Source organism: Callorhinus ursinus, unplaced genomic scaffold (assembly GCF_003265705.2).
Source record: "Callorhinus ursinus isolate GAN/ISIS: 27379988/994484 unplaced genomic scaffold, GSC_fseal_2.0 scaffold6, whole genome shotgun sequence".
Classification (NCBI taxonomy): domain Eukaryota; kingdom Metazoa; phylum Chordata; class Mammalia; order Carnivora; family Otariidae; genus Callorhinus; species Callorhinus ursinus.
In genome coordinates this window covers 35,501,391-35,563,874 of record NW_027397068.1, presented here as the reverse complement: position 1 = coordinate 35,563,874, position 62,484 = coordinate 35,501,391, and the positions used below count along the sequence as shown (strand labels likewise).

General features: G+C 37.0%; 1 protein-coding gene and 1 pseudogene across 1 annotated transcript; both read right to left on the bottom strand.

The window, feature by feature from the left end:
* Nucleotides 1-3,484: 3,484 nt before the first annotated feature.
* Nucleotides 3,485-60,018, bottom strand: RFX6 (regulatory factor X6). The gene is made up of 19 exons (XM_025860729.2): nt 59,796-60,018; nt 59,322-59,478; nt 56,225-56,348; nt 54,241-54,302; nt 42,456-42,533; nt 41,197-41,224; nt 25,577-25,684; nt 21,386-21,463; nt 21,156-21,269; nt 19,582-19,631; nt 17,431-17,590; nt 16,409-16,553; nt 14,897-15,006; nt 13,841-13,958; nt 11,715-11,837; nt 10,841-11,047; nt 8,978-9,490; nt 7,916-8,128; nt 3,485-4,242 (listed from the first exon to the last, which is right to left on the bottom strand). The coding sequence occupies exons 1-19, from the start codon at nt 60,016-60,018 to the stop codon at nt 4,067-4,069; spliced, it is 2,787 nt and encodes a 928-aa protein (XP_025716514.1). The 3' UTR covers nt 3,485-4,066.
* On the bottom strand, nt 45,948-46,029 carry LOC112819496 (U4 spliceosomal RNA; annotated as a pseudogene).
* Nucleotides 60,019-62,484: the final 2,466 nt, after the last annotated feature.

Sequence of the window (62,484 nt, the reverse complement as noted above, 5' to 3'; positions counted from 1 at the left end):
TTTCTTTCTTTCTTTCTTTCTTTCTTTCTTTCTTTCTTTCTTTCTTTATTTTGGGGAAGGGGGGAGTGTGGATAGGTGGGTGGGGGAGATGCAGTACCTGGGCTCACTTTCAAGATTTGGCAGTTTTCTTTGTCCCATTTTTGCGGACTGCATTTGTATGAGCATAAATTCAGTAGTTGGAAAACATCACCAGGGAGCCTCTAATTTACTGTTTATCAAGTTTTTCTGAAGAAGAGGAAGCACATGCTGCTGTGGACTGGTGGTGTAAGCAGGGCAGGTGTACATTGAATGGCTAAATGGACACCCTGCCAATAAGGGCTCTGAGGGTAAATTTGAGAGGACAGAGGAGTACTGGGCATTATGCTTCAGTGCTCAGGACGGCACAGTGTCAGCTCTGGTGTTCTAAAGATCTAACTCTGGGCACCTGTTGTCTTGGTGTCCTGTTAGAGGGACCTACCCATTGCTGCCTGCTGGAACCCTCTCACAACTCGGCTTCTCTCTAGCTCTCCTTCTCTCTCTTTCTTGCTGCTTTTAGTTGTACTCTACTGCCTGTTTGCTTCTCTAGGCTGTGTGTACGAGTTTCGTAGTCACAGTTCCTGAAGAAATCATCCAATTGTGTTAGGTAGGTACCATTTAATATAGAGCACCACTACTGGGCAAAGTTTGGGGACATTCGCCTCACAGCCTACTGGCCTACCGCCATTTCTCCCTAGAAGTGTTACTGGCTTTTGAAGTGGGACAGTTCTTCATTGTGCAAATCTGTTCCACACATTACAGGATACTCACATCCCTGGTCATGACACTAAATGCCAGTGCATCCGCTCTCTTTAGGCAACATGGCAATAAAAAATATTCCCCTTCCCATTTCCAAAATGGGCTCTTGACCTGGGCGACCTTGAGGGTCTCATGGACTTTTCTCTTTCAAAGTGGAAACAGAGAAAGATTTTACTTTGCAACTGTAATTGGAATTTAGCTTAAATAATTAAAAAAATCCTTTCTAAGCTGAAAGCATACTTGGGAACATATAACTGAGGAGAGCTCTAACTTTTCTGAGTGTAGTGCTACCTGGAGAGAGGAAACCAGATCTCTCCTGACCTGTAATTCTATATTAATGATATACCTGGGTTTTTGTTTTTCTTCAAGCTATTATAAAACAGGTTCTTGGTGCCTGAATTATATTAAGAATCCACTGAATTATTTGAAACATTCATTTTTCATTATGCCATTTATCTATAGTAACCACTATAACACAAGACTTGAAAGGTAGTATCCCAAGAACTGAATTTATAAACCTAGCTTTTTTATTTCTAACCTTAATTTTGGACTTCCCATAAGCATTAGCTTGAACGGGTCACTTCTTTATAAATGATACTCCACAACTTCTAAAAATTACTTGAACAATCATTTATTTACTTTTAAAGACAGAAACACTAAAAAGCTAGGCAAAATCCTTTAACTATACTAAAATTAACCTAAAGAATAGCAGAAAGTGCCTTGAGCCTCCAAGCTTTAGATTCATGAAAGAAACAATTCTCAAATAATGAATGTAGCTGAAGGGCAGAAAGGTATTAAATGGTTCAAGCTGCTTCTAGGTAAAATTAAAGATGCTGTCACTCTTAATTCATGCAGGACTTGTACCGCCTCTCCAGTGGCATTTGGTATGGAAGATATTTTTATTTGTCACAAGGCTGGGTGAGGGGAGTGCTTTTGTATTTAGTGTTTGAGGGCTGGAGATACTCAATCTTATGCAATATGCATAATAGTCCTGCAAAACAGAGAACTGTCCCGCTTGAAATTCAATAGTGGCCACACTGAGAAAATTATTATATGTCTAATAAAGATAAACTCAAGTACCACTGCCTGGGGAAGAGAGAAAATTGGTCTTCTTGATGTCAAAATTTAGCACCTTGTCATCAGCTAGATGCACATGAAGCCCAGAGACAATGTTCACTTGTCTTCTGCACTTCTCCCTGCTCCAGATCGTTTTCCCTCAACTACAAAGGGGCTATCAATCTACGGTCAGCTATTTACACTGAAATGCTCTGCAAACAGGGTTAAGGAAAACTTTAGAGCCACTATTAACATATTCCTTTTCAATCCCTTATATCTAGTCAGTCGCCAATCCTTCATACTAAATGATGCTCATGCCTCTTTGAAATGATACTTGACCTCCTTTTTCTTGTTCCTTTCACTAGGCTTCCATGTGGTCTCTGAGCTTATCTGATGGACATCTGGATGAAACAGCTTCCAAAATAGCCATTCTTGGGCTAGTTCCTCTTCTGTCTGGTCTACCTCCCTTTCCAGCTGCTGCTGGCTGTTCCCTAAACATCACTTCTCCCATATTGCTTTTTACTCAAAAATCTTCAGTGAGCTTCTATTTCCTATCATCTCACCCCTTCATCATTACATCAGAATTTCGTAAAGGTATTGGCAGAGCTTTTTTACAGTCTTTGTATTTTCATTCTTGTCTTTTTCAACTTGTATTTTCCAATGTGTCTCCACAAAACAGATGCTGAATATATATATATATTTAATTACTATACAGTGGAAATTTGGTTCTTAATTTTCAAGACTTCTGTCCAAACATTTCTTAAAGCTATTTTGTTTTTTACTTCAGTCCAAGCCTTATTAATTTCACTCCCCTCTGTACTCTTACAACATTACTACAGCAAATAATAGAACATATATTGCTATTTCTCATGATTTGTTACTGTTGCAAAATTTTTCTGCTCAATTAATTAGCTCATAAACTACATGCTACTAAGCATGCTACTGAGCAAATGGTAGCAACACTCTGACAAGTCTACAATTCATTGTTTATTACTTGCTGAAAACAATTCCACAGTTTGTCTTCACCAAATTACATCATGATGTATAATGGGTATTTGGGGCTTACAAATCCTTTAAAAATGTACCTGGAGGTCACAGTAAAAACCAATCCTTAATACAAATAATCTAAGGCCTGTCGTGAGACTATAGGAAACGCCTGTGAAGTTAATGGAGGTTTGTCATTACAGGCCATGAGTCTTACAACAGACCTCTCAGCTAAGACATATGATAAAGAAAAAGAAACAGAGCTAGATAGATGGTGTATCAAATTCTATTAATTCATATGGAATGAATTCCTCACTTCTGAATTCAGATGATCCCTGAACACTCATTCACTCTGTTTCTAAGCCAAGTACTTGATGAAAGACTGTTTCCAAATCTGTAGAAGTTCCAACAGTCTATCAGCCACAATTTCCTTATATTTAAGTGCATGGATATGATAGGCAAATATTCTTGAATTATGATGTTTTGACCAACAAGCTTTAGTCTTTAATTCAATATCCAAAGGAGCTTTACCTGCAAATCCCAAGCATTCTTCAGAAATATTAATAGCTCTGAGAGCAATCGAGCCTTTAAAAATATTTTCATACTTTATTTCTTTCATTTCTTCTTATCTTTCTTAAATAAAGAGGGAAGGCATTTATAATCTCCGTTCAGTTACATAGAATTGGAATACTGCTATGTAACAAATCATCACACTAATGCACAGGATTGAAAGTCAAGCAACTTTGGTCTAGGCTGAATTGAATTAAGTCTTAACCCTGTAAACATTTCCATAGGAGGTAGAACATACACATTTGACTTTTGGTCAAATAAGGGATAGTAAACAATGGTTCCGAGACCCTAATAAGTTAAATTAAAGTTATTTTAAGGCATTAAATATTTTTTCCTTTTATGGACCAAAGATGAAAGCACACAGATCTTCAATAAATTAGGAGGCAAAATATTAAATCTTCATAGTTGAAATGTTTGCATCTTCAAAGCTCCACTGGTTCCACTTGATAATGTTTGAAACTATAATTAATAATGAGATCGCATTTCAAACAATTTGTGTGCAAAGCGAAGTCTGCAAGTATCTCCACTCATTATGGAGTTGTCCATGGTTTTGTATCAGTGACTTGAAAACACAATGTCCTCTCACTGTATATTCCATTTTCTTTACCCTGATGGCAATCTGAGTGAATAATATTTGAGCAGTACAGATTGTTGGTTTCATTCCCCACCCAACATTGTTGGTTTAAGTGCCTCCGGCTGCTGTTCCCATGAACACAGTGTTAATGGGTGGTAAAGAGGACACCATTTCTCTACCATTCGCTCCATGGGAATCCAGGGTCTCTTGAGCTGGATACTGATTGGAAGTTCCATACATACACTGAGATGAGGACGAAGGAATTGGTGTTTGCAAGCTGGATGCTGCAAGGGAAAATATAATCAGCAATTGAATATTGACTGATATGTTTTTTTCTTTACAAGTGCCACTCACATTAAGCCTCTATATTTATTTTTGCATTTATCACACATATCTGTGCTATTTTCCTAGAAATTGTTTTTTCTTCTACACATTTCATGAAGAAAACTCAATTTCAAACTTAAATTAAGAGACAACCTTATCACCCAAATATATCCCAAGTCTACCTCCTCGTTCCACCTACACTTCTTCCATTGTTCAAACCACCATCTTCATCACTTTCTTATACCACACACAAAAACAAACTCAAAATTAATGAGAGACCTAAATGTGAATCCAACAAAATCGCAGAGGAGAACACAGGCAGCAACCTCTGTGGCCTCGGCCACAGCAACTTCTTGCTAGACACGTCTCCAAAGGCAAGGGAAACAAAAGCAAAAATGAACTATTAAGACTTTATCAAGATGAAAAACTTTTCAACAGCAAAGGAAATGGTCCACAAAACTAAAAGACAACGGACAGAATGGGAGAAGATATTTGCAAATGACATATCAGATAAAGGGCTAGTATCTAAAATCTATAAAGAACTTACCAAATTCAACACCCAAAGAACAAATAATCCAGTCAAGAAATGGGTAGAAGACATGAACAGACATTTCTCCAAAGAAGACATCTTAATGGCCAACAGACACATGAAAAAATGCTCAACATCACTCGGCATCAGGGAAATACAAATCAAAACCACAATGAGATACCACCTCACACCCGTCAGAATGGCTAAAACTAACAACTCAGGAAACAACCAATGTTGGCAAGGATGTGGAGGAAAGGAATCTCCCTTACACTGTTGATGGGAATGCAAGCTGGTACAGCCACTTTGGAAAACACTATGGAAGTTCCTCTAAAAGTTAAAAATAGAGCTACCCTATGACCCAGCAATTGCACTACTAGATATTGATCCAAAGGATACAAACATAGTGATTCAAAGGGGCACCTGGACCCCAATGTTTATAGCAACAATGTCCACAAGAGCCAAACTATGGAAAGAGCCCAGATGTCCATTGACAGATGAATGGACAAAGAAGATGTGGCACACACACACACACACACACACACACACACACACACACACACAGAGGAATATTACTCAGCCATCAAAAAGAATGAAATCTTGCCATTTGCAACAATGTGGATGGAACTAAAGGGTATTAGGCTAAGCAAAATAAGTCCGTCAGAGAAAGACAAATATCATGATTCCACTCCTATTTGGAATTTAAGAAACAAAACAGATGAACATAGGGGAACGGATGAAAAAATAAAATAAGACAAAATCAGAGAGGGAGATAAACCATAAGCGACTCTTAACAATAGGAAACAAACTGAGGGTTGCTGGAGGGGAGGTGGGGGGGAATGGGGTAACTGGGTGATGGGCATTAAGGAGGGCCCTTGTAATGAGCACTGGGTGTTATATGCAACTGATGAATCACTAAAATCTACCGCGGAAACTAATAATACACTATATGTTAATCAATTTATTTTAAATACGAAACCTTAAAGAACAAAAACAAAAAACCACCATCTTCTCCTACCTGGACCAACACAGCAGCCTCCTCACTGGTCTCATGACCCCCCTCACCTTTGCCGCACCCTCTCATTCTGCAGGGAGCCGCCAGGATAATGTTGCTGAAGTGTACAGTACATCGTCACTCTTCTCAAATGCTACAGTGACTTCCCATTGTTCTTAGAACAGAATCCAAGCTCCTTGCCCTGGTTCACAACACCTTCTGTGAACTGGCTCTGTCCGCTGATTTATTTTACTCTACTGTCTTCATTCACTATGCTCAAAACACACTGGCCTTCTTTCTGCCCACTGAATTTTCCTTGTTCTCATTTCAGAGACTATGCACTTATCATTTCTTCTGCCTAGAACTCCACCATCAGACCTTCATGTCAATGCTTCCTTATCACTCAGCTTTCAACTCCAATATCTCTGCCTCAGGATTCCTTTCCCAACTATCTTACCAAAAGCAGTTTCTCCATAACTATTTGTCATTTTGCCCTATTTAACTGATTTCAGAGTACCCAACATTATCTTTTTAATGCATTTGTCTATTTATCTATTGCCTTATCTCTCCTTACTAGAATGTAAACTTCTTATAGGCAAGAACTCCATCCCAATCACCACTATACCCTCACGCCTAAAATGAAGTTCGGCACATAGTAGTAGGTTCTCAAGAATTTGACCAACTGGCTCTCTGACACTACTTTTCCTGCATGTATGGTTGCTGACTTCTCATTGCTGTTTTTCTCATTTTTCTAACTACCTACTCTGTCCCTGAAAACCAGTCTTTATAACTAAGGAAACAGACAGTGGGTCCTACCTTCCCTTGCACTCCTTACCCACCTACTCTAGTCCCTCTTTTCACTTAGAAGCCCTCTTTGCTATTTACTTGTAAGCCAGCTCTGTCAACTAAAGCTTAGAATCCATCCTACACCCAAGCTATGTTCCAGCAAAGCTTCCACTATCTCTACGAGTAAACAGAACTAATAGTAACAATAGCAACACGGTACATTTTAGTCTCACAGTGAGGAAACTTCCTGAAGTGGAATTTTCTGCTTCATTAGAGTAACCTAGAAGCAATGACCATCTGCAGATAGCATGAGATGAGCTGCCAGACTCTGCTCAAGGAGCATCTGTGATGGTCACAGGAAAGGAAGAAGTGCTTCCTATTGAGTTATTAGAAAAGCACACTGAGAGGGGAGAGATGGAATTTATCTCATTTTCCCTATGCTCCAGTTGGGTGTCAATGCCCTTGACTTATGCTAGCTTGAAATCTATTCCACTGGAAGATTTCAACCACCGCATAAAAGCATTAACATTCTGCCTTGATATTTACATGCATCTATACTTGTTTGTGATCCCTTATTAGTAATATGGGAAACTAAATCTATCCATATATTTTTGCCCCTTTTTTTCAACTCACTGATGTATGGAGTTCCTACTATGTAGCAGATACTTGGCTGGGTAGCTGCTGATGTATCTAGTACGTCACAGGATTTTCCCAGGGAGAGCAACCTGGTTGCAAGAAGATGCTAGGGGACTTCCCGGTAAACACACAGTTTTGCTAATTTTTACTTAAACTGTATGTAGCAAAACAATAAAAACAGCAACACTTTCTACAGAGATGTCTAATTACATATTACATATAATTGAGAAAATGACAGGAACCTCTATCACAAATCACCACTATTTTAAACCTGGAGTGATTTTAGGGTACTGCTGGAGAATACAGGGTCCAAATACACCTCTTGGCACTGCCCCTGGAGCCAACAGTGAACAAGAGAGTGTGAGAAAAAGACATCATTCTTGCCCTCGTAAAACTTAAGTCTTTTAGACTGCATCTGACGGGTTATATTTATTTTTTGCAAACATAAAAGGTGCCAGCTATTCTTTTTGAAAGAATAACAGACTTAGCATTAGGATGCACAGTGACATATATACTGGGAACTGGGAAGACCGTTACTAATACAAAAATAAGACTTGAGATCCAATGTGATGAATCACCTGTGGGAACACAAGTGCCCCGTTCACCTCAACAGTCACCCTCCAAAGTAAAACTACATACCTGAGGTTAACAGCTTTTGAAAATGTTTTTAAGAACTACTAAAATAATTTACCTACTACTGGAGTTCGACACGCAACTGAAGGTGATGTGTCTGCGTAAAACGAGCTGGTCTGCTTTCTACTACTGTCATCTAAAATGTTAAGTGGATCGTGGATGTCACTGTAGGGAGGCAGTGAGCGAACACTGCTGATGACGGACACATGTTGATTCACCATCGATCCAAGTCTATGAGACTCTGGGTAGTTTATGTTGCTTCCATAGTATCCTGTAACAGAAAATGTCAAGAATGTACCATTCACTTTCTACAAGGAATATTCCAGGAAGGAAAAAAAGGACCAGGTAATAGGGTAGAGCCCTAAAGATCCCATGTTATAAATATGACATTCACATCTCTATTTACTATAGAGTTGGATTCGTACCTGTATATGGATATGGTTCACTATGCTGGTTTTTTGTTTTTAAAAACACATAGGCATTATCCTATTGTTAAGTTTCAGATAAAAGAGTACACCTCTCTCATATTTTCCTCACTTAATTAACAAGATCTTCCTATAAAGAAAGAAACCACTAAAAACCTCTCACAAAGACTACACTACTTGTCAAATACCAATTTTATCTACAGATTTATGTTTCTGGAAGAAGGCCTGGCCTACACTTAGGAGAGAGGACACAGCCTGCTTTGGAGGCTGAAGAAGTCCACAGATCTTTCCAACTCCCTAAACTTTAGGTGTTTTATCAGACTAACAGGGGGCACTGTTTGGGTCCTAAACTGTAAGATCTGCTGCTAGTTCTCCAGAAGAAACATTATTCACTGGAAATATTTTCAAAGGACAAAACATTCTTATTTTGGGCTTATTCAGGGAGATCTCGAACATAGTTTGACATAAAATATTTTTTCATCATTTGTGGCATTTAGAAGGGCAACTTTAAAAAACCACAAGAATTAGGGACATGCTTGTATGTGGAAGAAATGAGCTCCAAGTGTCTAAGATTCCATGAGCTTTAGAAACTTTACATGGGATGACATGCTGCTCAGCAGAGCTGGAGCTCAATGTCTGATTTTGCCTTATTACCATCTCAAAAACTGGGAAAAATTCTTTAAAACTTTCGATACCATTAGGTGAACTAGGAGGCAATGCTGCTCCTTGACAGTTGGTCGCCCCTGTGTTGCTCAGGAAATTGAAGCTTCCTGTATTTAAAAACTGCATACTGTGTGAATCTTGGCTGTGTGAGGATGGTCCATAGCTGGAAGGTGGTCGAGAATTATATGGAGACCCAGCACAGCTGCCACTGAAGAAGTCTCTAGAAAGCTGCTGTTCACTCCAGGCCATGCATCGACCATGCTCAGAGCGATGAGGATAGAGTCCTGATGGGGGGTGAGGCTGTGCCCTAAACACAGTCTGATAGTTAGAGTTGGTTCCATAAAAGTCATGATTGGCTTGAGGATGGGTAGGATAAATGGACTCTGGGAATGATGAGCAGTGTGATGGCACTGACAGGACCGGGCCCACACTTGGAGGTCTCCCTGCCATTGGCCCCTGGTTAATGACGCTTCCTCGGCTTGCCATGGCTGGAGAAATGGGTGGTGTCATCAGATGACCAGTACTCTGGGAAAGCTCCATTTGACCTGGAAACAAATTCACAGAGCATTCACCAGCAGCATATTAAAGTAAATGGGCACACATCTTTAAAAATTATCCAAAAGGGAGGCGCCTGGGTGGCTCAGTCATTAAGCGTCTGCCTTCGGCTCAGGTCATGATCCCAGGGTCCTGGGATCGAGCCCCACATCGGGCTCCCTGCTCCGCGGGAAGCCTGCTTCTCTCTCTCCCACTCCCCCTGCTTGTGTTCCCTCTCTCGCTGTGTCTCTCTCTGTCAAATAAAAATAAATAAAAAATCTTTAAAAAAAATAAAAATTATCCAAAAGATGTATTAATATACTTTTTTCCAATTTGGTTCATTCCCACTGTCTAAAAATAACAGAACTGGGGAACACTGAAAACCTAGGTTTAAAAGATACCATCACAATAAGTAAGTAAGTAAATAAATAACATGATTGCAATGTATGTATATTTCACAACAGGGAAGACTTTTGGTGTTAGTAACTGTGGAAAAAAGTCTGGGATGTCTTCATGCTTCCATGGCTATGAAGATAGTTAGAGCTCAAGCTTGGGAAGGTCAAGGGATCTGCTCTTCACATTTCTCCATAATTAAAAACCAAGGTGAATGCTAAATGGTTTGATTTTTAGGGTAAAAGGAAAAGGCTATAAAGTCAAAATAACCACAGCTTCAGAGCAGCTGATTCAAACCATCAGGCAAACACCACTGATGAATGATGAGTTATGAATGCCACCAACTCCCTGGATGTCTGATTTTCCATTGGTAGAATTAGGCCCCTGAACTAAAAGGCCCTTTCAGGTTTAAAATTCTGTGTGTCCAATGAAGTTGTATCTATGAATTTCAGAAAAGACATAAGGCAAAAGCAGACTTAAAATATTATCTAGTAGTGAGTTCTAGCCACTAAACATTCAGATTGATACAAAGGGGACTCTAGACCAGAGAGGAAAATTGTTGTAATCGTTATCCCAAAGTGACCAAATCTACTTTTTAATGGAGGAGAAATAAAGTCTCCTCAAAAGCCAAAATACACTAGAAGCCCACTTTTTGACTCTCAAAACATCTTCAAGATTTCATATATACCAAATCCAATTTTTTCTTCCACCAAATGAAAATAACTTATTATTTGTATTTCCAACATAACTAAGCGAGCACGTCACAGTGTGGTACCTATGTTAATAATGGGATTGACAAAAATGTGAATGACAAATGCTGAAAGTCACAAAAAATATAAAACTTTAATAAAAGTTAGTAAAGACCAGCCTTTTTTATCCTTGGAATGGCTGGATGTTACCAGGTTTGAAGAAAGCAAAGGAACAGTCTCCTGAGAGATGGCGTAAAGCCCGAGTGTTTCACAGCGTACCTGTGAGTGGCATGGTGTCCGTATTCCCATCAGGGAATGGGTGCAGAGCAGAGGGTAAGCCTCCAGGATGACTGGATGACAGAGGAAGATAGGCTGTTTCCACATGGCTTTCATTCTTCACAGTGTCGCTGGAAACAGTGCTCCCTTTATTACGGTTGGCCAGAAAGCATGAACTTGGAGAAGCAGTGAAGGCAGCTTTACTTGCATCTGGAAAGATTTTTTTTTTAATGGGAAAGCTAACATCATTCCCATATTCCTAATAAATAAGCCCAAGAAAATGAAACTGAAAATGTTTTAGGGTTGTGTCATAAATCTGGAAACTCCAGAGAAATATCTTCCATGGGAAATAAGGCCGGCAGATCTTTGGTCATGGCAGTGGTGCTGGGGGTTTTGTGGTCATGGTTATCTGTACATTTGTGAGTGTCACGTGTGTTCTGAGGGGGCACTAAGGAATCCACACTGGAGTGGACAGTCTTCAAAATGCAAGTCATCACATCCCAAATAGACATGTTCTCTTCCTTCTCCAAATTCCTATAGAACTTATTTCTACACCATTCACAAGGTGGTATACCACAGGTGTTGTCTTGAATTATGGTTATTTTTTATTATAATCACCTCTCCACCTTCACTTCAATTCTCACAAGAACATCGATTTTATATCCTCCAGAGCTTCCAGCAAAGTTCCTTGACTACTCTATGTGCAAATGGTAGAGAGAAAACAATAGCGCTCCGATAGTGTTCATATCCTGAGTTGTGACATGCTTGGGAAAAAACCTCTGAGACTATTACAGACCCACTACACGTGTACTTACAAATTCTTACATTTAGGTTTAAAGAAAGAAATATGCAAAGCAAGATATACATTCTAAATTACCTGAATTCTTCATATACTTGTCCAATAAATTCTGTAACTCCTGCTCTTTGTCGTTATTGAACTGGGTCTCCATGGCGAGGAGAATGTATTCATCAAGAAGCATTCGGATCAAATGGAAAGAACCTTGTTGTGGATGGGAACGGGGAGAGGGCAATGTCAGATGAAAGGAGGGAGAGAAGGAGAAGGAGAGAGAGAGAGAGAAGTCGAGTTATCTTTGTGACCATCTCACAACACTTTCCAAGGAGCAACTGAAATCAACAAATACTTGTTGGACTTTAAATGACCTGCTAAGACCAACATGCTTAACTTGAGTCTCTAATCTTTCTGTGTACCGCCTGCTCAGCTTACTGTGTGTACTGTCCTGCCAGCTCTTTGGCCACTAATTACATCAAAGGAAAATACGGATGAAAGTGAGCCATGCTTTATGCTTTAAGAGGGCATACACTGGAGTGTGATAAGCTTTAACCTGGGGAGAATGAGCTCTACTCTGCTCTATTTCTGTTTACTTTGTACTAAATAATTAGACAATGGCCACCATGGTCTGAAAAAAGTATCAAGTAAGATGTCTTTCTAGCCTGAAACAAAGTTCTCTTTGGTTTGGACAAAAGCAAAGAGTCATTTTCATTTGGAAGTTGTCCTGGAAAACCTTAAGCTTCTTTGAACTATTCCACAGACTTCCCAACAAAAGTCTGGTTTCATCACAAAGTCAGGCTTCAATGTTGTGTATGTTAAGAAACCTTACATATAAGTAAGAGATTTCAAATAAAAGCCTCAAGATATTTTGTTCATCCTTCAGTGCAAGTTCACTGATTTTATCTAATTCCACTGAGAATTAAATAAAAACAACCTAGTTAACCATAACCTATTTATAATGTGAAGATTTCTTGCAAAGCAACTACTAAATGCAGAAGTACTGCCCATGAGCTAGCATTATAGTTGCAAAACTAAGAATCCCAGAAATTTAAGAAAACGAAGGTATTCAATTTTTGAAAGAGCTAACTTGACTCGATTTATTTCACAAGTCAAATCGATCAGGAGAGATGTTTCAGAAACATATGAGAGCATGACTTCTAAGCTGCTCTTTGATTCTTGGAGTGCAGCTATGTGGTTCCTGGAAAAGATGCAAAAATTTGCCATACTGCGATGAGTAATGCATCTTGAAAATAATGTACTAATTATTGTTTACTTGTTTGTTTAACAAAAAAAATTATCCAAGTACTGATGGCATGTAATGATAATAGCTGCTATTCATAAAATGTTCACCAGGTACTAGACTGTGCTTTTATAAATATCATCTCACTAAAGTGCCTATGCAACCCAATAAGAGCAATATTCATCCTCTTTTTTTAAGTGCTTCAAGTTTTTATTTAAACTCTAGTTAGTTAACATACAGCGTAATATTGGTTTCCAGAGTAGAATTTAGTGATTCATCACTTACATATAACACCCAGGGCTCAACACAACTAGTGCCCTCCTTAATATCCATCCCCCAGTTAGCCCACCCCCACCCACCTCCCCCCCCCGCCACCGCCAGCAACCCTCAGTTGTTCTATAGTTAAGAACATTCTATAGTTAAGAGTCTCTTATGGTTTGCTTCCCTCTCTCTCTTTTTTTCTTCCTTCCCCTATGTTCATCTGTTTTGGTTCTTAAATTCCACATATGAGTGGAATCATATGGTATTTGTCTTTCTCTGACTGACATTTCGCTTAGCATAATATACTCCAGCTCCATCCACATCGTTGCAGATGGCAAAATTTCATTCTCTTTTATGGCTGAGCAGTATTCCATTGTATATATACCACATCTTCCCTATCCATGCATCAGTCAATAGACATTTGGGCTCTTTCCGTAGTTTGGCGATTGTTGATAATACTGTTATAAATATTCATCCTCTTTACAGTGAGCAGAACAGCTTGGGTTAAAACCAAGCCAGAGAGAAGCAGTGTTAGGATTTAACTGCATGTGGTCTGACTCCGAAACCCAGGTTCATAACTACCATTCTCTACTGGCTCAATAGTCAGATTTAAGAAGTGACAGTCCTCCATGTTTAAAAACTGACAGGAACTGTGACTGGAGAGTGAATGATGTATTCAGGGAGGAAGAGCTTTATAAAGCACATGAGATACCAAAACTGGATGCATTGTTCAAGGTGAGGTTATGCATTACTCGAGCACCAAAAAAGCTCCACTTAAGCAGAAAGTCTTGAGCCCTCTTCTTTAATGATCTTCCATTTTGTTTGCTGGTCTACAAGTAAAGGAACAAAACAAAACTATAAAATCTGTCATCTCATTACTACATGCATCCGACACAAAATCAAGAGGTTGATAAGCTGTCTGACAAATGGACAGATGGCATGACATGCAATTTATTTTATCAGATCTAATGATCTGTCCAGGGATTTTAATGTTCATCTGTCTTTGTTATCATTTTTAAGGTTAATAGATCTTTATTCTGTATGGTTTTGTTACCTAACAGAATTGGACAACAAAATAAAATAATTCACAAAATAGTTTATCTCATTTTCCTTTGACAGAACTTTAAAAAGAACAGAAGGTGAAGTGTCAAAGAAGGGTTATATATTTCTGTGAATGATTAACTCTGACTTCTCTGGTCCTGAATGATAATCTGTTTTCCTTCCAGGAGAAAAAAAAAAGTCCCTACACTACAACTAGTTTCCTTGATATGGAATGGCTAACACCAACTAGTGATGGATCTATTTGCTCTTATTGCCTTGTTTCATGAGGGATGACTTGCATGTTAACAGAAGGAGCATATTAACAAAATACTGCACTCTCAGAATTTAAAAATGGAAATACTTAAAACCACTTTCTCTGTCAGCATTTATGAAAATTTACTGTTTAGAAAAGGGCCAAATCTTTCCAGTTTTTATCTTTCACTATTGATGTTACTCCGCTGTAACTTCATTGACTGACAGGGAAGGCACAGTGCCTTGTAGTCCTTTGTCAAGAAATGATAAATAGAACTGAATCTATGCCCAACACTCTCAAATCTGGCCTAGTCCTAATTTGGATATTTGGGCCACCTTAGCTGCAAGTCTTCAAAAACTTTTCAAAGCATTGTTACACACAATCACCCCTCCTCCATCATTCAAGAAATTATAGCCAGTTTAGCATTTACTATTAACAAAAATTCTATTTTGGGAATCTGTCATTGAAAAATACCTTAATAACTCTCTGCTCTACCACGGTATCCAACCATTCAATAAAAGCCTCCACTGTGGCATTCTTCTTAAGAAGATCTTTCAGTTCTTGGAACACTGTGATAGAGTCATCTACCATATTAAAACAAAACAAAACAAAACACGATATTACTCTACTTTGAACCCAAGAGAAAACCTAAAACTAGAAATCATTAAGAATTTTATAGCATAAAAGGGAAAGACAGATGAAATTAAATACATTAAAGGAATTATTTCATATCCTAAGAATAAATAACAAAAAATCCTTAACTTTTTACTCTTCAAAATTTTAATAATGATTGTATGTAGCTTGGTACATATTGAAATATAGGCTTATGTATTATATAAGTATGTATATACTGGGGAAGAGTAAGTTGTCATTTATAGTCGATTATTCATTCTAAATCCAAAGCTTTCATTAAATGCAACAGATTCACTGAAAACTGATGAATGAATGCTGATTTCCTGTTTTCTGACCTATCCTTTACCTTTAGCAAAAATTAAATTCTGCACTGTGAAACTGAGCCACTTACAGGAGTCATCTTTTATCTTGTAAAAGTTAAAGGGACCATTTAAGGCTATCATTTATTAAAGAGTTTGAAGTTTCCTGAATCCCAAAGGGTAATATAATTTTTGCTAGGAAACAGAAAACAAGGCTGAAGTTGGACCACCCCGGAGAGCAGCCCAGTATTTGTTCAACAGTCTATCAGAGGCTGCACTTCTCTTTTCAGAGAGAGGTTGGGGAAAGAGTGGGTTGCTATCCCTTGAAAACAGAGCCTGGTTGTCTAGTCATGCCTATTGCCTTGGTAAATTCTGCCAGATTGTCCAAACCTGGGCAGGGAATTTCTGCTTGGAAAACAGTATTGTGTTGAGATATCAGTTTGATATGCATCATATACCATATGAGGCTAAGAGTGTAAAACACAGGAAAATGTGTACGCATGTAATGTAAAACTGGAAGAAAACTGGGACGCCTCGGGGGTTCAGCCGGTTAAGCATCTGCCTTCGGCTCAGGTCATGATCCCAGGGTCCTGGGATCGAGTCCCACATCAGGTGCTCAGTGGGGAGTCTGCTTACTCCCTCTGCCTGCAGCTCCCCCTGCTTGTGCTCTCTCTCTCTGACAAATAAATAAATAAAATAAAATAAAGTAAACAAACAAACAAACAAACAAAAAACTGGAAGAAAACTCACAACACTCAAAAACATTTCCGTTATTCCCAGGTTATTTCTAGGTAATGAGATTATGAATGGCTTTTATTTTCCTCCTAATATTTTCTATATTTTCCAGGTTTTCCACAATCTGTAGCTACAATTGTTTTTAAGTAGAGGACAATTTTTTAATTAAAAAAGTTTCTATAAACCAAGGTTTAGCAAACAGATATTTTGTAGTCTAAGGGGACTCCCACCCCCCACCCCCAACAAAGAGTTATCCAGCCCAAAACGTCAAACAGTGCCAAGGTTGGGAGACCCAACTCTAAACACAGAGAAGACTTACGTTCCGTGTAGATATCAGATTCAGTGTCTGTGCTGCCAGAAATGGTGAGAAGGGCCTGTGATCCAATACTATTCAAGTCAACTTTTTCAATATCAGATACCATGGAATTCACAACATGCTGGTCAAAGAGAGCTGGTCTGGCAATCTGCATGAAGAAAGTAAAAAGACACTAAACCATATTATTGATGGTCTATCTAAAGGAAAGCTTTGGCTACTAGAGAAATAGTTCCTTGAGAGAAGAATATCATAAATGTTTTATTTTAAAACTAAAAGCAATAGCTGAGACTCATGATCATTGTTAAAGCTTTGAAAACTATTTTTGAAGTTAGAAAATGAATTTTTTAATCCACGTTCATACAATAAGGATTTCACAATGTTATATTTCTTATCTGGAACTATCCCAACCAAGTCTTTTAAAATTTAGGGGACTAGAAATTTTCACAAAGCAAACAATCATTTGAGAGGAGGGGAAATATATTTTAACAATATACGAACATTAATTTAAGAATTACTTTTTTTCCTCCCTATTTAGGAAAACCAAATTAGTAGGTAGTTTAACATGTGTTGTTTGTGGATTTCACAACATCAAATATCACATGGGTGCAGTCCCCATACGTTAATTTTTATTAACTGGGTTCATGTAGCAGTTTTGCATTTTACATTGCATTCAGAAGTTTTGTGGTTTTTTTACTTTTCATCCTGAAATAATATTAAATTTACAAAAAAGCTGCAAAGATAGTGCAGAATATTTCCATATACTCCCCATTCGTCTTCTCCTAATATTATCATCATACTTAACCATTGTTTATTGCCCAAATCAGGAAATTAACATTGCTATAACACTGATAGTAATTCAAATTTCCATCAATTTTCCCACTAATGTCCTTTTTCTGTTCTAGCATTCACTCTGGGGTCTCAGATTGCATTTAATTGTTGCCCACTTGGTCTCCAATCTCTGAAAATTTCTTACTCTGCTACCAGATAACTCATTTTTTATATTGGTGCTTCAAATACCAACATACCTGAGCAAGGTGTAAAAAAGATGTTTGTCGTTTCAAGGAAGATACAAATCTTCGCACAATAGGTATCTTCTTATCGGTTAGAGCTTCTGGCAAATTTTCCAAGGATGAAACAACCCACTGTTCCCAATTTTTAGCAAAATTCCTTATATCTGCTAATAAGCTACACACATACACACACACACACACACAAAACACCAATGTTAAATGCTAGATTGCTTAAAATGCATTACATAAATGTAGTTTAATGGAGGTATACTGTTATTCTATGATTCCAAGAACATGACTTTGAAGTCATATAGATTCAGCCTACGTCTGCCATTTATCTCCTTGGTCAACATACTCAATCTCCTCAAGCTCTGGCTTCATTTATTAAATAGGAATAAGATTAGTATCTATGTCACAGGATTATTATGAGGACTGTGTAAAATAATTCATGGAAATTTCTCTGGTCAAACCTGGTGTGCAGAGGGTAATCAATAAATAATACCTTATTATTAACATTAGCTCATGGTTCTGTCATTTTCTATAAAATATTTCTGGGGAAATGTAAGTATGCACTTCATTTCACTTATCTTGGCTTCTTGAGAGACATCACAGAGGGATCAGTGTCATTTCAAGTATTTACTATTAGTTTCTAGTAACTGATTCTTATAGTCCAAATATAACTGTGGGATACATTATCAAAAAGGTACTATAGGACCCTATTTAGAAAATTGCAAATGTTCATTGTGCATACACACAAACATTTATATATAAACACAAAAACTTAAAAAGCAGTCAACAATCTACACACTATATCCCAACAAAACAGATCTAAATTTACATTTGGAATGGCGCATACGCAGGTGAGCAGTAACATAATACAGGAAAAAGAATAGAAGTGGAGTTCAACAGCCCTCAATTAAAATCCTGGCTATGCTTCTTACTAATTAACTGACTCTGGGCAAATAAATTAATTCCTCTGCTGCCAGGTTCCTCGTTTGTGAATATGTGATATAATAGTTACTGGGGAATAGTCTGACAGGTTGTGTTTTTAAAAAATCTCATTGTTCAATGATAAGGAATTGGTTAAATAAAGTATAGTATTTTTCAGGTGCTGGAAATCTATGCAGCCATTTCAAAAGATAATGTTGATCTGTATTTGTTGATATGAAAGATTTTCACAGTATGTCACACGAGTATATATACTATGGTCCCTTTTTTTTTAAAAATGTGTATATTTACAGGTATTCTTAGAAAAAGCCTATGAAATACTAACCTAACACATTAAGAATGTGGAGAAATTATGAGTTTTTAATGCATGTATGCATGTTTTTCATTTTCTACAAAGAACCAGGGGCATACTTAAGAGATAAATACATAAATAGTCACTTTCAGGTGGTTGTAGGAGTTAAGTGAAACAATTCATGTGGTCTCAAAGCCCATGATGTGTTTAATAAAGGCCAGCTATAATTACATCAGTTGCATGGCTGGACGTCTGCCACTAAGTAAGTGCAGCCATTCTGCTGTGATGTAGAAGTGTTTTGTTTTGTTTTTTAAGATTTTATTTATTTATTTGAAAGCGAGAGAGAACATGAGCAAGGCGGAGGGAGAGGCAGACTCTCCGCTGAGCAGGGAGCCCAATGCAGGACTCGATCCCAGGACCCTGAGATCATGACCTGAGCCGAAGACAGACGCTTAACTGACTGAGCCACCCAGGCGCCCCTGTGACATAGAGGTGTTAAGAGTACTTACTCCTTCATTAAAAGACAGTGGTAATTCTGTTACCCTACCTTCTGATTTTGCAATTAAGACCAAAGTTAATAATAAAGATAAAATAGTTCTTTAATTTTTATCATTGTGGTTATTTTCCATCAATTATCCCCATTTACATTCCTCTAGCCAGTTTCCACAAGGTCAATGACACGTAAATATTTATTTTTCACTTGGGCATCTCTCATATTAAAAGGATTTCAGGATGGTTCCATCAATTTTGTTCATTGAGGTTTGACTATAAGGATTGAAGCACATCATCTAGCTACTACAAAGGGACAGGAGCAGACAAATAAACTTGATAAACAAATGAATTTCTATTTAATGTTTTCCTTCAATATAATGGATAGGGCTAAACCCTACCCTAAGAAATTATCACATTTTATTGACTGAACCTACCTTTCAGGCATTTCTTGCATTGTTGCAGGAATGAGTACATCTGTAAGAACCTTAATCACAGCAAAAGAGAGTTAACATAAATCCTTACTTAGTATTTTTGTAGAAAGACACTTATTTGTCAATTACTTTTTAATTCCACCTTTCTAGAGAATAATATGTTAATTCATTTCTGGAAGTTATATTTTTATCTCTAAAATTAATGTATGTGTAAAGGGTGTATGTGTGTGTGTGTGTGTGTGTGTGTGTGTGTGTAAAAGGCGGGTGTGGGGATCCAGAAACATTGCAATACTAGGTTGAGCAAGCAACACTAATATACTGGGTCCAGAGAGTTAATTATCAGAACAGAAAAAATACTGAAAGAAAGGGCTAGACTGAGACCAAAACATTGATGAGATGGGTAGGACCTGAATGAGAACTGGTAGAAAGAAGAAATTAGGTAGTGCTGACTAATCCCAGCTCAGGAAAAACTAGACTAAGTAAAGGAAGTGGGGACCAAATAGGATATAAACAACGCAGACCCATGGGGCTGGCTGATAAACCGAGTGGTCCAGCTTGACAGAGGAGCAAGCGGTCTGGAGGAGAAGATATTTCAAAATGTGGGTAGACACTAATCTACAAAGGCCTGTATATCCTACCAGCAAAATGCACATGTATTCCATGTGTACGAGACAGTAATGTATATACCCAGTAGGTTAGTTACCAATGAATTGACCTTGGTAATCATGTGCTGTTTTATAGACTAAAAGCTGAACATTCTTTAAAGATGGAATGAAGATCTTGCAGAAACTCATTCTACTGTTCCTCCCTGGGAGGAGCTATGAGGAGGGAAACTTAGTTCATTTAAAGGTACTTAAACTCAGGACTTTTGTGTTGGACTAAAAAGAAACAGACCATTTGTAAAGTAAATAAATAAATAATATGTTTTAAAGAATATTTCTGGGAGGTACTGAATGACAGTCCATACAGATTTATCCAGATTGCAATGCAGTTTTCTCCCTCAGCTTGGACCTTACTGCTGCTCTAACTAGCGGTCAGACTACCAAGGAATTAGTGTCTCCCTCTTCCCAGATAAATGTTCGGCTAGAAGGCCAACCAGCTCATTTTTGTTCGTGATGTCTTCATGAACCTTCTGTAGACACATGCGGACTCTTACTTGGTTTGAGAACAGAAATTGACGTTAATGCATTAAAGCTAGAGATTTCCGGTATTTTTAAGTTGTTAATTCGATAAGAGTGGTTAATTCTGCTTTTCCCCCAGAACACCGATAGTGAAAAAGCCACTATGTTATTCACTCTGAAAACACCTTAAACAGTTAATAAAAATTAACTAGGTTTTCATGTATTATTAGTGAGTATGGGACATTTAGAATCATTCTTAACTGTAAGAAATTTTGTTTTCATGTAAATATACATTAAAATACACACCTATTAAATATTGCTTTCTCATCAGAAAAAAATAACATTGTATCTCCAGCCAGAAATTACAAATTTATTGAAAATATAATGGAAAAATGTAGACAGAATGCTCATTAAAACAATACATGGTTCGTGTTTAAGATACCCCAAAGAGCTTACCTTATAAAGAATTGAGTCACAAACACAGAAAATGTCAATGATAACAGGGTTTTCAAGCAGGGGAAGAAGATGATCAGGCATTCCTTGCCAAAAGTGTAATAAGAAATGCTGGATCTAGTTATAAAGCAAAAAGTATGTACATTAAGATTCTTCCTTAACACGAACTCATAAAGAACAGGATGAGAAATTACACATAATATGATCAGCAAAGCATTCTTTGTCACCCTTACCTCTTCAAAGTTTCCATTAATTGCATTGTCCAGGATGCACTGGCAGTGAGTTTTATACATCATTATGAGGGTATCAACCTATTTCAAGGAAGAAAACGCTTAACCAAAGAGTCCTTTCAACCCTGCCTTCATTTGTTTATGCATTCATTTGTTCATTCATTTATTTAGCATGCATTTTTTAAGCTCCTGTTATGTACCAGGCCTTGTGCTCAATGTCGAGGAATCAAAACCAAAGGCACAGTTCTATTTCCAGGAGCTTACTGCCTTGTGAAGGGAGAAAGTCACGCAAATAGACAATTACAATATAGTGTCATATGAACAATGAAAAAGGTGACTGTGCAGGGAGATGTGGGCCAAAGCAATGTTGCATTTTTCTACCTAATAAGCAGATTACCTTTGATTGCGGAAATAAATGTAAAATGGTAAAATATATCACCTCTTCATACAGTAGAAATAAGTGAGTGCTTGGGTAGTGTGGCATAGCTGTGAGAAGTCAGCTAAAATCCAGCGCCCAGTTCCCCTGCACTACAGTGCACAGGATGCTTGGTCTCTGAACCCTAAGCTTTTTCTCTTTAAGTCGGGTATGAATAGTATATTGCCCAGATTAAATAAGATATGATGCACATAGAGCAGTGCCTGGTACACGTAAGATCTTACTAAATGTTACCTGAAATTAGTAATATCAAATGACTCGAAAGTTTACCCAAAGAAGATTTGAACGGTGAGAGTCTGTTATGAAGAGTCTCTGTTTCCATGTTACCACAGACATTTGGATAGCATAGATAAAAAGTTGTAAACATATTCTAAAATGGATAGAACTAAATAGTATTTTAACAAACTAATAATATTCAAATTCAAATCTCATTATTTTATCAGCTAGAAATATGGCTACCTGTTGCTGGTTGTGTAGTCTAAGTGAACGAGAAGTTGGGCTTAGAGGTGACAGGTGTGAGCTTTGCCCATGGGCTACCTGGATTTGAAAACCAGCTCCGATCTGCCACTTACTAGCTATATGATGTCAAGCAAGCCACATAACATTTGCGTGTTTTACATTCCTCATCTGGAAAACGGAGATGATAATAACAGTAAATTTCTAATAAGACTGTTATGAGGACTAAACAAATTAACACAAGCAAAGTGGTTGGAATAATCCATAATACATGTTAAGAGATTGACCGCTGGAGCTAATTTTATCCCAACAGTATCTAGGGTGATGATGGTGACAGGAGTGTCCTCTCCAGCCTTTATCCCAACAGCCTAGTGACAGCACACATCTTGTGGTTTAGCTCAAGGCTATATCACAGTGACGTGCAAATTGCTAATCTCCCTGCAAGGAGGTATGCTGATTATAGGACACCTCTAGCGGAATATGTCACCATTGATGGAACTGAGACATGCTCTATACTTTAGACAATGATATCATATTTTTAGATAGGTTGCCAAGGCATATTTTCAAAATTAAGGATAAGGACCATATGAAAGATAGAAAGGAATTCATAATTACTGTCAAAAATTAACCCTTTGATCCCTGAAACCTACTGAAGTACAAGTAAGCTTTTATCCTCACTAGTATTTCCATTTATGTGTGTCAAAATTCCTTTATACACAAATCAGCAAAAGTTTTTAATCTTATTACTGGTACTACATTTATTTATTTAACATTTACATAGTTTTAGGATAATAAATTTTTATTGTAGCATACTCTTATTTCTAAACTTAATTTTGCTCAATTTTCTGAGACTAGACACCACATTTATAGAGCGGGCAGGAGCAGAGGCAAGGTTTATCTTGAGAAAAGTTAGTGAGGGGGGTGGGGGGTGGCAATTGTCTTGAGTGACACCATGATGAGGCAGAAAGTGGCCCAACCAATCCCCACCTCACTGGGATCAACTTCTCACTGGAAAGTCCCATCCTTTCTGCTTCAAGAAAGGAGGTGGGTAAAGTGCTTAGCTTCAGCCCCACCCCTCTTGCTAGAAACTGACAAGTTACCTGGGGAACTTGGCTACTGGCTAAGAAGATGAAAAGCAAGGTCCAGCTGTCTTCAAGGGACAAAGAGGAGTGTTAGTCCCTGGTGCTCATGATGAGGACCACTGGGAATGAACTTAGAAACCAAGGGTTATTTAAGCATCCTGATACCTGGGTGAGAAATGATCTACAGACTAGTTTTTCAAGTTGACAAGTAAGGAATTCCTTGGAGACTAGCAGAGAAACTGAAATAAACTATTGGAACATGTCCTCACTTCTCTTTTTCTCTTTGTTGCTCTTCCCATCCCCCTCTCTCTCACCAGGAATATTTACACAGCAAACATCTTCATGGTATGTTTGCATGTAAGCCATTCTCTCCACAAAGGGGACCCAACAATGCCCTCCCCAGAGAACCATGTTCCCTGGACTGTCACTGATTTCCACAGGTTTCCCCACAGACTGCCACATGTTAATATGTACTGGAGATGTCTCAAATCCGAAGTCATAATATCACATAATATCTATAAGGTTAAAAAAATGAGACTTGCTTGGAATCAGCATCTGAGAATTATCTTCAATATTTTGCCTATTCTTTTTTTTAAGATTTTTTTTAATTCATTTTTAGAGAGAGAGACAGAGAGAGCATAAGCAGAGGGAGAAACAGAGGGAGAGGGAGAAGCAGACTCCCCACTGAGCCGGGAGCCTGACGTGGGGCTCAACGTGGGGCTCGATCCCACGACTGGGAGATCATGACCTGAGCCGAAGGCAGACGCTTAACCATCTGAGCCACCCAGGCGCCCCTATTTTGCCTCTTCTTAACAGGAACAGTAAGTCATCAGAATGGACCTCGGAAGTTACTGTGTATCTTTACTTATCTGTCAATAGATCTTTTTATCAATGTGTTATTTTTACTGCCAGTTTCCACAGAAAGCCCACTACTAAAGGAATCAGTTGGACGTTAGTTACTCATATTCCTCTTGAGGTGCTGTCTTTGCACCTCAAGAATATGAACTGACTTAACATATATTAAAGATATTTTCCTGGGGCGTCTGGGTGGCTCAGTCATTCAGCATCTGCCTTCGGCTCAGGTCATGGTCCCAGGGTCCTGGGATCGAGCCCCACATTGGGCTCCCTGCTCCGCGGGAAGCCTGCTTCTCCCTCTCCCACTCCCCCTGCCTGCGTTCCCTCTCTCCCTGTGTCTCTCTCTGTCAAATAAATAAATAAAATCTTTAAAAAAAAAAGATATTTTCCTTAAGGGGCACCTGGGTGACAGTTGGTTAAATGTCCAGCTCTTGGATTCCTCTCAGGTCATGATCTCAGGGTTGTGATATCAACCCTGGGACAGGCCTCACCCCTGGCTCCCCACTCAGTGCATAGTCTGCTTGAGATTTTCTCTCCCTCTCCCTTTGCCCCTTCCCCCTGCTCATGCACTTTCTCTCTCTCTAAAATAAGAAAATAAATCTTTTTTAAAAAGATATTTTCCTTAAGTACTAATGAAAAATTAACTTTGGTTTAAGAAGAATGTAGAAATCATTATACCCTGATTTAATACTACTAGCAGGAGCTATTAGTCATTCAGTAGATACTTAGCAAATGACTTTAGAAGTTCAGAAATAGAGGAGGCTTTGCTCTTAGATTTTATTATATAAACATTGAAAAGTCACATTGAGGATTATTTATAAACTGAATCCTATGAAACTGTTTCTTCCTTAACTTTCAAAAAAAATTGCAAATATATAAGGGAACACAGAATTTTCAAATGGAAAGGAACTTTTATCAAGCTCTATACAGTCCTTGCATTCATCTAGGTATCTCTCCCTCAACGCTTGGAAAAAATTCTGTCCTAGAGAAATGTCTGATGACTATTTACTGAAACTATACGAAGCTAATCAAAAACATAAAGCTTATAATTAAAGAAATTGCATGTGATAGACACATTCTAGTATTTTCTTCCTTGATACTGAGTTTTAAATAAAAAGTAATCTTTACTCTTTTGAGGTTTATTTTACAAACTTCTGATTACATACTATCATGGAGATGGTAAATAATTAATTGTAAAGTGTTTAATCAATGTTAGTAAACATTTTTCCCTCCTATAAATCAGTCAATTATGTGTGATTATGCAGATTTCTGACTGCTTCCTGCAAGTGCCATGAGATTCCCAGCAAACTGAGATATGGAAACAACATATCAGAAAATCAATAGAGAAGTATCTTTAATTGATACCTTGTCTTTAGAAATGCATCCTTGGTACACAAGGTGTTGAGCACTGGGGAATTCTGGAAGGAGTGTTCCAGTTTTTGAACTTAGTGAATATTTACGAGTGAAGCCACCCTATAATTGGAAAAATGAAAAGAAATAAATCATGATCAACTATTTGGTTCCAAAGTATATTTCTAATAAAATAGAAACCCACAATTTAAACAACTTTGCCTATTACTTTGGATTTTAGTTTTGAATATCTGTCAGTTTGCACAACTTTTAGAAATTTAATTTTAGTTCACATTCGTTAATGGCATAAATTTTGAAAGATCCACTTTTAGAACTGTTGAAATTATTTTAACTATAAGAGGATCAAGGATTGCCAAATCCATTTATGGATTACCAAATCCTTTATGGATTAAGTAAACAAGATGATAAGAAGTTAACCAATTTATGTAGTCTCAGAAATAATTAGTGGTAGAATTGTGAATGGAGTTTAAGTCTTCTGATTCCCAAATTAGTATCCTGGACTTTCTCACCTCAACCTTCCCCCATCCTAAATTTAGTTATGTGTTTTTCTTTTGAATCCCTTGGCAGGGGGGAAGTACACCTCTGGTAGTTTTCAGAAAATTAGAAAAAGTGACAAAAGACAAAAATATATAATGTTGCAGGATTGACATACCTGCAAAAAATCCACACAGAAAGGGAGAATGCATATTTGTGACAGAACCAGAGCCTCAGCAAATCAGTCTCCCCAGGTCATAACTGCTCGTTCCTGCCCCTCAAATAAAATTTTAACAAACTGATCTCTAATCAAATGTTTGAGCAAAGAATGAAATTGTGACTATGGTTAAGGAAGTAAGGTATTCCTGGCAAGGACAAAATTTCATTCTTTCTCATAGTTTTCCTATATTTTCTTCTAGAGTTTTTGTGTTTCTTTGTCTCTGTCATATTGAACATTTAATACTTATATAAGTTGGGTTCCTACCCTGCTTTATCATTCCCAACCTTTGTAGACTTGCAGACTTACATGCTAAATCCGGGAGAAGTTGGGAGGACTTCTCAGTCCTTAAAGCAGATATTTTAGATATTTTGATTTCTTATTGACTGATTTGATATAAACTTTCCAAAGATTTTATATTAAAAGTGCAGTAGAAATATATTTCTTTCAGGTTAGGTTTTAGTTTTCATCCTTGCTACCCTCCATTTTCAAGTATGGATAGAGAAGGCCTATCCTGATTAAATAATTTTTAAGAAATTAATAAAGAACTACTACATACATGATTAACTATCATGAACTAATATATTAGCACAGTTTATCCCAATCCACTCTATTTAATTAGTCTTAATAATTCAAGATATGCACTCAAATTCTAATTTTAGGAAAGTTTACACCTTTTTCTTATACCTTTTCTCATGGGTGGAAAATCATGTTTATTTGTCCCAAGAAGTAATTTAGTGAAATTGGAAGAGAGACAGAAACAGAAACCAAAAAAATGTCAATACATAGCGTTGTGTTAAATCTAAGTTAGGAATAAGAGAATATTCTCATTTCCATTAGCAACTATAAATAATAATCAAAATCTTACCGCAAAGGGGGGGGGAAACAGGTTCAGAAGATTTTTAATAGGTGAGTTTTATCAAGCATTCAGGAAACAGATATTTTCAAACTTAAAAGATTTTTTTCAGATAGTGGAAAAGAAGAACCTTGTCCCGGTTCATTTGAAAACTTTTATGACAAAGGTGGACAAGGACAGAAAAAGAAAGAAAAATCATAGGCCAATCTTGGTTATTATCATACTTGAAACAGTACCAAACAAAACATTAGCAAACCAAAGCTAGCAGTCTATTAAGAATGATCATAACCAAGTTAGGCTTTAACTCACCACATTGACATAAGAAAAAAAGGGGAGTGGAGAATACCATATATAATCATCTCAACTGATACAGAAAAAGCATTTGTTAAAAATCCAACTACTATTCACTTCTCTCTCTCTCTCTGCCTATCTATGCTAGAAAAGAAGAAAATTTCCTTAATCATTCAATAATCAAAATATTAAAAAAATCAAAATAATCTATCAAAAATCCATAGCAAATATCATACTCAATTGTAAAATACTATAAATGTTCTCTTAAAAATCACAAATGAGATAAAGTTGCCTACTCTACCCTCTTTTGTTCAACAGTGAATAGCCAGAGCAGTAAGGCCAGAAAAAGTAATGAAAGAGTAAGTATTAAAAGGGAAGAAAAAAAACTATCATTATTTGCAACTGATGCAGTTGATTACATTAAAAACTAAAAACAAACTGCACAGAAATTTTTACAATTAACAACAGGGATTTTTTTTAGCAATGATGCTGGATACAAGATCAATGAAAAAATCAGTTGACTTCTACCAAAGAACAAACATTGAAAACATGCAATAAAAGAGACACTGTATAGAGTAACAAATATTAGAAGATGCCTAGGAATAAGTCTAACAAAAGAAAAGCAAAATATTTATAAGAAAATGATTAAACTGGGGCACCTGGGTGACTCAGTCAGTTTAGTGTCTGACTCTTGATTTCAACTTGGGTCATGATCTCATGTTTGTGAGATTAAGCCCCATATTGGGCTCCACGCTGGGCATGGAGTCTACTTGAGATTCTCTCTCTCCCTCTTCCTCTGTCCCTCCCCCCTGCTCACCCTCTCTCCCCTTTTCTAAAAAAAAAAAAAAGAAAAGAAAATGATTAAACTTTATCAAAAGATATTAAATTATGAATAATAAGATTCAATGTTGTGGAAATGTCACAGATTGATCTATTTCTTCAATGTAATTCCAATCAAATCCCATCAGGGTTTTCTGTGAAAATTAATAAGTTGATTCTAAAATGTGTGTAGAAATGCAAAAGACCAAGAATAGACACAACACTTGTGATAAAGATGAACCAGCAAAAAGAAAACTGGAAAAATTCATAAATTTGTGGAAATTAAATATACTCTTAAACAACCAATAGATCAAAGGAGAAATCACAAGAGAAAAGAGATAATGCTTAGAGATGAATGAAAGTAGAAATATGACACATCAAAATTACAGGATGCAGTAAAAGTGGTGCTACAGGGGAAATTTATAGCTATAAATGCTTACATTAAAACACAAGAAAGATCTCAAGTCAATAATCTAAATGAACAACTTAAGGAACTAAGAAAAGAACAAATTAAACCCAAAGTGGGCAGAAGAAAGGAAATAAAGATCAGAGCAGAGATAAATGAAATAGAGAATACACAAACAACAAAGAAAATCAGTGAAACAAAAGGTTAGTTCTTTAAGGTCAAAATTGACAAACCCATAAGTAGATTGACTTAAAAAAATAATAAAGAAGATTCAAAGGACTAAAGTAAAAAATAAAAAACTACTGATTCCACTGAGAAAGGACTTTAAGAGAGTACATGAACAACTGTACATCAACAAGTTGGATAACCTAGATGAAATGGATAAATTCCTAGAAACACAAATTCAACCAAGGTGGAATCATAAAGAAAGAGAATATCAGAATCAGTCTATAACCAGTAAGGAAATTGAATCAGTAATCAAAAATCTGACAAAGAAAGGCTCTGATCCTCATGACTTCACTAGTGAATTATACCAAACATATAAAGAAATAACATCAGTCTTTCTTGAAGTTTTCCCAAAAATTGAGGAAGAGGGAATACTTTCTAACTCATTCTTTGAGGCCAACATTATCTTGATACCAAAGTCAGACAATGACACCACAAGAAAAAATAAATAAATAAAGCTCATGAACATTCATGCATAAATCCTCAGCAAAATACTAAGTGAACTCAGCAACATATTAAAAAGGATATACCCTATGACCAAGTGAGATTTACTCCTTGAATGCAAAGATGGTATGACACACAAAAATTAATCAGTGTCATATACCACCTTAACAGATTAAAGGGGAAAAAAACACATGATTATTTCAATTGATGAATTTGACAAAGTTTGACACACTTTTATAGTAATAATAAACAAACTAGGAATACAAGTAAAGTACCTCAATGTAATAAAAGCCATATGAAAAGCCCATAGCAAACATCATATTCAATGGTGAAAGACTGAAAGTATTTCTTTTAAGATCAGAAACAAAGCAATGCTCATTTTCAGCACTTCTATTCAACATAGTGCTTCAAGTCCTAGCCAGAGCAGTTAAGTAAGAAAAAGAAATAAAATGCATCCAAATTGGAAAGAGAGAAGTAAAATTATCTCTGTTTTCAGATGATATGATCTTATATATAGGAAACCATAGGGATTCCACAAAAAAACAAAAACCCAACCCTATTAGAAATAATAAATGAATTTAGCAAAGTAACAGGATACAGTCAAAATGAAAAAATCTGAAAAGAATGAAGAAAACAATTTTATTTATAATAGCATCAAAAAGAATAAAATACATGGGAATTCACTTAACCAAGAAGATGAAAGACTTGTATAATGGAAATTACAAAACAATGTTCAAAGAAATTAAAACATAAGTGGAAAGACATCTTATGTTCATGAATTGGAAAATTTATTGTTAAGATGTCAATAGTACCCAAAGCAATCCATGGATTCAATGCAAAATCCCAACGATGGTTTTTGCAGAAATAGAAAAATATATCCTAAAATTCACATGGAACCCAAGAGACCCCAAATAGTAAAAATAATCCTGAAAAAAAGAACTAAGTTGGAGAATTAACATTTCCTGATTTAAAAACTTACTACAAAGCTACAATAATCAAAAGAAACTAGAGCTGACACAAAGACAGACATATAGGTCAGTAGAACAAAATAGAACACCGAGAAATAAACCCTCACAAAAACTGCCAAATGATTTTTTTTAAGATTTTATTTATTTATTTGAGAGAGTGAGAATGAGAGAGAGAGAGAGCACACATGAGACGGGGGAGGGTCAGAGGGAGAAGCAGACTCCCTGCTGAGCAGGGAGCCCAATGCGGGACTTGATCCCGGAACTCCAGGATCATGACCTGAGCTGAAGGCAGTCGCTTAACCAACTGAGCCACCCAGGCATCCCTGCCAAATGATTTTTGACAAAGGTGCCAACAACATTCAATAAGGAAAGGACAGTCTTTTCAACAAACGGTGCTAGAAAAACTGGATATTCACATGTAAAAGAATGGAGATAGGCCTTTACTTAATACCGTGTAAAAAATTAACTCAAAGTGAATCAAATACCTAAAATATCAGACCTAAACTATACAACTCTTAGAAGAAAAGACAGGGCAAAATCTTCATAACATTAGATTTGGCAATGATTTCTTAGATATGACAAGAAAAACAAAAATAGACAAACTGGACTTCATAAAATTAAAAACTTCATAAAATTAAAAACTTTTGTGCATCAAAGAACACTCAACAGAGTAAAAAAGGCAATCAATGCAATAGGAGAAGGTATTCTCAAATCATATATCTGATATGGGATTAATATGCAGGACATATAAAGAACCTGTAAAACTTAACAACAAAACAAGCAACCTGCTTCAAAAATGGACAAAAGACTTAAATTGACATTTCTTTAAATAGGATATATATTAATCAACAAGCGCATGAAATGGTATTCAACATTACTAATCATTAGGGAAATGTAAATCAAAGCCACAAGGAGATACCTCTTCACCCTCATTAGGACGACCAGTATTAAAAAAAAAAAAAACAGAAAATAAAAAATGTTGATGAGGCCATGTATGATTATGTACTGTTGGTAGGAATGTAAAATGGTATAGTTGTTGTATAAAGCAGTATGGTGGTTCCTCAGGAATTAAATAAGGAATTAGTATATGATGCAGTCATTCTTCTTTTGGGTATACATCCAAAAGAATTGAAAGTAGGGTCTCAAAGAGATATTAGTAACCTATGTTCATAGCAGCATTATTCAATCCAAGTGTCCATTGACAGATGAATAAATAAGCAAAATGTTGTCTATACATGCAATGGAATATTACTCAGCCTTCAAAAACAGGGAGATTCTAACATATGCTACAACATGAATGAACCTTGAGGACATGATGCTAAGTCATGTCCCATAAGCCAGTCCCAAAAAGACAAACACTATGTGATTACACATATACGAGGTACCTAGAATAGTCACAATCATAGAGACACAAAGTAGAATGGTAGTTTTCAAGGGCTGGGGGAAAGGGGGAGGGAGGAGTTATTGTTTAATGAGCATAGTGTTTCAGTTTTGCAAGATTAAAAGTTCTGGAGATGGATGGTGGTGATGATTACATAACAATATAAATGTATTTAATACCACTGAACTGTGTACTTAAAAATGATTAAGATAGTCAATTTTGTTATGTATATTTTACCACAACAAAAAAAAAATTGAAAACATTGCAGATGAAATAAGGACTTCAGTGTTAAGAGTAACTTTCTACTTTTAGAAGAATATATAGAAAATATTTTAGGATCTGGAATATACACAGATTTTTAAAAACAAGATACAAACAAACACTAATCATAAAATTAGAAATTATCTTCATTGAAAGACACTATAGAATGTTGAGCCATGCCACCAACAGGGTGAAGTTATTTACAACACATAACCTACAGGATATTAGTAACTAGAATATTAAAGAACTCCTAAGAATCATATTTTTAAAATAGAAAAATTATGTGATCTGAGCAAATATTTCAAAGAAGAGAATTGACCATTAAAAATAAAAAAATGCAAGCTTATATTTTTGATGCAGTTATTAAAACAATTTTCTAATGAAAATCACAGGTACCATTTTACACCATTGGACTGGCAAGAACTAAAATATCATTCAAGGCCAAGTATCAGTGAGAATGTGGAACAAAAGGAACGCTTACATGCAGTTGGACAGACAAAAATTAATACAAAAATTTTGGAAAACTGCTTAATCTTAACCAGTAAAGTTACACATTAAGCATATCCTAGAACCTGGAATTCCATTTCTGTACCTGTTCATAGAATGTTCATAGCAATATTGTTTTTCAGCCAAAAAAATAAAATCCACCAACAATGGAATAAATAAATGCATTGTGATAATTTCATACAGTGGAATATTATACAGCAGTACAAATAAAGGTATTAAAACTACATGTACATCAACATTGATGAATTACAAAATCTAATGCTGAAAAAAATGAATCCATTCTATGTAGGGCAAATAAATACATTGGCAATAATAAACAATACATAGAACTATCCACCACTTTTAAGTATACAGTTCAGTGGTATTAAGTACATTAATATTGTGTAGCCATGGACCACATTGTTTAGGTATATATTCATAAGTGATCAACTTTAAGGAAAAACAAAGGAGTGATTAACACCAAATTGTGGAAACAGTAACTTTTTGTAAGGAGGGAGGGAGAAGTGATTGGGGTGGGAGCACAGAGAGGACTTCTCTCTGTTAAGCTATGGGGTAAGTCTTGAGTTTTTATCTTATGGCTATTTTAAAAATGTGTGTGTGTGTGTGTGTGTGTGTGTGTGTGTGTGTGTGTGTGTGTGTGTGAAACAATACACTTCCCAATAAAAAATGTTAGAGTGCTAAGGAAACACACTATTAAAGAACAAAGTATATTATATGTCTTTTATTTAAGTATCTATTTAAAACTCTCATCTTGATAAAGAGTAGTTTTGTGTCCTAGCAGCTAGCAACATGTGGAACATCAACATGAGGCAAAAATGCCCAAGGAAGAATTTTAAAAATTAAATATGTTGGATATGTTAACAATGGTGTGCAAAGTTGGTATAAATCAAATAATAATATGCTGTCTAGAACATGCAGCACAAAAAGAAAGGAACGATTAATAAGCTGGGAAAAAAGTAAAGCATGATCATTTTAATTACACTTAATATGTTTGCTATTTTAATTGCACTAAAATTAGTGCCAGGTCATAGGCCAGTTACAGAGGTCTGGGGTGTGTGTTGAGTGGGGGAGGGTTCCCCTCATCTGATGACTTCAGTACTCTTGGGTAAACTATTAAAAATCTTATGTCCAAAAGAAAACAAGAAGAAACCTACAGAAAAGAAACAATATGATTAGAAGGCAAGAGGGTCTGATTTATGAGGAAAGATTAAAGGCTTTAAGCAGCACAGTTTGACTAAGTGATGACTAAAAGAGAGCATGATAACACTCTGCAAATATTTGCAAAGCATATACCAAGGAGGGAGGATTTGTTATTTATCTTGGTGCAAAGTTGTTAAACTGGCCATGAATGGTCGATGTTAAGGAGAAGGAAATTCAGGCTATCAGGGAAACTTCCTGGTTGAAATGTACAAAGTCAAGGGCTGACTCCCTAAGAAATAATAGCAACTTCCCTACTGGAGCTTAGTTAAAACAAAATTTGGCTCACACTAACAGATTCACAGGAAAAAAAAAAAAGGCTTTCTCTGATCAGGGCAAAGTTTTGAGACTAGGCTTTGTTAGTTTTATTCCTGAGGATTAAAAGAAACATTCTCTGAGACATTTCTGAAATTTGAACCACTGCATTTGTGAATAAAAATTAAAAATAATTTAAAATAATCAAAATTCATACCACTAACTGATAATTACTCTTAGAATCCTCTTCCTGTCTTTCTGTTTTGCTTTTCTTGTGTTTTCATTGTTTGCTTTTATATTAGGAATGATTTAAAACTTTAAAAAGCTGTAGATAAAAAGTAATAAATAGCCATGTACTAACCAACCTGACTGAGACATTACACATTTAGAAATATGAAATCAGCCTCTGTAGCCTTCCCTAATCTTGTATCCTTCATTCCCCACAAGAAATAATGTTCTTCATTTAGTTTATATCATTCCTATTTAAACCTCTAAAAGTTTACTTCATCTGTAAATACTCTTAAGCAATATAAACTATTGCTTTAAAACCGGTACCATACAGTATGTATCCTACATTCAGTGAGGCTTTTTTTTCCACCCAACTGTAGAGGTTTTTGAGATGAGTCTAATTTGATTCTTAAAGCTATAGCACATTCATTTCCAAAGCCCTGTAGTATCACCTTGTATAAATATATTAAAATTTATTCTCTCACTATATCTATAACAGACATTTATTTACCAGCCTTCTGAGATCACAAACACCACTCCGGTTTGCCAGCTTGTGCAGTGTGAAGGTTTCTGCAAGGAATGTGGTCATAAGGTCTATGCACCTTCACCTTTACCAGTGACTGTCCCTCCTACTGTTCCTGAGACTTCCTTTGCTCCACACTTGTAGCAACGCTTCTTTTCAGACTTTTTAACTGCTGTTATTCCAGTAATAGTGAAATGATTATTCATTATGGTTTTAAGTTGCATTTCCCTGATTAAAATTTCCCTGATTAAGCTGAGCCCTTTTCATATGTTTATGGGCAAGAATGGTATTCAAAATATTTGTTGACCATATGTTATGAAACCTGGTCAGTCAGAAGGGGCGCCATGAACACCAATACTATTTCTGGTTATTCTTTCTCTTCTTGTGTGAATTCCATGTTCATATAGCATGTTATATTTCTATTGGGTTGTCTTTTTACCAGGGAGTTGAATATTTTACATGTTCTAAAACAGTGCTGTCTGACAGAACTTTCTGTGATGATGAAAATGTTCTATGTCTGCACCGTCCAATACCATATGTGGTTATTATGGACTTGAAATGTGGCTAATGTGACAGAGAAACTGAATGTTTTATGTAATTAATAGATACATGGGGCTAGTAGCTACTATATTGCACAGCAGAGTTATACATATTAATCCTGTCACCCATCTATGACATATAAATATCCAATTTTACTTACATATTTGAAGCCATATATACATATATTTGCTTTGTGTCCTCTTTTCTTCCTAATTAACATTTTTCCATGTCATTAAAAGAGACTCTTACTAAATGAAATAATATTCAGTCCCATAAAAGTCCTATAAATGATGCAACCATTCCTTAATTAGTAGTAATTTAGGTTGCACAATTTTTCACAATAGCCAATTACAATTTTTGCATAGTATTTTGTAAGCATTTTCTGTTACTTCTTTATGTGAGATTCATACAAACGTGAACCTGTGGGAGAAAGAGTATGAGCACTTTAAAGACTTGATACAGACCTTCCAACTATTTTCCAGGGAGTTTGTTCAGTGGTCACCAGAAGGATGTGAAAGAGCTTATCTCACCAGACCTTCACCACCATCATAATAATTTCTTAATATTTGATAATTATATAATTTTAAAGGTTATTTATTTTTTGCTTATTTGGCAATCCATCTTTTCATGCATTTATTGGCCTTTTCTTCCTTATGTGTATTTTCTAGTCATGTCTTTTATTCTTTCTTGTTGTCTTCGTATTTTTCTATAAATTGATAAGATTTCCTTATTAGTAGAAATATTATCCCATTGTCATATTTGCTGACAATATTTTCTCCAGTTTTTCTTTTGACTTCAAATTTTATATATGATGCTTCTGATACAAAGTAGTTTTCAATTTCTCCCTTCTATATTTTTCCTTTGAAATTTCTTGTTTTCGCCTTAGAAAATCATTCCTTATCCAGAAATGAAGTAGATACAAATGTTCCCTTCTAAGTATTGTTTTTATATTCAATAATTTATATGAAATTCAAACAGGGCATGAGGTATAAATTTTTTTTCCAAAATAGTCCATTTTTCTAACATTATACGATGAAGAATTTTATTTATTTATTTGGTACTATTCTTCCTCCAAAAAGGACTTAAGACGATTCATTCACTGAAAAAAAATTTTTTTTTCCTTCATTGGTTGTAATGTCTCTTTGGTCATACCTTCAATTCTTATGTATACTAGGGTCTTTTTTCGGGTATCTAATCTCTGTTGTAGATTTGTTCCACCTACAGTTGAGTCTGTATCATAGTGTCATAATATTTTGATATCTGCCAGACAGGTCCCTTTTGGCTACTCTTGTTTACATTTCTCTTAACTATTACTTTCTGTATATTGTTCTAGATCGAGTCTACAGCCATTTTAATCATTTCCAAAAATTAATTACCCACTCAAAATTTTACTGGGGTATTTTATGTCAAAATTAATATAGGAAGAATTGGTACATTTATAATAGCTAGCATAGCTACCCAGGTATGTGGTATGTCTTTTCACTTAAAATTTCCATTTAAAATTAAAAGTTTCTGCACGGTGAAGGAAACAATCAACAAAACTAAACATTAACCTACTGAATGGGAGAAGATATTTGCAAATAACATATCCGATAAAGGGTCAGTATCCAAAATGTATAAAGAACTGATACAATTCAATATCCAAAAAACAAATAATCCAATTTAAAACTGGGAGAAGACATGAACAGTCATTTCTCCAAAGAAGACATCCAGATGGCCAACAGACACATGAAAAGATGCTCAACATCTCTCATCCTCAGGGAAATGCAAATCAAAACTACAATGAGATATCACCTCACACCTATCGGAATGGCTAAAAATCAACAACACAAGAAACAACAAGTATTGGCGAGGATCTGGAGGGAAAAAAAAAAAAAACCTTTGCATTGTTGGTAGCAAAGCAAGCTGGTGCCGCCACTGGAAAACTGTATGGAGGTTCCTCAAAAAATTACAAATAGAGCTACCTTACTACCCAGGAATTGCAGTACTGAGTATTTACCCTAAAAATACAAAAACAGTAATTCAAAGGGATACATGCACCTTTATTTACAATAGCCAAACTATGAAAACAACCAGTGTCCATCAATAGATGAATGGATAAAGAAGATGTGATATATATATTCTTTTATGTATATATATATCTATGTATATATATAAGAATATTATTCAGCCATTAAAAAAGAATGATGTCTTGCCATTTACAACAGCATGGATAGAGCTAGAGAGCATAATGCTGAGTGAAATAAGTCAGTCAGAGAAAGACAAATACCATGTGATCTCACTCTTCTGTGGAATTTAACAAAACAAACGAGCAAAGGAACAAAAAGGAGAGAGAGACAAACCAAGAAACAGACTCTTAACTATAGAGAGCAAACTGATGGTTACCAGCCGGGAGGTAGATGGGAGGACGGGCGAACTAGGGGATGGGGACTAAAGAGTACACTTACCATGATAAAAAAAAAAAAAAGTTTAAAAAAAATAAATAAAATTTTCTTTTATGCCTGCATTTTTTTCAAATAGGTAATATGCTTCTGTTATTATGGTTGCTCCTAAATATTTTGCATTTCTGCTGGTTCCTGAAATTTAGTATTATAATGCCCTACGTTTCTTGTTTTTCAGACACTCTTCTCACCTCTCTAGTTGGGAATCTGTGAGAAAATTAAGTCCTACAGAAAAAGATTTGAATGACCACTTTCAGAATTTTCCAAAGGATGGCACTTAGCCAGTACCATTCTATATGCCTGAAAGAGCTTGTTCCTTACGAACCTACAATCCTTACATACAATGAGTCCCTTGGGCTACATCTCTGTGGGCATCCTGATTGAGAAGAACTAGTCCTTTCTTTAAGCTCTTCAAACTCTTTTCTTTCCCCATGACTTTTACTCACTGCAGATGACTTAACTGACTAATAATACCACAGAGAGAAATATAAAACCACTGAACTACCTTAATTTCCTGCCACAAAATCTACAAATCTACTTGCAGTTGAACTTAACCCTCTCCTCTTTCCTGTTTTAAGGAGAGAAGTGTTCCTTCTCTCTAGAGCCACTTCCTCCACTTTGAAGCTCTTCCCTGTGTACCCCGTTGGTGACTCTGTGCTCTCTGCTTTCCCTTCTCTTTTATATCTTTAGTCTCTACTCTTCACTGGATCTGTTTTACCAACATTAGAACGATAGTCTAATCATCCTTCAAAACTAAATTTCAAGCCCTCCCCCAACTATCACCCTCAACTTGACTAAATTTTCTACATTCACTGACACTTCCCACTCATTTCACAAACCAATCAAACCCCAGCTCTCCCCTGAAAAGTTTCTTCCTAAAGTCATTAATTCTCTCCACTCAACTGATTCCATAGACCTTTTTCAGCCTTTATCTTGATGACCTTTTAGTGCCATTTTAGAGCAGTAACCATTCCCTTTTTTTTGAAAGCATTCTTTTCTCTTGCTTCTGTGCCACCAAATTCCCCTCCCTCTCTTCTTACCTCTTTGGGTTCTCCTCAGTTATCTCACTGATCCTTATCTTTCTTCCCCACTTTTCACAACTCTTTTCTCACAGCTTCTGTTATCATTTAGTTTTTTTCCCTAGACAGTTTTACCCATTACCATGGCTTCAATCCCCATCGAAGTAAATGTCTCGCTAAGTCCTCTGTTCCAGTCACATATATCCAGCTGCTCACTTCAAGTCTATACAGGATATTTCACAAGCACATCGAATATGATGAGTCCCACATTGACCCCATTATCTTCCAATTCTTTCTCCCTGCTTCTTTTCCAATGTTTCCTAGCTAAAATTCTCGCCATCCCTAGAGCTATTATCCTGGTCCAGAAATTCTCTCATCCAAACATATCCATATACCTATAACATGACGCTCCTCTTGCTTGCCTTCCCCATGCCAGTGGTTGACATTTGGGAACCTCAGAGACATTTTTGGTTGTCACAAGGGGGAGGGTGTGGAATCTGGTGAATAGAAACCAGAGACACTGTGATGTGGCTAAACATCCTGCAATGCACAGGACACCCCCCACAACACAGAATTATATCGCCCAAAATGTCAGTAATACCAAGTCTGAGAAACCTTAACCTATACACGGCTACATCTATTTCATCCACTGTTCCTCTCTTCCCCAACTCCACGCCGCCAAACTCCCACTTATTCTCGGTTCTTTCCTTAAATGTCACTTCCTATGAGAAATGTCCTTAACCACTTCAACTAGGTTAACACCCATGACACCCTTCATAATTACATATTATGACTTTTAAAGACATATTTTCCTGCTACACTGTAAAAGAGCAAATCTATCCATTCACCATTTGTCCCCTAGTACCTGTAACTCCATATACCTATTGATCAATATCTCGCCCATGAGTTTTAAAAAATAGAACTTTATTCAGAATTTTTAAAAAAGCAAATACAACTCTTGTAAATTAGCAATGTTAACACCTATTTTCCCCACCTCACAGTTATTAATGTTCAAATGAACTGAAGTATATGTAGGTTTACACTGAAAGTCTCACGTCCTGAGCAAACTGATGGTTGATCACCTCAGGTACAAAATAATTTTTTAAAATTTCAACTTTGTTAAACAAAATTCTATTATTGTTTTTAAAAGTATTTAGAGTAGTTCTGAGCCTTTAGAAAGCCCTCATGTTCATTTCTATAACCATCACAATAACGATACTCTAAAATTGTTTCTGGTGTCTTTGGAAATGTAGGCTGTGTAGGCTAACAAAAATACTTTATTTTAAATTTATTAACAAAATCTATACCTGAATTTGTAGTGGACTCTTCTAAGGAGGAAACAGTACACTTGAGAAACATTTTTTCTTTTCTTCTGTAAAGTGAGCCTTGCCGTACACATGTTGTAACAGCTGATGGCTCACTGGTACCACCAGCCTCATCAAAGTGGTAGAAAGAACACCTGAGAGAAATTACTTAAATTCCCTATTGACATAAACTTCAGTCAACTGAAGTGTATTTCTAAGTCAATATTTTTGCACTTTCGCAATTGTTTATCTAATAAAGAGCTATTATTTCATTGATAAAAAAAAGCAATCTAGAGGATTTTATTATGTAATTAGCCATTAACTGTATTAAAAGCACTGGTGGGAAGAAACTGGTCATTTCAAAGGGTTGGGGGCTTTATATTATTTCTGAAGATAATATGCTTGCATCATTTCACCAAACTAATGGGGTTACAATTTACCTCAGGTCCAGATTTACCACACAACACATTGTCCTGTGCCTTTAGTTCTGTGGCACCTCTTTTTAATGATTAGATAACTTGAGGATAATGAAGGCCTTATCGTGTGCCTAATTAGCCATGCAGTCCCTAATGGTAGTCTAACTCATTTAGATAAAGGCAGTTTGCTGATCTGTTCCTTGGTTGGGGGTGGAGAGGGGAGTCTAGGGAGAAAGTGTGTGAGTGCGTGTGTGTGCTAGAGACACGTACCCTTTCTTCCTAGCTCCCACCTCCGCCATCCACCCCATCTCCACATTGCAGAAGAGATCAGCAAACTGACTACACACACACACACACACACACACACACACACGCACACGCACACGCACACGCACACACGCACACACAGTGGTTAAAACAAAAACAAACCACAGCATAACATCTGGGCTTCTTGATAACCATTAAAGGTTTTGTCTAAATGGGTATATTCCAAATACCAATTCCTTCCATATCCCCAGCTTTAGGCTTTCTGTTTATATTTAAATGGAAATTTCTTAGATCAGTAATGGTCTTTTTTTGCAATCTCTTAAGTATCTGATATTAGGTAAGAGTAATTGAAAAATTACCCTTCCTAGGCTAATTGGAAATTGTTCAGTAGGTCCATGTAAAGAAACATCAGTTGCCCCAAATCTAACTTAACTCTGTCTGAAGTTCTCATTCAACAGGCTCCTCATAAATTAACATTGATTTGTATGTTTGCCAACGAGGATGGTTAGCACTTATTGTTCAGTTTGTAGTACATATTACGGCAGACACAAAATAGAAATGAAAACAATTCTTACCTCATTCTTCAGCTTGCTTCCAGAAAACCTTAAAAATCAGTACATTTTCCATTAGTTAAAATATAAATATACAGTTACAGCAATCAAGGAAATGCAGAGGACCCACAAAAGTGGTGACTTCATATCATGATTAGTGAAATAAAGCTGGAGAAATCAATTTGATTTTCAGAGACCCACACATCCTTCTCAACTTACTTAAAAGACAAGCTATTAAGGGAAAGTAAAATGAAGAATATTTAAGGAAGTCAGATAGGATCTGAGGCAAGCAAAGCACACTTGACAAGAAATATTCATTTTTGTTCCAGCCTGTACGTTCACTTTACAGTGAGTGTAGCCAGTAAGCTACCAGTATGTTCTTTACCATTTCTGAGTTCATCTTCGTATGACTCAGGTGACTAAAATGATTTTTTTTATACAAGTTACTTTACTTTTCAAATTAATTTATTCCTCTGCAAGCTCCGAGCAGATTACCATAAGGCAACCTCAGATGCAGATTTAATTATTCAGAGCTCCAGTATTTAAAAAATAATAATTGTATGGTGTCAATGGTTTTGTTGGATGTCACCCCACTTATTTGTGACCTCCCCTTGATAGCTAAGGGTAGATTAGAGAAGTGTGTTCTTTATAATTCATTTGTGTTTTTCCTTTCATACAGACTCAACCAGGTCAGTAGTTTTAACTCACTTAAGGTAAGCTGGTATTCAAAGTATGCATCATTAGAGATGATTTATAATAAACTTTTCATCTCTGTAAGGTGCTGATCAAGCACATGGATTTTTATTTTATTTTATTTTTAGTAGGCGCCACACCCAATGTGGGGCTTGAACTCAGGACCCTGAGGCCAAGAGTAGCATGCTCTACCGACTGAGCCAGCCAGGCGCCCCAAGCACATCGATTTTTAAAGCAGCTTATCTCTTGGAAAAAAATACATTTTCTGCCTTTGTTTTATTGAATCCAGCCAGAAAACAGACTCAGTCTTATGAGTAAATACTAATTTAAAAGCAATTCCTTGATTTCTCCTTTTCATCTCTCTGGGATACCTTGTTCACTATTAATTTCTCATTAATGGTTGCAAATTATGTAAATTGCCCAGTAATCTAGACCACATCATTGTAAATGTCCATACAAAGTTGAAATTAAGGTCTGATGCTTTAAAGAAAACATTTCAATAAGCAAAATGAGAAAGTCTTTTACTCAATTGCTATTATGCATAGTTAAAGAAACACAGAGAACTTGTCTTGAAGAAAATAGAACTCTACCTTGTCAGGCCCTTTCCAGAATAAACGGAGTGGTAATAGGCACTGCTCTCTTTGATGCCAATCCCATAATAATGATACCTGGAGCAAGGACAGGAACCAGCTCTGTGTTAATGAAGGAGTTTTTTTCAAGGGGAAAAGGAAACTAAAGTATAGCTGAGGGACAGTGCAAGCAAGAACCCCTTGATCACCTTCTTTTCCTGATTTTTTTTTTCCGAGTAGCACCTTAATATGCTAAATTCCTTTGATGGTCATTAGTCCTACTTACGGTCATATTTCTGGCTCTAAGATTAAAAAAGGAGAGCTGCCTACCACCAATCCCCTACTAGCCCCTAAGATATTAGGTTTCAAAAACCAAAACATTTGTCAATGTAGGCATTTAAATGTAACCACTTAAATTTGTAAATGTCAGCACTGGCTCCAACTATACAAGCATATATCTGCAAATTGCTGGTTCAATTTGCATATAGTCAATTGAACAAGAAAATGATAGTTTTCCTTTAGGGTATGTTTATTGGCTGGAGAAAACAGTATGACATTGTATGAAGGAAGATATCAATATCATGCATAGGAATATGTATGAAGCATGTGATCTTTCAAAAATCACTTTCCTCATGAAGAATGAGAAGCCCAATTTACTGTCATCTTCACTTCAAACTTTTGTGCAACAATGAGGGAAAAATTATGTCATGAATCAATAGAAATATGAAACATGGAAAGTAAGTGTTACAAATAATTTGTTATAAATGTGTCTATGGATCTTGAGCCACAGACAAGCATAGCATTTCATCAATTCTCAGGCTGTAGCTCATTCTCCTAAGCTGCAGACTTCTCACTTATGACATACCCAAGTACAAATGCTACAACTATTATACAAAAGCTCATCAGATAGTGGGGATTTAGGAAGAGTGGCCAACACCTGCCAACGTCTGCCTCCCCTCTCCCTCCCCACCCCTAACGCATGCAGGCCCACCTGCTTGGTTACCCATTGTTTTCATTTGCATTCATCTAAAACCAGGCAAGGAATGAAATAAAAGTGAATAGGGGGTTTCCAGTGGAGTTCAGTGTAACCATCTTTAAAATTTCATTACTTAGCATCATCATCTGAGTTTAAAGTGGACATGACAGTGCAGGATCTGTTTCAAGGCCCCTTTTCTGATCTAGCAATAAAGAAAAAGACTTGGCAGAGCAAGTTCACCCCTAAACATTTTCAAGGCCCAGAACAAGAGTACAAATGAAAGCCCACATACCATATATCTAAATATTTAAGTATAAATCAAGCTAACAAACTGCTCAATAAAATACCCCTGTTCTATCTTGACAATTTACCTCTGTAATGATCTGGTAGGTGGGTTTGAATTTAGAATTTTTCCACGTGTGAACATGGCAGCGGGAGAAGAGCCACCCTCAACCCTTCTCTTCCCAGGCCCTGCTCTTTTGTTCACTGTGAGGAGCCTCTTGTGAACACACAGCCTCCATGTCCAAGATCAATCCAACCGCCCAACCATCACCACCAAAGCGCTACGATCTCTTGGTCACCTCTCAAATCTAGGTATACTGGTGGAGCCCAGCACCCTTCTCAGGATGCATGGGGGAAGAGTCCCACATAGGAGGGAGAAGGCAGGCCTGGGGCTATTTGGACAGAATTCTGGGGCCCCAGGGACCAGCAATGTGGGCTAGAAGGAGAACATGGTCTTTCACTGGACACATTCACTCAGGCTATGAACTTGTCTCCCAGGGAGGAGCACAGTAGGAGGAAGGCCAGCACAGAGCCTTTAAAGTGTGAGGCCCAGAGATGGGTTCTTTCCCATTAAGTTCTGAGGGCAAAGAAGTCACTTCTAATGACCCTCCTTGAGATGGAGAAGAAAAAGTGTTTAAATATGAAAACAAGAAATTACATATATTGTAATAAATGTTTTCAGAAAGAGCTGTTATATTTGAGAAACAATAAGGAAGGATGATCAAGGTAAATGCAGATATTTTATGATTGCTTCAGATCAGTGACAAGTTTTCAATACAAGGACAATGAGTAGTCTGTTAACCTGAACAGAGTAGGTTTATAACTGCTCCTGTTTTATAGTGCAGAAAATACTCCTCTAGTGGATGTAGAATAAAGAGCCCCTAAGGTATACTGGAACAAAGGGGGAAACGAAGGAAAGATGAAAGTGATGGAAACTCCAAAATATGGACGTGACATAAGTCTCCAATGAGTAACTAAAAGAAGAAAGCTTATTTAAGTCACAAAGAAGTCAACAAAAGCAGCAATATTAACAGAAATAGATAAGGGAAACACCTAAAAACCATGAAAAAAAAATGAGCAGATTCAGATGTTATTGGGCCAAGTATATTAGAATTAGTTAATGAGTCTAAGAGTCTGAAATAAGTACTAATATTTTCTTTTTTTTTAAGATTTTATTTATTTATTTGACAGAGAGACAGAGTGCACAAGTAGGTGGAGTGGCAGACAGAGGGAGAGGGAGAAGCAGGCTCTCACTGAGCAGGGAGCCCGACGCAGGACTTGATCCCAGGACCTGGGATTGTGACCTAAGCCAAAGGCAGACGCTTAATGGACTGAGCCACCCAGGTGCCCCAATATTAATATTTTCTTGATTAAATTTTGGAATAAAGATATCAGAGGGAATGTCTTTGTATTAGAAGAAATAAAGCAAGGGATGTTTGAGAACAAAGGGAATGATTACAATGGAAATATATTGTAATTTCATGTTCTCTGGCAAAGTTTTCCATTTATTCTATAGATGCTAGAGTTTAAATAATTATATTTTAGCCACTTGCTGAAGTAATATATGTTAAACATTGCTTTGAAAGTTGATCATTTTCTTTTATTAGAACTTTGATCGTCTTGTTTCTCATCTATAATCCTTTTTTCAATATGCAGATATTATACCATGGTGAGGTGGTTTGTCATGCAGATTTGAGAAGAAATTACATTGTCTGGTGGTGGACAAAAATCACAGCACCAGTCAAAAGGATGAGCAGAGTTCAACAAACATTAGAAGGCATACTACATCCTGACGACTATGCTAGATGTCAAAACAATGACAAAACAGACATGGAAAATCAGGTCAGGAAACGTGCCTCTGAATCACACCCTTGTTCATGGCATCCTGAGCCAGACCATTTGCCAGACATGCAACACTGACCACACTGACCAATACTAAGGCACATTTTACTTCCATTTTTTAAAATCACCTTATGGTCACTTTTTTAAGAAAACTGCAACATCCTTTAGGACTCAGTACTACTGACTAATATGAATTTGTAAATTTTTTTCATACTTATGACTTTAAGGAAAGGGTATTCTCATGACACAATTCATTTGTTCCTTATTTTTCTAAAATGACTGTATTACTTTGCCCCCCTCCTTTCCAATCATTAGGGAAAAACATCTTTAAAAAAACAGAAGTATGTAATGCTTCCAACTACATTCAGACTCAAGATTTTACATTTTACTGCCCCGCCCCCCGCCCCAACCCCAGCAAAAGAAAATCTTTTTAATTAACAATAATCGTGCCTCGGATAAACTTCATTGGCTACAATACTGCCACTGTGCAAAGCTAGAAAACCCTTTTAAAACAGTGTATTTTAAGGATTTTATTTATTTATTTTTGCGAGAGAGAGAGAGAGAGAGAGAGAGAGCGCGCGCACACGGGAGCCTAAGAACATGAGCAGGGGGGAGGAGCAGAGGGAGAAGCAGACTCCCCACTGAGCAGGGAGCTCACCATGGGACTCGATCCCAGCACCCTGGGACCATGACCTGAGCTGAAGGCAGACGCTTAACTGACTGAGCCACCCAGGCACCCTAAAATAGTGTATTTTATTCACAGGCCAAACGTAAATGACACTATCAACCCAGAAAGAACTGAGCACTCTTTGTTTCAACCGGCCATGTTGCCTCCATACTCAAGAAGCTATAATTTTATATCTTAATTTTGTTTGTAATTAGAAATTCTTAAGTGAAAATGTTTTGAATACGTTTGTGCTCAGCAGAAACACTCCCTCTTCTAGCTCAGCATGAATCATATGAAGCAAGCATTGATAACTAACAGGAACCTGGATTTTTCATATTTGATAATCCATGTATAAACAAAGACTCCTTCTAGAATGTAAACTCCCTATAACGGGAAATCAATAAATATTTGTTGAAAAATAAATAACATGAAAAAAGTTAGAAATAACAACGTGTCATAAAGAAAACTTTATAAACAGGAATTTTTCAATTAAGGCCACGCATCTAGTATCATATACTTAAATATATTAGCATAATTTTAAATTTGGTAGAGATTAAAGAATTTCTTGTCTAACATGATATAAGGAAATATACTAACTCCTTTAACCCTACCATGAGCACTGTATAAACTTACGTATTACTGTCACAATTACTTGCACTCCATAAATAACGTGTTTTCTCACCTCGGCACCCTTACTTGGTTGAGTTCTTCATTGGGAATGCCCTTCTTCCTTTCTGTCCTTGTTTCTTATGCTCAGGGCATAGCTTTAATGCATGAAGCTTGCCTGGTTTCTCAGACAAATCTAATCTCTCTGTCCTTTAAACTCCTCTCTTGGTCATTTATGCTATATAGCTTTATACCTCATACCACTGGTGTGTGTATACATGACTTAACCTCTCCCACTAAACTATAAGGTTTAGAGGAAAGGAACTGGATCTTTTCCTTCATTGATTTCCTCCGTAGAAATTACTGTAGAAAAATCCTCACTTATTGGATTAATTAGATAAATTAGAAATTTAGACACTTGTAAAACACAAATTCCCTTAAAGCCAACAGTTTCAATAACTGCCTCGTAGCACTATGCATTCCCAGGTCACCAGTAAAATATTGGGGTCGAACAAGAGTTTTATAGCTAAACACAATGTATACAAGGGGCATGAAATCAGTATATTTAAGTAGAAAGACTGTTGCCAGGAATATAAATTTTAATATTTTGTAATGACCATTGTAATGCTTTAGCACTTACATATCTAGTTTCTTCTGGAACCAATAAAATTAATAATCTTTCCCCTTTAACCTTTCTTTTAGTCTACGCGATACATGTTATCACTTGAGTGATGATTTAATGTCTTTGAGAACAGACAAGAGATAATAAATGAGCAGCTCTGTCTTCCTAACAGCTAAAGGTAAACCTCATAAAACCAGGGAGAGTAATTTCATGCAAAGTATACATGGATTTTTCATCTCAAGCCCAACATTTTACAACATTATTTTACTGTTAATATATTCCCCTAAAATAAATCTTGCTAGGAAATATTTGCCAGAAATATTCTAGTACAACAAAGACATATGGTTGGTGGATGTCAAATAAAAAATAAGGTCTGCATAAGTGTGAGCTAGCTAGTTATTTTCATTTATATACCACTACCCAATGCTGATTCTGTGGGTTACTCTGAATAAAGGTTCCCAAACGTTTCAGAGTTCTTTCTCTCTATATGATTCTTATCCATTTTTATTTTAAAATGATATGATAAGTGCTTAAAACTCCTGGGTATAACTAGCTAATTTCTCTCAGAAAATGTTTGCATAATAACAAGGATCTTTGTGATTATCTAACAAATTGTGTTCATTCATTAGTGTCAGTTATCCTCAGCCTTACATCAAATGACAGCTATCATTTATATTTAAGCACTAAAGAAGATTTGTTCATTAGTTTTTATGTCCACATTTTAAAGTGAACATGTTATAAAATATAAAAGATTTTTAACAGGACAAAGGAAATTATTGCTGCTCTTACTACTAAAATATTTACATTGTGTCTAACACTTTTCTTCACTTGCTGATAAACTTCTACTTGCCCCTATAGTTCTTCCTTTCTAGTTCAGTCCTTATATAGAATTCCTGAAACATATGTTTCCACTGAGCTAGTAGCCCTGATGTTGGTTTACACTGCACAAATGATCACTGATAAGGAAATGATGGGATTAAGCTGTTCAGGGACTTGTAATAACTTTACTATGATAAGAGCAGCTGCCGTATCAGTTTCATTAACCCACTAAATCACTACTAATAAATAAGATAATAGCTTTTGTCCATCATGTCTGAAACCCAAGATTCGACTGATCAAAGTCTACAAGAAATTAAAATGTAACTTCAAATCAAACAGTCTACCCTGTCTATGAAATCTACATGGTGGGTCTCCAACAGTGTTCTCCCTTATTCTTCTGAGCTATTCCGAGCAAGGGTGAGAAGCAGGTGCTTTTTCTTCACCACTCTATCCCCAGGGCCTCGTCAGCACCAGGACACTCAATAAAATGCTCATTAAATAAATGAATATTAACAGTGAAACTTTTTTGATAGCACGTACCCTATCCCCACTACTTGCACCTTAAAAACTCTTTAGCACCATGCTTTGTACGTTGATAAAAATATGAATGGATTGATTATTGATATAATCCATTCATAACTTGAAACAGGCAAAAATTACTTTTCGTTAGATACTCTTTTGTGCCTATCTTATTTTGTTTCACTGTTACTTTTTCAAAATCCAAATTTGAAAATACTGCGCAGAAAAAAAATCAGGTGTATATTTTGGCATCGGTAATAAATCAAAGGGAAGACAACAAAACCCTCAAAAGCCAAGTCAGTTTTTATCTTGGTATTGAGAATGTGCAGAGTCCGCCGCTGGGGCTTCTTGGCAGAGAGGGTATGGTGACAGTGAAGGAAGGGACAGAGAGTGAAGGAACAGAGAGCAGCGCTGTGTCCCTGTAAACTCACTGGCTTTGTCCCCAGGGCTCACTCAGGTTAGATGTTCTAGAGCCAGGCTTTCTGACCCTGGGTGTTAACCTTTAAAGACCTTTTTCCGGAACCATTGGCAGCAATGGCTTCTCATGTAGAACATGAGACTGGCCTGTGGAAACAAATTATTCAATTTTTAATTGTTTCTAATTTTGACAGTGCGTGATATCTGGTGATCTGTGATATCTACCTAGTGATTCTGTCCATCTGGATTTTTTGTTTGTTTTTAATGTATCTATTTTATATATTTTATCTCTTCCTTTTGGTTGAAGAAATTTTTGCCTCATTTTATTTAGTTACTTTTTCATCTTTCACTTTAATGAGGGAAAGAAGTAGCACCTGCACAAAGGTGGGTAGTGAGGACTAATCATTTTAATACCCAGTGATGTCAGAACTTAGAGAAACAAAACCTGAAAACAGACACAAAATTCACTCCTATATTTTAGATCCTACTAATCAATCTCTTCCTTACAAAGATCAGTGCTTCCCAACTATCAGATTTTATACAGGGAGTAAAATTTGAAGAGGTTCCATGAACCCTAAAGGCATCCAAGGACAGTTTTAGAAACAGTGGTGCTATCTTGTATCCAGAATACAGAAGAATCTTTTGAGTTAATCACGATCTAAAATAAATTCTGTCTGAAGGACTCAAATGAAATGACTGGACATACTCTAGCTATTCTATGACATTTGGGCAAAAACTGAGAACTTCTCTTTTTAAATAACCATCATTAAGCACTTATATAATATTAATATATTTTAATATATGATCCACAGAAGTCAAAATAAATTTAATATTAAGTTTATTTATATTTTTGAAATAATTCAATAAGTATTTAGTGACAGTATGTTTAAGGCACTAGAAAAACACCACTGCAATAAAATAAGTTTTGCAAAATTAATGGTAAAATTCGCAGAAATTACAAGTTTCTCTTTCTCCAAAATATTCTTACTTCTTCATTTATATTTCTGTGTTTCACCAATTGTTCATATTTCTATAGACATAAAAATATTTTTTATAAGATGTAAATGTTTGAAATATTAACTAGCCATTAGAAATGATCATAAGGATAATATACCAATATAGAGAAATGTTTAGGACAAAAATTAAAAGCAAAAAGCAAATGTGTTGTTGTGCCACACGTTTGCTTTTATATAAAACATAAATATCTCTAAATAAATATAAAATAGTTTAAAATGCCTTATGATTGAGGCTTCAGAAAACATTAGCTCTTTAGGAGTGCCTGGGTGGCTCAGTCAGTTAAGCTTCTGCCTTCGGCTCAGGTCAGGGTCCAGGATCCTGGGGTCCTGGGATCAAGCCCTGTATCAGGCTCCTTGCTCAGTGGGGAATTTGCTTCTTCCTCTCCTTATGCCCCCCGACTTGTGCTCTTTCTCTCTCTCTCTCTCCTTCAAATAAATACATAAAATCTTTAAGAAAAGCAAAATGTTTGCTCTTTGAAGAAGAATTTAATATATTAATAAGTTTTTAAAACAGATTAGGCAAAAAATGAAATTTATACCTCAAAAAATCAAACGTTCAATTAAATAACTATTTTGTTGATATGACTGGTATCAGAAAAAAAGTAGGATTTACTAGTTGATAAAGCACAAGCTTTAGAGTCAGATAAACTTTGATTTAAATGCCAACATTGTTATTTTACAGCATGCTTGTGGCTTTGGGCAAGTCAATAATCTTTGAACTGCAGCCTCCTCATTTGTAAAACACAGTAATTCCAGTCTTGCATTGTCTGTAAGGATTTGAGAGTTTGTGGTTGTGCATGTGCTTGTGTGTGTGTGTGTGTGTGTGTGTGTGTGTGTGCAGTGCTCAATAAATAACAACTTTTAATTGCATTGCTGATGTTTGGATGAACTGAGAGATTAATTTCATATTATTAAGGACAGTCAGGTTGAAAGCACATTCATTTCTCCATCCAGCACATTCATTTCTCCATCCATTCCTATACTTTAACTCGTTTAATTCTCACAACAAACCTGTGAGGCAGATACCGTGTACCCTCTTTACTGATGAAAAACCGAACAGTTCATCTGGGGTCACACAGCAACTCCATATGGGAGTAATGGGATTAAAGCTTAGAATTGTCCAACTCTGAACTTCATGCTCCTAACTCTAGGCAACTCTTAGAAATAAATAAAGATGGGGAAACTGTCTGGCTAAGAATAAGTACATCAAAATATTGCCAGTTGCAAGATACACAAACTCTAGATCTCGCCGTATCTTTCAACTTACTTGGTTTCCCTATGGAAAATATCTTTTTCCCCAGGATATCGAAATACCATGAATATAACAGGCAAATTATAAAAAGCAAATGGCATATCAGGAAGGTAGAAAAAAATTCAAATTATAAATGCTTCTTGGGCACATCTGTTCTTAGATATCAGACGCATTGCCTGAAGTTACCACATGTTGTTACATAAACCTAAACACTGGAGCCTCACAGTGTCACAATGGACAGGGTTAATGATTCATCCCTAATCCTAAAGGCTCCTTCTAGGATTAATTGACTTTCTCTGCAGCCTGCCTGCCTGCCCTCTTGCAGATCCTGTGAAGAGGATTTCTCTGCATTGCGTTGCCTTTTTTTCCTACTATCTACGTCAAACACCATCTGATCTTTCCTCCACCTACACAATTCAGTAGGAATCAAATTCAGAAGAAATCAGCCAGTTAAACTGACTCAACTTTGAAAAACAAGTCCTCACCTGGTTAGAAGGGAATTCAGTCGTTTTCAATCAGGCATTTCATTCCTCCTTCTCAGACCAGAGGTTATTAACATTAATAGGAATCAATTAAATAAATTTTAATTGATCATCGATTATGTAGCCGACAACAGAAAGGATATGAAAATGAATGAGACAAAGTCTCTATCCTCAAAATATTATCTTCTGGGGCGCCTGGGTGGCTCAGTTGGTTAAGTGTCTGCCTTCAGCTCGGGTCATGATCTCAGGGTGCTGGGATCGAGCCCCACATTAAGCTCCCTGCTCCACAGGAAGCCTGCTTCTCCCTCTCCCACTCCCCCTGCTTGTGTTCTCTCTCTCACTGTGTCTCTCTCTGTCAAATAAATAAATAAATAAAAACTTTAAAAAGTATATTAGCTTTTGAGGGGAAAAGTTAAGTTAATTTCATATTAAGATAGGTACCAATGAACTGCTGTGAGGGTATAAAGAAAGAGCCTACAAGAAGTCAAGAGGTAAGTAAAAATTCAAAAGAAGAGGGGGTTCATGAGGCATTTTTTTCAATGGATACGCTTTCAACCTACCTGTAGGGGAAAGGGCATTTTCCATGGAGGAAGACAGCATAAACAAACAAATGACATTTGAGGGTGAAGCAGAGGGTACTGGGCCCTAATTTGGTGGGAACACAGGCTACAAGCTGAGAAATGAGAAGCAGATGATAAGGTAGGTAAATGGTTTGCGACTAAATCATAATGGACCTTGAATGTCAAAGTGAGAAAATTCTGCCATGAGCTGCTAAAAATTTCTGAGCACGACAGACATAGGATTGAATGGAAACTTTAGAAGGTCGATTTGGAAGAGTCGTACTGACGGGACTGGAAAGACACAGTGAAGGCCAGATAATGAAAGTGAGAATGGAGAGAGACCAATTCAAGAGAATTCATAAAGTAAGATTTATTCTTTTTGGCAAGTGACTAAGGCTGAGCTATCCACCAGGGTGATTCCTAGTCACGTGTGAGTACTGACCACCTGAAACGTGACTAATCTGAATTGAGATGTGCGATCGGTATAAAATACACCCTGGAGCTCAAACACATAGCAGGGAAAAAAAAGAATGGAAAATATCTCAATAATTTCCATTTTGATTATTTGGTGAAATGACAACATTTTGGATATATTGGATTAAATAAAACATTAAAATCAAATAACATCTGTTCCTTTTTACTCTTTTAAGTGTGGCTACTAGAAATGTTTGAATTAAATATGTGGCTGCGTTATATTCCATTGGACAATGCTGAACTAGATGTTAGGGCAGAAGACGACACTGGATGAGCTAGCAAACAAATGGTAGAAGAGGGCAGAGGACTTAGCAGGTGCTGTGACAGAGAAACTAGGGGAGACACTTCACACACTGATCTATCTTCAGAGGGTCTGTCAGCAGGTTCACGTGCTAGACGGGTGCCAAGGAAGATGACTACTGGTAACAATGAGCCAAGGAGTTTCTGTCCAAGTAAAGACATGGGCTAGGACACAGGCATGTGAACAATGGTAAGGGAAGTGAGCGGAGCTACTCTTTCAAGGAACAGCAACGAGAACCAAAATAACAGAGCAACTGTGAGGAGTAGAGCAGGTTTGAGAGGATTTTATTTTTATCAACCTGAAATAGCCCTGAATAGGTTTGTAAGCAGAAGGAAAGAAAACACTGAAAACGCTGCGGACAGAGGCAATCATGGATGAATCAGAACCTGTGCCTAGGGTCCTACAGAGATTGCCACAAGAGAAGAGAAAAGCTGAAGCTATCAAGAGAGAGAACTTACTTTATGTTTCTATGTACGTGAGGAGATGACCAAAGCAGTCATTTGTGCAGGTCACTCATCTTAAAGGCAAGGGAAGAGGGTATTAAGAAATCATCACCTGGGAAAGAAACCCAGAGGAAGAACCTGAATCGTACTTCACCTCCTGGCTTTGACCTTGCCCTTGGAAGTGTTGTGGGCTCCATCTGACCCCTTACTTAGCCATAGACATGCCCCTTTCGTGACACTGCTGCCTTCGTTAGTGGCTTGAAGATTATGACAATGATTCATTTAAATTATTTTATCGGAACAAATAACATATTATGATTTTTCAGTATAAGTTTTGCTTTTTAAACGTTATTCTAAAATCCACTTTTTTTCTTCTTAGTTCTTACAGATGGTAAAAATCTGCTTCGTCAAGAAGAGAATACCTGCTTCCACTCACTGATAATGACAATCCTTATTTTACACGCGTCAGTCCTCATGTACAGTGTATCATATGTACAGATCTGATATATGCTCATCAGTGGGTCTTACTTTGAATGGCCTCTTGTCCCAAGTCGCCGAGTTGTCAAGAGGGGAAATTTCTGGCGAATTGTCTAAAAGGAAAGTCAATTACTTTAGTTTTTAGGAAGTGTGTGGTTCTATTGCAAGCAACTTGTAACCAATTAATTGGAGAAAGTAAATGTTAAACTTTGAGTAAATATTTAGTCTGGAAGAAGTAACATCATACATGTACCATACTGATAAGCAATAATACATCAGCAGAGGCAGGAAGATACTTTTTTGATGAGCTGATCCTATTGCTCTTGTCTCAATTTCCAAAGCGGATCATACCAGTATCTGCTTTAGCTTAATGTGACTACGAAAGCAATTATTACCTTACTTACATACTTAAAGGAAAAATTTGAGTATCTTTATAATAATTTTATCCAGAGATTTGCCACAATTAAATCTCCATCTCCAACCCTGAGAGAACACAGGAAACTTTTTCTACCTTACCAGATCTCCACAGCAGTGTTTTAAAGTTTCTCTTTTCTATGTTCTTTTCTCTAAAATTTGCTAAAAATTAGCATTAGTGATTAAAGAATGAAATCTTTTCTACATGAAATAGGAAACTGTATGATCTCCTAAGGGCTCCATGGCAAACTTCGTGTATATGTGCATTTCTTGGGGACTGGTTCTACAGTTTTAATCAGATTCTCAAGGTGCTCCATGACTCCCCAAACAGTTAAGATGACTGCCATAGGTGGACTCATTAAATAGCAACACTAAAGGGGACATTAGAAATTGCCTTACACAACTGCCTCATTTTAGGGAGTGAGTGAACTGAGTTTTAAAAAAGGTGAAGTGCTTTCAGAAGATCTCACAACAAATTAGTCACTGTCTAGGCCAGAACCTAAATCATGAGATTACCATGCAGCATATCACACTGACTCCCGTAAGCAGATAGGTTTTCAAAATTAATTTATAAATTATTTTATTTTCAAAAACTGAGAAGCCAGACTATAGTATTCATTATTTTCTGGACAATGAGTCCCTCTACAGGTTAGAATTTGGATTTCAGTTTACATGCAATGCAGTGTTTGAGACTTAAGTTTCCTCTAGTTTTTCTTTTTTTTTTAATCCACGCAGAACGTGCCCTCTTTAATACCCATCACCAGGCTAACCCATCCCCCCACCCCTCTCCCCTCTAGAACCCTCAGTTTGTTTTTCAGAGTCCATCGTCTCTCATGGTTCATCTCCCCCTCTGATTTCCCCCCCTTCATTCTTCCCCTCCTGCTATAGTTTTTCTACGCAATCCTAGGTTCTTAAGACGGCAGAGCATGAAACGAGAATCTCAAAGAACAAGGCTTTCCCAAGAGATTGATATTGCTTCCCGATTCTCAAAATAAGATCAACGTATGTAAATATAGTAATGCCAATTCTATAGATTCCCATCCTAACCATACAGGTTGGGCAGAAAGGAATGTTTTTAAATGAGCAATATTTAATCAATCCTCTCACAACATCTTGGAGTTTGGGGTGTAAACATACCCAGAGTGAAATGGAGAATCAAGGGAACTATTTATGAAAGAAAGTAAAAATCTGTTAAAAACCCATATACTTGGACTAGCTAGACAATAACCACAATCACCAATTGCATCAACAAGATAATTTGTCACTTCCACTTAATTTTGCTTCTCAATACAGGCCATACCATACTCTTCAACATATTACTCTTTGAAGGAAAATGTATGTCACTGCTCAAAGGGAGCTTCCTTTAATGTCACATGAACTCTTCTGATAGCCAGGGTTCTAATATTCAAAATATAAAGTAGTTCAAGGTAAAACGTATAGTAGGTAAAATCAAGACAAAACATATAGTAGTTCCAAATATACCCGTAAGAATTTCATTTATGCTTGTGAAACAAGTTTCTGAATAGTCTGTAAGAAAACTTGCTCAGATGAATGTGTTTCCACACCGTCTACCTGACATGAATCGAATTGTAAAGTAGTGTAGCCAATATGTGTCATTTACCTTTCCAAAGGTGGCTGCACAGGCTGGCTCCAATTTCTCTTTCCTGCAGAAATCTAAGTAGTGTGCATAAAGGATACACCGTGGTAAACAGACTCCTTCACATACGATGTAATTCTCTTCAAGCCTAAAAAAAAAGGCAAAAAATTGGGTCAAACCTTTTCTTTATTTCTCCTTTCCTTTCCCCTTTACATTGGTCTAATGATAGCTCTGAACACAAACTCTGTATAAGTGAGTTCATGGGCAGACATGAGTAGACTTGCTCTATTCTGGATATTATTAAAAGTCAAATCACAAGAACTAATGTTAGAAGAGCAACAGGCCCAATGCACCCCTGTTAGTGCAGTTAAAATACCATGGTGAACATAATACCACTCCTGCCTGGTCTATATCCCAAAGAGCAAGGTCTTACTTCTATGGAAATCCTCACTGTTCATTACAGTTTGTCCCGTGAGATAAAACGGGAATGGTGAAATTGAAGATGATGTTTTTTTAAAGGATATTCTCAACCCTGAAGGGCTGCCTGGTTTTAGGCCCGCAAACGTTTACAATCTCTAACTTTCATTCACAAACTAGTTCTGAACGCTAAATGGTTAGGGGAGCATGATGATGCATTTATTTGCAAAATACCTAAGAGTAAACTCACTTCGCTTAAGTCTGAAATGGTACTGATCTATTTCTCCTCCTACGCCTTGTGCTGTGATCAGTACTGCAACTACCTAAACCATACCATACACTTGAAACACAATGTATGTCTTTAGACACATTTCCAAATATGACATATATAAATTCAACTTTGTTATAAATACAATTATGTAAATTTTGAAAATTTAGACATAATTCTATTTAACTTGAATGTCTACAATCTCAAACACGATTACCATAAATGTGATAATATATATTTAAGTATTACAAATATCTGAACCAAGAACTCAGAACTTGTAGATTGTATTCCCAGTTTTTCTAACAATTCAGTAGGTGATTTTGACTAAAATTTATGTATACTAAAATTATAATTATTCCTATATAGGAACAATGCAATATAGAGTATGCATTCAGATTAAAATTGAGTGCAACTATCCAAGATCTCTGATTTAACATATTCCCAAGACACAGGAGATAAAAGCTAAAAGAGATGTTCATCAGATGTAAAGCATCAGATGTCCATTTTTCTATGAAGAAAGAAAAGAAAGAACCAAAACCCAGTAAGATTTGCATCCATAAACCAAACACCTAGTTGACAGCTGAAAACTGGAATTACTCAGTCAGATTTTTCACTTTAATTTTCAGCTCTAATTTTTAACATCCCTAATAATCTACACAACCTTAAGGGAAAATTCTCAAAATACAAATAACTCACGTCATTTTTTTTAAAGATTTTATTTATTTATTTGACAGAGAGAGACAGCAAGAGAGGAAACACAAGCAGGGGGAGCGGGAGGGGGAGAGGGAGAAGCAGGCTTCCCGCGGGGCGGGGAGCCCAATGCGGGGCGGGGAGCCCAATGCGGAACTCGATCCCAGGACTCTGGGATCATGACCTGAGCTGAAGCCAGAGGCTTAACGACTGAGCCACCCAGGTGCCCCTAATTTTTAAAAAAATATACGTAAGACTCTTTTTTAGGAAAGGGTGTGGAAAATTCAAACAAAAATGACAGCATTTTATAGCTTCAAAAAATATGAAAATCACTAAGAAAACATTCAACTATTTAAAAATTGTATTTTAATGGCATGCATAAAATGTCAACTGTTCACCTGCTGTTTTGATGTTGTTGTAGGCATTGTCATTATCATCAAAATACTGAATAATTCCAGCCATGAGTACCATGTTAATTTGGGGTATGACATTTTTTTCCTTTAATTATAATGCAATCATATTTACAAAATAAAAAAAAAAAACAAGTTTGTTTCCACTCACTTGATTTGAACTGAAAAACTGGAAGTGATCATTCAACAGCTCTCCATAACATATCTTTAATCAACACTTCTGCCCCAATTATCCTAATAAAGTAGTTTTCCCTAAATATTCCAGATAATTAACTCAAATATTTACTGCTCCAGTGTATTTTTAACCAGTAAGTGTGACATCAACTTCCATAGTTAAGCCATAACCTTAGAATATTTGATTTATATTTCAAATATTTGAAAAGGTTTAAGTATATAATTACAAAAATTTAGGATATGCAAATTGTAACTCAAATAACTGAAAATAAAATTTACTAGGTTTTTCCGGTAGTTGTTTTTAGATATTATTTTTTCTATTGTATTTTTCTAAGGTTTAGATCATACTTTACATATAAACATCTTATACAACTAATCAGTAAATAGACCTTTTTAATTATTTGCTTGTTATTTGTAATTTGGGAGAAAATTTATACCCCTATTTCTTCATAGTATGTAGTTTTTACTTTAGATCCCTCTTCCTTTTAGATAATATTACAAAATGCTCTCTCTGTGTAGAAAGCCTACTGATAAACTCTTGGTTTTGAAAGGTTTTCCTCAAAATCCAATTCATGATATTTCACTATAATAAATCATATATGACAGGTGCTATAAAAATAGTTGAACACTTATTTAAGATAACAGTAATATTTTAACTGATTTTTCTATGTCTTCTCTTTCAAACATATTTCACCTAATGACCAATAGACAATTGTTAATTTGCCCTCATATGGATAAAGACAATATTAAGATACTTCCTCCTTATAAGTTGTTTTAAAGAATCATGTTTTATAAACACAAAACTACCACATAACAAATATATAATAAGGACCAAATTGATTTTATGTTAAGAAAGCAAGTCATAAAAACATTTGTCATTGCTGGCATGTGACAAAATTATAGTTTGGGTTAATAATGAACAAAATGATGGGGTTTTGCATTGCAGATCATTTTTTATCAATACCAGAATATGTCTCCATACCAAATATTCACTGAAAAAAAAAAGGATAAATTTCTTATTGGTATTTTAAACTTCTCCCAAAAAGTTTGAGGGAGAAGCAAATTGAGAAAAGCAGATTCTGAATATACTTTTTTTTTTTTTTGAACATACTGACTTTTAAGACTCAACAGGTGCTGAAAAGTACCCCCGTGCGAGTCTTACCATTGCAGGGTGAGCTGAGTCTGCTTCTTTTTATCCTTCATCATCTGCGTGATGGTTTTTTTCTGAGAGAGGTGTAGATCGGCTGCTTTGGTTTTGCTGTCGTGACTCTCTCCATCCTCTTCTTCAGAGGAAAAGTTACCATTGCTTAAATGCATTTCTGATGGCAAGTTGAAAGAAGGATAAAGAAAATCAGAATGTAAAATCAATTAAGTAGTCTCTAAAAGTACCCTGGCGTCAAACGCGGTGGTCTAAGGGCGGGGGGGGGGGGGGGGGGGGCGGTGAGAGGGTAACTATGTAAAATCCCTTAGAGTTCATTTCTAGTTGACAAATATTTTCCTGGGGAAAATACAAAGATCTGGACTGAACATTCTACATACATGTTATGTTTGCAATGTGTTTACTTTTATTATTGGATGCCCTTCTTAGAATTCATGCGCTCCCCAGTCACATCCCCCTCGAGGGCAGAGCACTCACCTGATTTAACTCCCACCGGCAGCTCCGGGTCTTCCCCTCTCTCCGCGCTGCCCAGCGCGCCCACGGGCTGCGCTTCAGCCTCCAGGTACACCCTTTCTTCGGGGTAAATGAGCAAGCCCTTGCCCAAGAGCTGCACACAGCACTCCTCCTGGGCCTCAGGGGAAACTTGGGGCGAAGGCTGCGCCTGCAGGAAGGCGTCTTCCAGCACCGGGACCTTGGCCATCCTCCTGGCCGCGGGAGACGTGGGCACCCGCCGCTCGGCCCGCGCCCCGCGGAGCCCGGAGCCCAGAGCCCGGGGCGGGGCGGGGCGGGGCGGGGCTGGGGACCTGCGGCCGCAGGGGCGGGGGCGGAGGCCGCAGGCTCCCCGGCCCCCGGGCGTCGCGGAGAAGGAAGGCAGTGCCCAGGTACAGCTCAGACCTGGGAACGGGGTGGGCCGAGGCAGGACTGCCTTTCTCCACCTGTCTGAGGTCCCGGCAGATGCTCAACTAAGAACTAACTTCCCCACCTGCGCCCGTCTCGCCGGGAGTCCCGTTCCCATCTTACCCCTTCTTTCCTCCCTTTCTTACATCTTGCGCAGGACCGGAGGACACTTTTCACACCCAAAGCTCCCAGAAAGATCTGAGAAAACCCCACTCTCTTGTCCGAGGGAAGAGTGGCTGCAACTATCCCCATCCCTAATCTCTTCAAACACAAACGACGCCCTGGCCGGGCACCCTTGATTCTGCGAAGAGGGGCAGAGGAGGACCCTAGAGCACCGCTCAGTCTTTGCACCCCTGAACCTGGTTGGTTTTTTTCTCGGATTAATCTTAGGGGTTGGTGAAGGCTCTTCTCAGAGACTTGGGGACAGACGCCATCGCATCACCCGCGTGTCCAGACTGCCCTGCTTGCAGGTGCACAAGGGCTCAGAATCCCAGGCCTCGCCTCTTTTGAGGATTCATTTGCTCCCTGCAGTATTTTGTGACTTCAAGCATCCCTGACAACTCCTCATCTATTATAGCCAGGGGTAGTACAATGGACGTTTGTTGAGATGAAGAATGAAATGGCCATATTTCATTTCCAATCCAAAATGACAAGAGAGTCATGCAGGGTGCAAAAAATGGTAACTTGTGCTCTTTTTAAGAAGGAAAAATCAGTTGAGAGGTGGGGTGTGTGTTGCCTGACTGCCACATAATCTTTCAATTCCTTCCATCTTCTGTTCTTTTGACAAATATGTCCTGTGCTTACTGTATGCCTAGGGCTCCCCCAAAAAAGCAAGGAATATGCTTTGGTTCATCTTGCCTCACCACAACCAACAACCTGCCATCCTCTTGTGGAGCATTAGAAAGAGAAATCGCCCCCGAACTTGAATTTAATATTAATCTACATTACATCAAAATTTTACTTAGGAAAAACAAAATGGGACTCACAGTGGTGGATGGCTGAAGGGTGAATTATTGAGAGGGGTAATATAATCTAAGAGCATTATCCTGCTTAAGCAGCTGAGATTATGGATGTATTGGAACCTTTCCCTGTTTTTAGCACCACTTGTCGGGAAAGGCATCACTTTGCTGTCAAAGGTTTTCTTCCTACCTGGTACTTCCAGCAGCCAGGTCCAGGCTGGGGCCACCCACCCATCCATACAACCAAAGGTTGGAGGCTATTACCCACCCCTCCCCCAGGGAGAACTTTGTCTGTCAGTCTCCTCCACCCAGTTCCCCAAAAGCCCCAGAACTTTCTCAGTCCATGGAGCTTAGCTCTTCAAGTTTAGAATGTTTCCCCTTTATAGAGATACCCTCAGACTCATTCTGTAAAAGTTCTAGTGATTAATTATGTGTACACAAAAAGATTCTACTACTTATATCACATAAACAGAAAAAACGTATTCAGGAATATTATTGGGAATTCTTTTTGAATTTTTAAAAATGCTGACCACTTGCTATCCAGGCTAATTGTGTGTGTGTGTGTATGTGTGTGTGTGTGTGTGTGTGTGTGTGTGTGTGTGTGTGTAAGTCATACAAACACTAAATGAGTACCTGGCAATTACCCAGTTGAATTGATCAATGGAAACATAAACCAAGCTCATTTAATGCCCTTAGTGAACTTTTTGCCTTAATTTTAAGTAAACCATCTGCCTAACAAAATAACATTTAAGTTCTTTGTGTTCTAGTTAGAAATATAAATTAAATAGAACTATAACAAGTAAAGAAATTGAATCAGTAATCAAAAACTTCCACGTAGGGGCCCCTGGATGGGTCAGTCTGTTAAACGTCTGCCTTTGGCTTAGGTTGTGATCCCAGGGTCCTGGGATCCAGCCCCTTAAGCCCCGTGTTGGGTTCCCTGCTCAGTGGAGAGTCTGCTTCTCCCTCTGGGCACCAACCCCCACTTGTGCCCTCTGTTTCTCTCTCTCTCAAATAAATAAATAAAATCTTTAAAAAAAAAAAACCTTCCACATAAAAATCCTAGGACAAAAGACTTCACTGGTGAGCTACACTATATCTTAAAAAATAATTAATGCCAATTTTTCTCAAACTTATTTTTTTAAGATTTTTATTTATTTATTGAGAGAGAGAGAGAGAGAATGGTAGAGAGAGAGCATGAGAGGGAAGAAGGTCAGAGGGAGAAGCAGACTCGCCACCGAGCAGGGAGCCCAATGCGGGACTCGATCCCGGAACTCGATCCCAGGACTCCAGGATCATGACCTGAGCCGAAG

What these genes read in the sequence shown, in the direction of transcription:
- RFX6 (XM_025860729.2), bottom strand. Translation starts at nt 60,018, where the DNA reads ATGGCCAAGGTCCCGGTGCTGGAAGACGCCTTCCTGCAGGCGCAGCCT. An exon ending in GATGCATTTCTAAAGACAAG is followed by an intron (nt 21,464 to 25,576) that starts GTATCAATTAAA and finishes TCCTTGAAATAG; the next exon opens with GTTGATACCCTCATAATGAT. An exon ending in TAGAGCAGAGAGTTATTAAG is followed by an intron (nt 13,959 to 14,896) that starts GTATTTTTCAAT and finishes CTTTACTTGTAG; the next exon opens with ACCAGCAAACAAAATGGAAG.